This window comes from Canis lupus, chromosome 4 (assembly GCF_003254725.2).
Source record: "Canis lupus dingo isolate Sandy chromosome 4, ASM325472v2, whole genome shotgun sequence".
Lineage (NCBI taxonomy): Eukaryota > Metazoa > Chordata > Mammalia > Carnivora > Canidae > Canis > Canis lupus.
Window position 1 is genome coordinate 1,676,225 of NC_064246.1, and position 72,089 is coordinate 1,748,313.

The 72,089-nt window shown below is 36.4% G+C and overlaps 1 pseudogene; it reads right to left on the reverse strand.

Annotated features, from left to right (window-relative positions):
• Positions 1–20,340: 20,340 nt before the first annotated feature.
• On the reverse strand, positions 20,341–52,687 carry LOC112660811 (40S ribosomal protein S17-like; annotated as a pseudogene).
• Between the last annotated feature and the right edge of the window lie 19,402 nt (positions 52,688–72,089).

Below are 72,089 nucleotides of genomic sequence, written 5' to 3' on the forward strand. Positions count from 1 at the left end.
AATGTTACCATGGAGAAGAATGGCACACAGCTATAACAGCTTAACCAAATCATCACACTTAACATTGTATGTAATTGAACAACAGACTTGGGCCTTTTCATAGGACACACTGAGACATATTTAGCATGTTTTCAGGCATGCCTACCAAAACAAATGTGCATATCTGACTTTAATCATAAACATCTAACAAACCCAAACTGAAGATCATTTTAAATGACCAGTACTGTTCCGTCATTTCAATGCCATGAAACACAAGGACCAGTGCCATTCTGGACTGAAGGAAACCAAAGAGACATGACAACTGAATGCAATTGTGTGGTCTGGTAGCTTTCTTTTGCTGAAATAAACCTTCCTGGGAAAAGTGGAGAAATTGAAACAAAGCCTACGTATTAGATGATATATATTAACATTATTCATCTCTAGATTTTGATAATCATAGTTTCTTTGTGTAACAGAATATCTTACATTCGGTAAATATCCACTGAAGTATTGAGGCTTATATAGGCATCACAATTTCCCCCTTATTCTCCTGCAGCTTAGAAAAATAAATTTTACATGAGGGAGAGAGAGAGAAAAAGACCTTTGTGGAGATATTTTAAAATACCAAAGAAATTCATTTATTATTTTTTGGTTCACTTAATTTTTAAATTCAATCAATATTGAACTGAAAATATTTGTTAGTTTTATTTCCTATAAGCTTGTTCATTTCACCTAATTTTTGAGATTTACTTGGAAAATTTATTTCCTATTATTATTTTAATTTCAAATGTATCTATAATTATGCAGCGGCTTTTTATGCTCAAGTGTGTTTATTAGTTTATGTCTCATATGTACTGTATTATATTTTTATTTGGTGATCAATGCTTTGAACCTTGATTTGTAATCTCTTGCATTTGAAAAGCATACCTATCTAGTCACTTCATCAGCTTCTCATACAGAAAAGCCTTTAATAAACTATGTTTGATGATTGTGTCACTGAGGAAAATGGCTTTTTCTACTTTATGATTCAGGCTATTATTGATTGAGTGTGTACTTTTGAAATAAATTTCTCTGTCTAGTCAGCAGAATTTCAGAACTATTGATCATCAACTCAGAGGTGAATTAACAAAGCCCTTTGACATATTTCATAAGTATAGTCAAATTATCCACATAACATCATTTTCAGTGTTATTACTTTTGAGCAGTGTAGCATTTGCAAACATGTGAATTAAACAAAGGAAGTCAAAATATTGATTTTATATATATCTATATTTTTAAAATCACTAATCATAAGCACTATTTTACTTTTGGTCCAAATTGAAGTATGCTAAGTATTTTTAATTTTCCAACAACATTTGAAGTTTATGGGTTTATCTAGGAAATTCTTACATTTGATCATTTCTGGAACTTGTAGTGTTACTCTACTCTGTATAAATTAAAATGTATCATAGACATTACATCCAATTATACAGTTGGATATAGTGTGTGTGTGTATGTATGTATATTATAATTGGATACATACATATTTTCTGTCTCTGCTGACAGCACCTACAGTCTGTGACATCTAAGTAGCAACAAACATACCCAGAATCCAGGTCTTTATTTCTAAATGCCATTCTTGGAAAAACTAGGACTCATTGCAAAAATGGCTCTTTCTAAGTCTGATTGCATGAAAATACAAGATAAGTGGTTTCAGGCATCCACTGGGGGGTACTGGAACATGGAACATATCCTGCAAATAAGGGAAGGCTAAGTGTAATTATGTCTTTTTTAACTATGAAAAACTATAGCATAATTTAGTATAAAACCAATACAAATTACATTCAAAAGATCCTCTTACCTCTCTTTTATCCTTCCTTCTGTATGTAAGCATTTTGAATTGCTTATCATTTTTTCGTTTCTCTTCATTTTTCCTTTCAGACAACATAAACTTATAAACACATATTTATGTACAACTTTTTTCTACACCAGAGTACATTATAAGCACTCTTCTGATTATTATTTTGCTTTGATTTATGACATATGGTGGAAATAATGTGTAGCAGTGTTTATTTCTTTTGATAACTGCATAACAATATATTACATGAAAGTATCATGTCTTTTAAACTGCTTCTCTATGGGCAAGTGGGTTATTTCAAGACTTTTGCTATTCCCAGGAGTATTTCAGAGAATATCTTTGTTCGTTAATCATTTTATATTTGTGCTAGAGTAATGTTGGAATAGATTGCTGGAAGTGGGATTTCTTTTTTTTTTTTTAATTAAAAAAGATTTTTTTTTGGAAGTGGGATTTCTTGATCAAAGGATAAATTCTTAAATAATTCTGCTAGAAAATGCCAAGCTCTCTTCCAAAGAGGTTGTTAATAATTTGCATTGGTTTTTACAAATGCATAAGAATGCAGTTTATCCACAGCCTCATTCACTATATGTTTTCAAAATTTAAGATTTTTCAGTGAGGAATTGTGAATAATGGTAGTATTAATTGCATTTGCCTTACTATGTATAAAGCTGACCTTCTCACATGTTTAAGCATTCTATGTGTTTCTTTTTCCTGTCCATATATTTTTTCTGAATTTCCATTGGGTTGTTTGCTGCTTCTCAATTTTTTGAAAATCTATCACTCAGGGCACAGTCACTTTGGCATATAAACTGGTATTATGTTATTTATTTTGCTGCTCAAATTCTTCCAACTTCCAGCTTTGAAAGCTTTTTAAGGTTGGTTTCTGAGTCCTTCTGACACATCCCACCATCTTGTTTTATGGACACTTCCTTGTTTGTTGGCACAATAAGATGTTCCAGGCTTATCCTGTATGTTTCCTACCCCAATCATAGAATCAAGAAGTACTATCTCAAAGGTCACTGATTTTTTTTTAAATTGCAGGATGGTGAAGAAACTAAGATCTGAGAGCTTGGTGTGCTTATTGCTACTGTGGTACTGTTGCTACTCTAGACCGTTTTAGAGGATGAGGAGAGACGAGGCCTTTCATTCATTGCTGGTGGGAATGCAAAATGATAAACATTCCCTGGAATACAGTTGGTGGCAGTTTCTTATACAACTAAACATACTGTTACCAGATGATCCAGCACTACTCTCACTGGTATTTATCCAAAGAAGATGGAAATTTATATCCAAGAGCAAGTCTGCACACAGATATTTATAGCAACTTTATTTATAATTGCTAAAACTTGGAAGAAACCTAGATGTTCTTCAGTAGGTGAATGGACAAGTAAACTGTGTTACGTACAATGGAATATTATTCAGCACTAAAGAGAAATGAGCTATCAAATTATGAAAAGACATGGGGAAATCTTTTTTTAATAATAAATTTATTTTTATTGGTGTTCAATTTGCCAACATATAGAATAACACCCAGTGCTCATCTCGTCAAGTGACCCCTCAGTGTCCATCACCCATTCTCCCCCTCCCCCTGCCCTCCCCCCCTTCCACCACCCTTAGTTCGTTTCCCAGAGTTAGGAGTCTTCATGTTCTGTCTCCCTTTCTGATATTTCCTACGACATGGGGAAATCTTAAATGAACATTACTAAATGAAATAACTGAATCTGAAAAGACTACCTACTATGTGGTTCCAATTAAATGGTATTCTGGAAAGGCAAAACCATGAAGAAAGTAAAAAGATCAGTGGCTAGCAGGGGTCTTGGAGGAAGGAGGAATGAAGAGATGGAGCACATAAGATTTTTACACTAGTAAAACTCTTCTGTATGACATCATTATGATGGATACAGATCATTATATATTTACCCAAATCTATAAATTATAGACTGTAAAGAGTCAACTGTAACTTAAATTATGGACTTTGGTGCTTATGATGTGTCAACACTGATATATGGATTATAACAACTGTACCACTCTAGTAAGGAACATTAATAATGGGAGAGGCTGTACATGTTGGGGGACAAGAGATGTACAAGAAAAATCTCTGTTTTGCTTCCTTAATTTTGTTGTGAAACTGCCCTAAAAATAACATTTTAGCAAAAAAATATATGTAACCAAACCAACAAATATAATAAGATAATCAGATCTTTAATGTGAACTTTTACATTAATCTGGCTAAGAGTTTGATGAGTTTAATGCAGCTATATATGCCAGATATTTCAATATATGCTGGTGTACTCCTTCCCCCCCACCTTCCTTGGCTTTATTGCTCCACAGAGAGAGTCTGCACCTTGGATATTATTTAAGTTTAATTTGCTATTTCTATATTGGAGGGTCATTGGGTGCTGGCAGCAGGGTGGGGGGTGGAGTGTCATATCAGGTACTGATTAAATCAGGCTTTAATGGGACTGTTTCTAGAGTGTGGCCTTTGAAAGTGTTTTTGTTCCTTCTGGAATGTATGTTTTCCTGCTCTCCATTCCTTTCGTCAATATAGCACATTCTAGATATTTCCATCATAGCACCTGTAACACTTTGAGTGATTTTCATATTGGATTCACTTAGGATCATCAACCATTTCAAATCTGATCTGATTTAATTAATTGCTATGACCCCTGGATTTTTACAAGATCAGTCAGTAATATGTGCTCATTAAATATTTTTACCAGAGTAAAAATAAACTCTTTAACTAAAAGAGTATCTATTTCAAATGCATTCCATCATGTGGATTTTTAAATTATTCATTCACACTTATCTGAGATTAACTGTATTAATGTATTCTCATCTTACTTGATTTACATTCTGAATTTAATAAACATGCTGTGAAAACATCATTAATAAGAAAAAAATATTTTTGACCAATGAGGGGAAGGGTGATATGACACTTCTTTTTTTTTTTTTTTTAATTTTCTATTTCAAACAGGTTTTTTTTTTAATTTTTTTTTTATTTATTTATGATAGTCACACACAGAGAGAGAGAGAGGCAGAGACATAGGCAGAGGGAGAAGCAGGCTCCATGCACCGGGAGCCTGACGTGGGATCCAGGGTCTCCAGGATCGCGCCCTGGGCCAAAGGCAGGCGCCAAACCGCTGAGCCACCCAGGGATCCTGATATGACACTTCTTTAAGAAATGTTTCACTCAGCTGCTGCAAATGAAAAGTCTCTCTTCAATGGTTATTGGAAAATAACAAAAGAAAGAAAAAACATGCTTGTCCACATTAATGATTTGTCATTGCTAGAAGATAGAAGTTATTTATCTCTCCAAAAATGACATTCAATACTTGGATAATTCTATCAAAAATTAGTAACACTTGGTTTTACTCTTTCAGATATTTCAAGTGTAGAAGTCATAATATATGGAAATAAAATTACTCTTTTTATTTTTAACCTTGAAATATGATTGTAAAATTTTCACTATGACTGTTTTGTAAATAAGGCATTTATCTAAGCTATAATATTGGGCAACCTTTTTGATATTTTGACTCAATGGTGTAGCATAGTAAGCAAAGTGAGGTTGGTTCCAGGACAGATTTGATTGGCTCCAACTCTTGAAATGCCTCCAGAACAACCTCATACATCTTTAAAGGAGGATAAAGAAAGAGAATCAAACCAAAAACAAACAAACAAAAGAACAAGATAGAAATGGATTTCTGATTTTAACCAATCTATGGGGGTAATTAAATATAAATATCCTTCCACCCTTGATAGATCCAAAAGGCAATTCTCTCAGATGAAAGAAAAGTACACTTAATCTCCTTTCCTAAAATGTTAACTTGGTTGTCCTTTAAATAAATTTCTGTCAGTTACAGCTTTGGTAGAAAGCATTTTATCAGGAGAGCCTATTTATAGAAAAAATGGATCTATCTTACAGATGTTATAGTGAAATAAAGAATAACTTGACTTTGTTTTTGGTTTATGGGGAAAACACAAGGTTAAGAGCAGGTAATCAGCAGTCACTCGTCAGCCTCTCTGTCTCTTCTTCCTTGTTGTCTCTTATCTCCCTTGTCTTGGAAACCCAGAGATGCTTTATATGCAGCAGATTACATAGAGAGATTCCATGTATTAGTTGTTTATTACCAGCAGAAACATAATGCTTCTGCAGAAATATGAGAACCTAAAACTGAATGTTCAAAAATACCTTTATTAACTCACTGCAACTTTTCAGGGGAAGAAAAGAGCTCTGAGGAAGAGTATTATAGAGCTATATTTAATTTTACTTGATCACTTTGTCAGTTTTGCAAAAACAGTCTTTCAATGTGGCTGAGTAGCATTGTTAATAAAGGCAGAACATAAAATGGAAGAATATGTTAGTTTCTTTTCCACAATATAGAGGTAAAAGCATCCATAACAGTGAGGCGAGTTCTGAGAATATACAGGAGAGGCAGATTTAAAGTCAGCCTGTCAATATTTCAAAATAGGAGGTGACAGAAAATATTGACATATTTCAAAAGGTTAATAATGCGTTTCATAAAATATATAAAAGTTATTTCCTTCTTAGGGCTTAAAATGTGACAGCAATGTGTAGTTATACATAATCCATGTTAATAAAAAATATTTACCTTCTTGTGCTTTGAGCTATGCAGGCAAACTCTCCTTTCTCCAATTTCTATGGCCTCAAATCTCATTATGTTTAATTATCATTTGTAATAGGAATAATAACAATATCCAATTTCCTGAGTGGTTACTCTGGCTCAGACAGTGTGACGAGGGATTTATAGACATAATTTCCTTTCCTTTCCTTTTCTTTCCTTTCCTCCTTTCCTTTCCTTTCCTTTCCTTTCCTTTCCTTTCCTTTCCTTTCCTTTCCTTTCCTTTCCTTTCCTTTCCTTTCCTTTCCTTTCCTTTCCTTTCCTTTCCTTTCTTTCCTTTCCTTTCCTTTCCTTTCCTTTCCTTTCCTTTCCTTTCCTTTCCTCACAAGACCACTGTAACATATATATCCTACATTTTTCAAAAGATTTTATTTATTTTTTAAAAGATATTATTTATTTTTACGAGAGAGGGAGAGAGCAAGTGAACACAAGCTGGGGGGAAGGGCAGAGGGAAAAGCAGACTCCTCACTGAGCAGGAAGTCCTATACAGGCCTCAAAACCAGGACCCTAGGATCATGACCTGAGCCAAAGACAGATGAGCCACTCAGGTGCCCCATTTTTCAGTTTTAAAAATTAACCATTTAAAATGAATCACCTGCAACTGTTCACACAGTTAACAAATAAATAAAACACCCAAACCAGATCTAATTCCAAAGCCTAGTTTTCTATTTATGTGGCATGATGATAATTGAAATATAGTATGATAAACTTAGGTTATTATAAGACATTTAATAACCTTAAAAACCTGAAATGTATCAAATTATGTATGGAGGAGTTTTAGTGTTAAGTGAATTGTCTTATTTCTTATTTGTGTTAAGGATTGATTATCTTTCCCATAGTTAATCACATTTTGTTCATGGTAGAATTTCTGATTTTTACTACTTATAACTTAACCTTGTTCTATATTGTGCTGTTACTCTTTGGGTATAATTTTCTCTTCTTGGATGGTAAAGGCAAAAATCATAACACTTATTATTTTATTCTTCATATTGCCAAATAGACTATCATATGAACAGCAAATCCTCAATATTTATTTTAAATCCATGGATAGAGTGGGCTTTTATAATATTTTAGAATAGCAAGATCCTTATTCATTTATAGCTCAGTTACTCTCCAATCAAAATACCCATTAACAAGAATACGTGAACATTCCCTTTTTGCACCCCATTTGAGAATGCTTATGTGTAAAAAACATGTGAAAATCTCTGAAATGATAATGAGTTATAGGTAAAGGGGGAAAATATTACTTTGTATGTCAAGATATTCACAAAATGCATTTATGTATATGACATCATATACATATAACATGGGAAGGAGTAAAAATTTAGTGCATTACTCTGGAAAACTGTGTGGAGGTTCCTCAAAGAGTTAAAAATAGAGCTACCCTATGACCCAGCAATTGTACTACTGGGGATTTACCCCAAAGATACAGATGTACTGAAGCTGAGACACTCGCATCCCAATGTTTATAGCAGCAATGTCCACAATAGCCAGATTGTGGAAGGAGCCTCGGTGTCCATCAAAAGATGAATGGATAAAGAAGATGTGGTTTATGTATACAATGGAATATTACTCAGCTATTAGAAATGACAAATACCCACCATTTGCTTCAACGTGGATGGAACTGGAGGGTATTATGCTGAGTGAAGTAAGTCAATCGGAGAAGGACAATCATTATATGGTTTCACTCATACAGGGAAGATTTAAAAAAAGTGAAAGGGATTATAGAGGAAAGGAGAGAAAATGAGTGAGAAAAATCAGAGACTATGACAAAACATGAGAGACTCCTAACTCTGGGAAATGAACAAGAGGTAGTAGAAGGGGAGGGAGGTGGGGGAGTGGGGTGACTGGGTGACGAGCACTGAGGAGAGCACTTGACGGGATGAGCACTGGGTGTTATACTATATGTTGGCAAATTGAACTCCAATAAAAAAATATACAAAAAAATTAGTGCATTGAGAATGGGTTCAAACTTAAATGACTATCATCTTAATATAGACTTCTGTATTCATAGGATGTTATTTATAAACCTAAGGGTAACCACAAGTCAAAAATCTGTAATAGGTATGCAAAAAATAAAGAGGCAGGAATCCAAGCATATCACTAAAGAAAGCCATCAAACAACAAGGGAAGAAAGCAAGAGAAGAGAAACCAGATAAAAATACTGCAGACTAGAACTACAAAAACATCTGTAAAACATGTAACAAAATAGCAATGTGTATATACCTATCAATAATCACTTTGAATGTAAATGGATTAAATGTTCCAATCAAAAGACATAGAGTGCTAGAATGGGAAAAAAAGCAAGACCCATCTGTATATTGCCTACAAGAGACTCATTGCAGATGTCACATCTACAATGCAGGTTGAAAGTGAAAAGATGGAAAACACATTGATCATACAAATGGAAGTAGAATAAAGCTGAGTAGCAATACTTATATCAGACAAAATAGACTTTAAAACAAAGGCTATAACAAGAGACCAAGAAGGCCACTACCTAATGATAAAGAGAACAATCCAACATAAAGATGTAACTATTGTAAATATTTATGCATCCAGCATGGGAGCAACCATATACACAAAGCAACTATTAACAAACATAAAGGAGGAAATTAATAGAGATACAAAAATAGTAGGAGATTTTAACACCTCACTTAAATTAATGGATAGATAATTCACTGAGAAAATTAGCAAAGAAACAGACAGACACATTGGACCAGGCAGAGCTAATATGTATATTCAGAACATTCTCTCCCAAAACAGCATAATACACATTCTTTTCAAGTACACATGGAACATCCTCCAGAAGAGACCACAGGTTAGGCCACAAAATAAGACTCTACAAATTGAAAAAGATTGGAATCATATCATGCATCTTTTCTGACCCCAGTGGTATGAAACTAGAAATCAATCGCAGGAAAAAAACCCAGAAAGAACACGAATTCATGGAGGTTAAATAACATGCTATTAAACAGTGAATTGACTAGCCAGGAAATCAAAAAATACATGGAGACAAATGCAAATGAAAACACAATTGTCCAAAATCTTTGGGAGGTAGCAAAAGCAGTCATAAAAGGGAAGATAATAGCAATACAGGCCTATCTGAAGAAGCAAGAAAAATCTCAAATAAACAACCTAACCTTACACCTAAAGGAGCTAGAAAATGAAGAACAAACAAAATCTAAAGTCAGTAGAAGGAAGGGAATGAAAAAAGATTACAAAAGAAGTTAAATTGAGAAGAGAAAAATATATCAATGAAAGCAGGAGCTGGGCTTTTTTTGAAAGATCAAAAAATTGATAAACCTTTAGCCAGACTTGAAAGAAAAAGAAAGAAAAAGAAGAAAGAAAGAAGAAAGAAAGAGAAAGAAAGAAAGAAAGAAAGAAAGAAAGAAAGAAAGAAAGAAAGAAAAAGAAAGGAAGGAAGGAAGGAAGGAAGGAAGGAAGGAAGGAAGGAAGGAAGGAAGGAAGATGGAAAGAATTCAAATAAATAGAAGAAGCCTAGAATAAATCTGTAAATTCCTAGAAACACACTTACCCCAAAACTGATTCAGGAAGAAAAAGAAAATTTGAACAGGCCAATTACCAACAATGAAATTGAATCAGTAATCAAAAAACTCCCAAACAAACAAAAGTCCAGGACCAGACGGCTTCATGGTGAATTCTACCAAATGTTTTAAAAAGACTTAATACCTATTTTTCTCAAACTATACCAAAAAAGTAGAAAAGGAAGAAAAGCTTCTACCTTCATATTATAAGGGCAGAATTACCCTAATACCAAAACCAGATAAAAATACTGCAAAAAATAAAAACAATAAAAAAACTACAGGCCAATATCTCTGATGAACATGGATGCAAAGATCCTTAACAAAATATTAGCAAACCAAATCCAACAATATATTAAACAAAAACCATTCACCATGATCAAGTGGGATTTATTCCAAGGAGGCAAGGGTGGTTCAATATTCACCAATCAATATGATACATCACATTAATAAAAGGAAGAATAATAACCATATAATCACTTCCATAAATCAGAAAGAAACATTTGAGCACAACATCCATTCATGATAAAACTCTCATCAAAGTAGGTTTAGAAGGAACATACTTCAACATAATAAAGGACATATATGAAAAACCCCACAGCTAACATCAAATGATGAAAATTGAGAGCTTTTCCTCTAAAAGCAGGAACAGAACAAGGATGTCCACTTTCACCACTTTTATTCATCACAGTACTTGAAGTCCTAGCCATAGGAATCAGTTAATAAAAGAAAAAAAAGGCATCCAAGTTAGTGGGGAAGAAATAAAATTTTCACTATTTGCAAATGACATCATACTATATAGAAAAAACCCTAAAGACTCCAGCAAAAAAAACTACTAGAACTGATAAATGAATTCAGTAAAGTTGTAGGATACAAAATTAATACACAGAAGTGTGTTGCATGTGTATACACTAATAATGAAGTAGCAGAAAGAGAAATTATAAAATAACTTACAGTTGCATCAAAAAGAATAAAATACCCAGAAATAAAATCCAACAAGATGAAAGGCATGTACTCTAAAAACTATAAAACCATGATGAAAGAATTTGATGACACAAACAATGGAAAGGTATTCCATACTCATAGACTGGGGGAATCAATATTGTTAAAATGTCCATACTAAACAAAGCAATCTATAGATTTAATACAATCCCCATCAAAATACCCAAAACGCTTTTCCTAAAATCATCCTAAAATTTATATAGAACCACAAAAGACCTCAAATAGCCAAAGAAATCTTGAAAAAGACCAGAACTGAAGGTATCACAATCCCAGATTTCAAGGTGTACTACATAGCTGTAGTCATCAAAGCAGTATGATAGGTGGCACAAAAATAGACACATAGGGGCAGGCCAGGTGGCCCAGCGGTTTGGTGCTGCCTTCAGCCCAGGGTATGATCCAGGAGACCCGGGATCGAGTCCCGCATCAGGCTTCCTGCATGGAGCCTGCTTCTCCCTCTGCCTGCATCTCTCTGCATCTCTCTCTCTCTCTCTCTCTCTCTCTGTCATGAATAAATAAATAAAATCTTTTTAAAAAAAATAGACACATAGATCAATGAGACAGAACAGAGTCCAGAAATAAATCCACATACATATGGTCAATTAATCTTCAACAAAAGAGGCAAGAAAGTACACTAAAGAAATAAGAGTCTCTTCAAAAAGTGATGTTGGGAAAACTGGACAGCTACTTGCAGGAGAGTGAAACTGATACACGCACACACAGGCACACACACACACAATAGAATATTTCAGCCATAAACAGGAATAGATTTTGCCATTTGCAACAACATGGCTAGATCTAGAGGATATAATGCCAAATGAAATAAATCAGTCAGAGAAAGACAAATACCATATGATTTCACTCACGTGGTATTTAAGAAAAAAAGAACAAAGGAAAAAAGAAGAAAACAGAAGGGAAGAGATGGGAGAAAACAAAAAAATATTCAGGCTCCATTTTTATTTTTTAATTTTTAAAGATTTTATATATTTATTCATGAGAGACACAAAGAGGCAGAGACACTGGTAGAGGGAGAAGCAGATTCCCTGTGGGGAGCCTGATGTGGGACTTGATCCCAGGACTCTGGGACGCCTTGATCTGAAGGCAGACCATCAATCACTGAGCCACCCAGGTTCCCTAAAAGACTCCTTTTTAAAATATTTTATTTATTTATTTGACAGAAAGAGAGAAAGAGAGCAGAAGCAGGGGGAGGGGCAGGCAGAGGGAGAAGGAAAAGCAGGTTTTCCCTGCAGGGTTGAAAGCCCAATGTGGAACTCGATCCCAGGACCATAGGATCAAAACCCCAGCCTAAGGCAGACACTTAACTGACCGAGCTAACCCAGGAGCCCCCAGACTCTTAAAAATAGAGAACAAACTGGTAGTTGCCAGAGGGGAAGTAGGTGAGGAGAGGATGAGTGAAACAGGTGAAGGGAATTAAGAGTGGGATTTATTGTGATGAGCACTCAGAAATGTATAGAATTGTTGAATCATTATACTGTACACCTGAAATTAATATAACAATGTATGTTAATTATACTTGAATTAAAAATAAAAAAATAAATTTAAAAAAGATTAGTCTTTGGTGGAAGCTGGTTAAAAACACAGTGAAGGTTAAGGATATACTCACTCTCCAGTGCAAAAGTGAGTCGGATATGAAGTATTGATCAAAATTTTTAAAGATTTTATTTATTTATTTATTCTTGAGAGACAGAGAGAGAAAGAGGCAGAGACACAGGAAGAGGGAGAAGCAGGATCTCCCAGTATCATGTCCTGAGTCAAAGGCAGACACTCAACTACTGAGCTACCACCCAGGTGTCCCTTTTTCAAATTTTCTTACAAATTTTCTATGAACTTTGGTACTACTACATTTTCACTTTCAATGTGTTTATATACATTCTTATTTGAAATTGTGGAATTATTTCAACACTTTTTAAATATGATACAATGGAATGTGATATAATTTAAATAATATTTAAATATAAATATTATAAATATAAATAACACTCAAATATGATATAATAATTGTCCTTATTAACATACCTTGGTTATAAATGATTAGGTGAATGCTTCTGAAAATTCTAAAGAATTCAATGTTTTCTCATAAGAAAGAATGATTTCCTTAAAAAATGTATGATGTTTAATTGAGTTAAAGATACTCTCAAAAGCAAATATAACTAATACATTATGATCATTATAATTAGGGTTACTATTTGTAGCTACTGATGTGTATTTTTTACCTAGAGATATTTGAATTTAATAATATTGGACACATAAATAAACTAAAAATTACACTTATACTGATTGTGGTATACTGAAAAATAATTGTCTGATAAGCCTTTCAGTTTCATATGCTAGCATATTTGAAATGTAGTAACTCTGAAGAAGTAATAAAATTTTTGAGAAGGTGCTTATGGAGACCAGTAAGAGCATATTTCCTGTTATTTTCATTAGTAATCAGTCCCATTATAATAATCAAAATTTGTATAAAATAGGAAACATATTTCATTAATTTCTCAGTATACTATGCATTTCTTCTAAAAATCAACTTATATCATCATAATTTTAATACTGAAAGAGCTATCAAAATTGCATCTTATTTTTTGACTCCTTAAAGATGGTTTACATATTCTTCATCTGAAAGTAAGGAAAATATATCATATTTTTTTAGTGTAACCTTTATTTTAAAAGTTAATTAATTCCCCTTGATTCCAAACTTTACTCAAAGGAGCTTATTTGGATCTGTCCTATTTTTTTCTGTTTTTCCATAAGATTCTATATAGTTCACTACCTACTGTCTTATCCTTAATTTGTTCACCTGCTGTTCTAGCAACCTTAAAATATCCAAATACTTTTTTACATTTAAACTTAATATTGAAATGGAACTTATGGCAATTAACATTCAGGTATAAATTTCTTATTCTTTCAGGAAGAATTTAAATATTTCAACATTTTTTCATCATATTTTAATTGATCCTTGGTCTTCTAACAAGGCAGTATCGAGATGCTATTATAATTTCCAATGTGTATTTGTGTCTATAAATGTGTGTGTTCCATTCTACATATTATACTTCCTGTTTTTCATTTAATAAAATATTTCAGAGATGGAGATCTGGCACTTTTGCTGCATACACACCTTCCACCAGAGGATGAAAGGGAAGGACAAAAATAGAGGAGTTAACCTAATTTTAATTGCTACAACCATTTCAACTAATATTTCTTCTATGTATTGTATTCCACAATATTGAACAGTGTTTCATATGAGCTTGATAAATGGCTATTTATAATCTATGCATATCCTTTTTGGGGGGAGGGGCTCTAAATATTCTTTATTTTTGTGTGTGTGATTATTTTTATTTATTTATTTATTTATTTATTTATTTATTTATTTATTTATTATCTGTCTTAAGTTTTTATTTAAATTCCAGTTAGTTAACATACAGAGTAATATCTTGAAGCAAATAAGAGGTGTTATGAGACAAATTGACAAATGCCTAGAATTTTAAAATTAAAATTCTTAAAATTGAAAATTTGTATAGAAATTCATAAGAACTGTAATGGAAGTATATTAGGTATATTAGAAGTTTTACTTGTGTATCTAGCTAAGTGAAGGTCACTAAGATCTAGAATCTATTTCTTAAAGATAAATACTCCAGAGTGTATTCAATTATCAGATATTGGAAATCATGGCCTCATTTTTTTAAAGATATAGTTATTTATTTTAGAGAGAGAAAGAGAATGAACATGCACACACCCATGAATGAACAGGGGGAGGGGCAGAGGGAGAGAAACTCAAGCAGCCTCTGTGTTGAGTAGGGAGCCTGTTGTGGGACCCAATCTCACAACCCTGAGCTGAAACCAAGAGTCAGGTGCTTAACTGACTGAGCTACCCAGATATCACATCCATTTTTAGTATAATGAATACTGAATTTAGCTAAGCATTTGCTAGATGCCTCATTGGAAAAAAATTCATAATGTGGTCTCTCTTACAATATATTTAGCTAATTTAATAGAAGATTCCCATAAATAGGTTGTGTTCCTATGACTTCTTTAGAATATTAGTGAATAGATTAACATCAAAATAAGAGTAATAAAGAACTTTGTCTTTGCTCAATATCTTTTAATTAATAATTGGTTAAACAACAAGAGTAGGAAACACAGCAGCAAGTTATATTCGTTAGGAAAGGAAAAGGAACGATAAAGAGGAGATCACATTAGAAACCACCCACTCTGGTTCACATGGCTCAAAATCCCTCAACTGTTTACATTTTAATGTGTTTTTAATATATTATTTTGTGTCTTTCTCCTTACTTCTGCTAACAGATTATTACATCAGTAATATTTAATGTTTCAGAGGAAACCTTTCCATGATAAAAGAGTCCCTGTTTGCTTAAAAGTGTGGAGTGATGTAATGTGTATAATTCCTTTGGATATTTTTCCCTCTAAATCTTATGCACACTGTCATACTTACTTTGAAATATAGAAATATAGGGATAGCAAATGGAAACACTATTTGTTTAGCAATCAGCTGCTGATAATAGATAATACTCCATATTATAGCTCAGAACAAGTATTCACTTAACACTGGCATATCTGAAGATTTGGCGATTGTGTGTTACACTACTAGATGTATGTCTTACAGGAACTCTTACAAAATGTACCAAGATGTACAGAAGTGCTCTGTATAACTGCAAAAAACTTGAAGACCGTTCTCATAACTGCAAACTATAACAAAATTGACAACATGATGTTGTATATATTAACATGATTAATATTATACAGGAAGGAAAACATAGTAACTGATGTTACATTTAACCAATATAAGAACCTTAGAAATGAAATAACACGTGAGAGTAAAGTGCCAGAATATTTCATATAGTTAGATGGTTTTGTGTAAAGATAAAATAAAGCAAAATGAAAAATATTGCTGATACACACATGTGTAAATGATAACATGGTAGTGGACACTGGTGCACACACGAAAGGCTCCTTATCCCAGACACAGGGAACATTGCCTGTTGATGGCTCACAGTTTAGTCCTAGCCCAGGATTTACCCTCAATTGAGGAGACTATGGTTATAATTTCTCTCTCCAAGGCAACCTGCACCCAAAGATGGTTGATCTAGAGGTGGAAGGTAGAAAGTCCACCTCCCTTGAGATCTCAATTCAACCATTAATAGAAAGACTAACAAGCTATTAGCTATGAAGGAAATACATTAGCTCATTGAACTTGAGATACTATCCATAGGTATTCAGAAATACTCTTTCACTTTTAGACTCTCCTCTGAACCACAGGGAGTGGTTGCAAGTACATGTACATTGATAAAGTGGAAATCATGGAAATCATGGAATCCAAAACTTGGGGAAAGATGTTTGGAATGCCAGTATACCGGCAGAGTTCTAAGCTTCTCTTCCAACTTTTGAGAAATATATTGGAGAAGATTAAAGCTTTCTTAAAACACTTTGTGTGTAGACTTCTAGAGATTGTATTCCAGGATAAGAATGAAGGTAGGGGAGGCCTTACTTTGAGATTGCACCCCCTCAATTCAGTGAGGATGGTGGATTTTTGCAGTGGCATTTCCAGACATAGCTCTTACTATCATAGTCAAAGTAAACATGTTTTCTAACATGGGCTGCAAGTCCAGGGCAGAAATTATAATGGTGGGACCCTTAGAGATTGTTGGTGGTCTTTGATTAGTCATATGTTCTAAGGACTTTAGTGTGTGAGCAGTGAACTCAAGTTTTACTTGATCTATGTGAATGGAAAGAATTTAGATCTGGCTGATGAGGGCTGTATTTGAGAGTCATACTTTTTAATCCATTTTTATATCAGAGCCAGTTCACAGATTCAGAGTCCATAAATGAGAAGAAGTTTATCCACATAAAAAAGAAACCTGAAGCATTCTCAAGTATGTACTTAATATTCCCAAGGCTTTCCCTAAAAAGAAAAAAAAAACTATGAAAATATTCCAACAGAACTCATAATTTGGGGATTTACTGTGAACTAACATTGAGGTGTTGTAAATCCCTGAGAATAGAAAATGTCTCTGTAGTCTACTAATCAGAGTTGGCAAAAAAATCTTCATTTTAGGACTTTTATATAGTGGGATAGATAGAGTTAGTGCCTCAAGTTTTGATCATATTCATAGTTCTCGAATCTATAGTTTTGAAGTTTGGATAGAACTACCAAAAGGAAGAAGGATAGGGAGGAAGGAAGGAAGGAAGGAAGGAAGGAAGGAAGGAAGGAAGGAAGGAAGGAAGGAAGGAAGGAAGGAAGGAAGGAAGGAAAGAAGGATAATCTCTATAATAGTTCCCTGACTAGTGAACTAGGGCTATTATCACCAGAAAAAAAAATGTGTTAAAAGCCTCTCATCTACCTCTCTACTTCACTCCTTTCTAACTACATAATAGTAGTTGTTATTAAATTCTGTTTAATTCATTTGCTTATTTACTTGGCCTATGTAGGAGACATGTAGGTTCTGGAAACTGACAGTAGGTCATCATCAACTTGTTCAGGTAGTCACTCCAATTGCAGCTGCCATTCCAAATGCAATCTCTTTAGAGAGGCGAATAGACAGAGCCCTCAACATCTAGTGTACAGATATTGATTTGGCCTTTTTGTTTTTGCTACAGTTATTAACCAAGATCATTAGAAGCCACTTGATTATACTTGTCAGTGACAGCGGTACTTCACCATCCCCTCTCAGGGCTTTGTCAGAGCTTAGGTTCTCTGTCACAATCCACTCTGAATGAAAGTTAACTATTTTGTTATCCCACAGAATATCATGTTGCTCCACTACTTCAATGACATTATTCCAATTCAATCTAGAGAGAGGGAATTGGCAGGTATGCTAACTTCCTTAAAGGAGACATGATTGCCATGGTGGTAAAATAACTTCATGAAGATAGAAGGATCTACCCCAGAAGTTAAATTTAGGGAATTAGTTGATTTGAAGCTTGTATCCCAAATAGCTTACAGATTCCTATACTTTGCCCCCTTATATCTAAGAAAAAAAAATTGATGAGACTTTCTGGATTCTGGACAAATATCATGTTTAATTATGAAATGATGTGCCCAACTATCCTAAACTGTCAATTACATTTTTTGAGTTATCATGCCATACATATATGGATGTGTAACAATAATCCATCTTTAAGTTTACTGTACTATGGAAGATAAAATCAAACAGGCCCAAAGGTAAGTAAGTAAGGTTAGTAAGCTCCCTATTCATTTTGTCTTCAGCTCACTTGTGGGGCCTAATGGTCAGAGTTCCTTCTGACCCTAAAACTGAGAAAGAAAAATACTAGAACCTAGTTTATAAATGTGCCTATAGTTCATATTCCATTACCTGATTATAAACTGCTGCAACATAATAGCCCTGCTTAAGAGTGCCTAGAAGGTACAGTAAAAAAGAGAAATCCACTATTTGCTGAATTTTATGCAGTAGAACTGGTTGCTAACCGTGCTTAAAAAGGAAGATGGTCTCACTGACAGAAATACACCAGTTAATGGGTAGTATTCAATATTTTGACTGAATGGTCATGTTCCTAGAAAAGACAGTAAGATTGGTGGTTAAGAGGATGGGAAAGATACATACAAGAAAGCACAAGAGAGCACTAGGAATGGCACAGAGTATTGGCATATTTTCATCCCACACTATGAAACTATTCTACAGGTGACATGTGGATATGACATGCTCACTCCCAGCTAAATTCCATTTACAAGCCCTTAGTCATAAGGCAGCACCAACTATAAGGGAACAATTAGGTGGACACTACGACTTGCTATGGATGCTAAATATTTTCTCAAGTCAACATAATGATTACTTAATTGGCTCATGGAAAAATGAGCATAGTATTTGGGATGGAGATTACATATGTAATCAATAGTATGGGATTTCCTTTCACCAAGGTTGACCTTATTCTTGCCACTGGAATAAACTGCCAAAAGCAGATACCAACACTGAGCCTCCAATGGGGCATCATTCTTGGAGAAGTGAAGTCAGCCTCCTAGTAGAAGAATAATTATGTATGAAAGGTCTCTATGAAGATCAAGAGTAGGTATATTAAGAATGGGTAATGGTTAGAAAAGAAAATTAAGAGTCAGTTGGAGCTTCCATAAGAATCTATCAGTGACAAGGCAGCTTACACAACATGAACTTTTTTCACAGTTCTGGAGGCTGGAGTCTAGATCCAATTGTTTGAGTGAGGTGGATGAGAACAGAGTACCAGAGGAGGGGAGTTAATGGAATTGTGAGAAACTAGAATGGTCATTGTCAAGATTTAGTAGACATATATAAAACTGAAGGTAACTTTGATCAGTTATCTGAGATCCAGCTGTAAGAATTCTGTGTCCAACAAGCGAAACAGATGATTCTGAGAAAGTGAATTATGGACAAGACATTGAGAAACACTGGATTATGGGGCTAGATGGATCCAGAGAATGTGGAAGTCACTCAAGATGACAACAGACATAGGATGGGTGGCAAAGCGAGGCCCTAGCACAAGGTTCTATATTTCCTACCTTTTGATTATAGTGCCAGAAAAAAATATAATGCCTTGAATGTAGTTTGAATAAATGGGAAGAACTGCAGATTTAAGAAATTTGAAAATTTTACAGCAGTTAGGACACACTTCTTGTATCATGTTCAGACATGAGTTCAATGCTTTCCTAGTGGATGGGGTTTTATTAAGTGATGGAAATGATGAAACTAAAACAAGGGTACACAAAATATGATAAAATGAAGTAATTCTGTTAGGCCTCGAAGAAAGAATAGTCAGGGCAATTGTTTCAACATTTGCAGAAATAAAAATGGAAGCAAGCATTTTAAAAATATATATATACTCTAGAAGGCAGAGCTAATATCAATGAGTAGGAATTAGAGGAACTTAAATTTTGGCTTAACACAATGGAATTTTTTAATAAATAGAACTTTCTGAAGACGAATCAGAACCCCCCCTCCCCCCCCCCCATTTAAGCCCTGATTTTTCCACCTCTGATTGTGTTTAGGCAGACTTTGGATTGTCACTCCTCTGTGATGATGTGAAGGAATTTGTGTACCATATTTGAGACGAAATTACTTTCTAAACGTCAGTTGGAATCTTTCAAAGAATAAGATTTCAAGATTTGGATTATTTTGTAATTAAAAAAAACCAAAATACATTAAAATCTCAAATTTGTGCCTGTAATATACCAAAACAATATGAATTATTTACTCATAGTTACCCGACCTGGAAAATAATAAAAATATGGTTAAACACTGTACTCCTTTAGAAAAGAAGTCAAACAAGCTTGAAGTAGGGACTATGGTTTTGTTTTGTTTTTTAAGTATTAGAATTCACAAAGACATTAAATGAGACTACTATCAGCAGACCTCTCACGTACAAGTGGCAGGAGTCTGGCTGCAGTGAAGCTTCTAATCCTTTTCACTGCAGGAGTTTTCTCTGCTGTGTTCTCAAATAATCCCTGTTAACAATCAGAGTGACAGGAACGAGTACCACAGCTCTAAATGCTGAAATGTCTCCCTCTCCTCTGGCTCCACTTACCTCCCACCGTGTATCTCGGCTCAGCCAGCCTGCAACGGCTTTAATCAGGTATTGGCACTTGGTCCTTAGTGATTTGGCCTCAGAGGAACTTTCCGTGCGATGCTGGAGAGAGAATTTAACCATGAGCCCAGTTTATCATATCGTCTTGTTGGTAGCTTAGTTTATTCCTACGGAGAGTCGTCACCATCTAAAATGCCTGTGCGGTGACACTAGCCTCCTCTGCTGCACCTCACCAAGCTTCTGGACTCAAAAAACACTGTACGATCCGCCCTCATATTTGCTCATAGCGATATCTGCCAACAAAAGTAGGCTCTCTTCATGACATAGATTATTAATACCAATCATTTTGGTACACATGTCATTTCCATATGTAGATATATTTTTGTTGCCGGAAAAATATTCCTTTGTAAGATTCTTGCTTTCAAAAAAAAAAAAAAAAAGGAAGAAAAGAAAAATATGTTTCAAACGCCTAGTCTAAGATAAAAAGTGATATTTCTGATTTAAAATGTTTAGTTTCTTTTGTCTTTATTTTTTTCAGAAAACTAGTTAAAGGAGCATGCTTAAGGCATGTATTAACAATTTAATCCTAATTAGTATACTTAGTTTGGAAACTCTTAGTTTCCATCAAAGAGTTAACAGTTATCCTGACTTTCAGTAAACTTTCTCAAGACTATAAAGTCCATTTGACAAGTTTGAAGGATGCTTAAAATACGATGGCTGGAGAAACCTCTTATAGTTCAAAATGAAATAAACTAGTACTGAAAGGTACATCAAAATGAGCTACAACCGATTGTAATGTATCCATGTCAGATAACTAATTTTAGAATAGGAATTAGGTTTCATTTTCATTTTACTTATTTTAGGACTTCACATGATTCTTTAAAAAGTTTATTTTAATAAAGCAATAAAACAATGAATAAATGATTCTGTCCAAAAAATAGAGAATGCTAAAAATGTTTAACAAATCAAACTAGAAATTATTACTGATAACTTAAAATGACTGATTATTTCAAAATGTTTTGCTCTCTTTTTAAGATTTTAAAAATTAAGTACATAAAACATTATCAGCTTAACTCACCAATAATTTTAGACAATCTTATGTTTTTACTTGATCCAAAAGCAGAATTCAGGACAAAGCCATTTCCATATGTAAGGAGTTTAGTCTGAAAAGAATTTTTAACTAGGACTCCTGGTGGCTTCGTTAGTTAAGCATCCAATTCTTGGTTTTGGCTCAGGTCATGATCTCATGGTCCTGGAATCAAGCCCTGCATCAGGCTCAGCTCTCAGTGTGGAGTCTACTTGTCCCTTTCTCTGCTCCTTCCCCAACCCTCTCTCTCTTATAAATAAATAAAATCTTTAAAAATATTAAAAAAAAAATAAAAGAATTTTTAATCAACACTTAAGGAAAACGACAAAAAAAATAATTAAAATATATTACAGCTTTTGCTACAATGACCCAAAAAGACAAATTCAGATCTCTAAAACTTACTTAAAAGAAAAATATCTTGCAGTACCTGGGTGGTTCAGTGGATGAACGTCTTGTCTTTGACTTAGGTCATGATCCCAGGGTCCTCGGATCAAGTCCTGCATCAGGCTTCCTGCAGGGAAACTGCTTCTCCCTCTGCCTATGTCTCTGTCTCTCTCTGTGTCTCTCATGAATAAATAAATAAAATCTCTTAAAAAAAAAAAGAAAGAAAGAAAAATTCTGAGTTATTTCCTTAATGCTTTGCAGTATATTATGAAAAAAGTAATTATTTTACAAAATTATAAAATAGCAAAAATACTCCTGATCGATTATATTTTCCTACTTTTGAAAGGCACATACACACTGTGTAGTGATTACTGTTCATGTAACCTGGAGAGCTCAAGTACATGATTAGTATGCTTTAAGAGCAGTATTTTTTTTTTTTTTTTGAAAGCTAAAAAAGAATGAGAGTACATGAAAAGCAGAGGCAGGGGATCCCTGGGTGGCGCAGTGGTTTAGCTCCTGCCTTTGGCCCAGGGCACGATCCTGGAGACCCGGGATCAAATCCCACGTCGGGCTCCCGGTGCATGGAGCCTGCTTCTCCCTCTGCCTGTGTCTCTGCCTCTCTCTCTCTCTCTGTGTGACTATCATAAATAAAAGATAAAAATTTAAAAAAAAAAAAAAAAAGCAGAGGCAGAGGGGCACCTGGGTGGCTCAATTCGTTAAGCATCTGCCTTTGGCTCAGGTCCTGATCTCAGGATCCTGAGATGAAGCCCTGCATCAGGCTTCCTGTTCAGCGGGGAGTCTACTTCTTCCTCCTGCCCCCACCCCCCTCTCATGCTCTCCTCTCTCTCTTTCCCAAAGAAATAAATCTAAAAAAAAAAAAAAAAAGAAAGAAAGAAAGAAAGAAAGAAAGAAAGAAAGAAAAGAAAAAAGAGAAGTAGAGGTTCTCTTTGAAAAAGTTCTTTTTGGGGATCCCTGGGTGGCGCAGTGGTTTAGCGCCTGACTTTGGCCCAGGGCGTGATCCTGGAGACCCGGGATCGAATCCCACGTTGGGCTCCCTGCATGGAGCCTGCTTCTCCCTCTGCCTGTGTCTCTGCGTCTCTCTCTCTCTCTCTCTCTCTCTCTCTGTGTGTGACTATCATAAATAAAAAAAATTAAAAATAGGGGGATCCCTGGGTGGCACAGCGGTTTGGCGCCTGCCTTTGGCCCGGGGCGTGATCCTGGAGACCTGGGATCGGGACCCACGTCGGGCTCCTGGTGCATGGAGCCTGCTTGTGTCTCTGCCTCTCTCTCTCTCTCTGTGACTATCATAAATAAATAAAAATAAAAAAAATACTTAAAAAAAATAAAAATAAAAGGTTCTCTTTGAAGAGGTTCTTTTAGTAAAGCTAATTCTCTAAAAGTAAAGAAAATAAAAGGGTGTATTTGTGGTTAACTTATACATTAAACATGAGGGTTCATGTTAAAGCTTTATTTTTTCTAGAAACTTAGAGAGTATATTTATTTCCAAGAGAGTGTAATAGATTTTTGGAGTCCACCAGGCTTAATTAGGAGCATTTCTCTACTGTTCCTAACCATAACTACTTGTGGGTAAACAATGTATCAGATAAGGGGAGTGAGGGATGTAGGGGGGGATAAATGATTAGCTCACAAGAAATCCTCAACCTGACAAAAAATGAGGGGAAGTATATGATGCCATCTGAATTATAGACATTTCCATAGCAAAAGAAGAGCCTCTCCAGCCCTCCTATTTCTTACCAGTATCAGGAAAAAAAGAGAATTTTACTTGGAAAATATTGCAGTTGTGGCAAGTAAGAGAGCATGGAAAGCCTAGGAGAAAAGTTGGGGAGAGTATCTTGAGGAAATTAAGTCTCTCAAAAGCATTTGAACATACCAGGGAACTAAGAAAGCTGCATGCATGCTGAAGGTCAGACACGTTATCAGAAAAGACCAGAAAGATGCCAAGTTTTCACCAATGGCTGATCTCTGGACTCAGTGGAAGCAATAATTGAGAGCTGAGCCAGATTTGTAAATGGACTCGCTAAGTCTTAAAGGAGTGGCCAAGCACATAGTTTCTTTTTATCTATCTCTCTATCTAATCTACTTTATCTATATACTTAACGATCATCTATCATTTATATATCTGTATTTATCTTTTTTTTTTTTTTTTGGCTCCTGACATTGACAAAAATCTTTGTCAAAACCCTTGCTGAACACAAGTTAAGAAATAGGCAATTAAGAGACAACATGGGGATCCCTGGGTGGCCTGGCGGTTTGGCGCCTGCCTTTGGCCCAGGGCGCGATCCTGGAGACCCGGGATCGAATCCCACATCGGGCTCCCGGTGCATGGAGCCTGCTTCTCCCTCTGCCTGTGTCTCTGCCTCTCTCTCTCTCTCTGTGACTATCATAAATAAATTAAAAAAAAAATTAAGAGACAACATGTGCCAAAGAATATAGAGTTTACAAAAGCAGTTTAGAAAAAAACAGCCATAGAAGAAAGCAAGATACAAAACAAACTTTAGGAGGTGAAGTATTGTGATTTCCAGAGTTGCTATAATATTCAAAAGGTCAAATTTTCAATCAAATATAGGAAATATGCAAAGAAACAAAAAATATGTCCTATCAAAGGAGAAAAATATCAAAAACAAATATGTCCCTGAGAAAATAAACATTAGACTTAAATTAACTATCTTAAAATTTCTCAAAGAACATCACAAAGAGGTAAAGGAAACCAGAAAAATGATATGTGAGCAGATAGGGAATTTCAATAAAGAGATAAAAAATATAAAAAGAAACTAAATACAACTTTGCCAAAAAGTGTAATAATTGAAACGAAAAAGGATTTTTTTTTTTTTAAGATTTTATGTATTTGTTCATGAGAGACACAGAGAGAGGGAGAGACACAGGCAGAGGGAGAAGCAGGCTCCATGCAGGGACCCTGATATGGGACTCAATCCTGAGACTCCAGAATCATGCCCTGAGCAGAAGGCAGGCACTTAACCTCTGAGCCACCCAGGCGTCCTGAAAAGGGGGTTTCAATAGATTTGCACAGGTAGGAAAAAAGAAGCTATGAATTTAAAGATAGGTCAGTTAAAATTATATACTCTAAGAAGCAGAAAGGAAAATGAAAGGAGAAAAATGAACAGAGCCAAGGAGACCTCTGAGACACCCACAAGTATACTAACACACATACAACAGTTATCTCAGGAGGAGAACTAGGTATTTTCCCAAGGTATATAAAAGTACTGATTAGAAGGGGCACCGCCCCCCCCCCAATGTTTAGGCAGCACTATCAATAATAGCTAAATTGTGGACAGAGCCCAAATGTCCATTGTCCATCAACAGATGAATGGATAAATTAGAAATGTCTATATACAATGGAATGTTAGCCATCACAAGAATGAAATCTTGCCATTTACAATGATGTGGATAGAGCTAGAGTATTATGCTAAGTGAAACAAGTCAGGCAAATGATAGGCAAACACCATAAGATTTTTTCCTCTATTAAAAACCACCCTGTCAAAATGAGGCAACCATCAAAGTTAATTGGTTGTGCGGTTCTAGTAAATGCTGTTCACACATAATGGATCTAGTTGATTTATTTTCTATTACACTAAATAACCAAAAAAAAAAAATCTCATTTTGTATATGTATTTTTTGTTAGATTTCAATTTACCCATGAGAGTCATCCTTAAGGATATATTTCATTAAAGCAGTATGAAATAGCTTCTGTTTAACAGGCCTGCATTCATGGAAATTATTTGAAAGGCCAAGGCATGCATGGTACGATTTGGCTGATTAGCACTCATTTTACTTTCACCAGACAAAGCAATTATGTTCACATAGGAAAAACTAATACTGTGAATATTAGTTTTTCATTGATTTATTCTCTTAACAGTAGCAGACTCACTAACTTACCATAAATTACTGATCAAGAACTATTTTAACACAGAGACATAGGCAGAGGGGGAAGCAGGCTTCCCACGGGGGAGCCCAATGCAGGACTTGATCCCAGGACCCCAGGATCACATTCTGAGTTTAAAGGCAAATACTCAACTACTGAGCCACCCAGGTGGCCCTTAACCTTTATTATTTAAAAATAATAACAATGATATGAAAAACAAAGAAAGGCAGAGAATTAGTTCACTGTTGAGACTATAGACAGGATAAATGCAATCTATTTCCATGCATTGAATTTTAATTTTTTAAAAAGAGAATCATTGTACAAAACATTATTGAAACAATTGGAAAAATTTGAATCTGGGCTTTCTATTAGATAATAGTATTATTAGTCATTGTATAATTTCCTAATTTTGGTAATTTTACTTTGGTTACATAACGAGAGTTTTCCTGACATGCTGACAGAAAATATTTAACTCTGTACTATAATTAAAACATAAAGCTTAGAGGGGTGCCTGGGCGGCTCAGTCCATTATACTCAGTCCATGACTTAGTCCATTGGATCATGACTTAGGCTCAAGTCATGATCTCAGGATCCTGGGATGGAGCCTGGCATTGGGCTCCTCCCTCAACAGGGAGTCTGTTTCTCCCTCTCCCTTTGCCCTCGCTCATGTCCTGTCTCTCACAAATATATAAATAAAATCTTAACAAAAACTAAAGTTTAGAGAATGTATCATTCACCCACACTATTTGTCTTTATCTAGAAAACAGTAGTTTATTAGCTCAATCTTCAAAATGATATTTTTGTGCCATATTATAATAAATAAGAAAATAAAGAATAATATTGGCAGAGCATATGACATCTCAGTTAATCCTCAAATTTATATGGCAAAGAAAATGTTGCAACCATTTTCTCAATAAAAGTCCTGCATAAATAAATAAATACATGCATACATACATACATAAATACATAAATAAAAATTTAAATTCCTAAATGGAGCTCACAGAAGTTTACTAATTTGTGTAAGGCTCTACATCTAGCCATGGTGAGGTGGAGATTTAGTCACAGTGAGTATAATTCCAAAGTTTACAATATAATTACCAAAACTTCCTAGCTGAATGAGCCAGGCTACCAATTTGGGTGAAATTAAAGAGGGGGAAAAAAAAAGTCTTCCTCCCTCAGATGTCAGTAAATTAGATGATAAACAAGCAAGCATTTTATTGCATTCTCAGTAATGTGGCCATTGTCTTATAGACTCAAAACTTTAAGAGTTTATAGTCTAGCTAGAAAATAAAACAAATATATAAGAAGCAAAAGAAGTAATTTGGACAAATTGTAGAAAATAATTTAGAAATTTGTCCTGTTCTCCTTTACTTAATATTTAAGGATTCACCTTAAAGTTCTCCTAGTCTAGGATGCCAGGATTCTGATATACATGCTTTCTCTTTACATTTTGCAAACACCCCATGGTAATCCTAACAGGGCAGTTAGCACATAACTTTAATGATTTTCTTCCATGAATGAGGTGGCTTGAGAAGAGTTGATTAAGTGTCTTCAGCCAGCTTCCGAAAAACAAAACAAAACAAAGAAGCAGGGATCCCTGGGTGGTGCAGCGGTTTAGCGCCTGCCTTTGGCCCAGGGCGCGATCCTGGAGACCCGGGATCAAGTCCCACGCCGGGCTCCCTGCATGGAGCCTGCTTCTCCATCAGCCTATGTCTGTCTCTCTCTGTCTCTCTGTCTCTGTCTCTGTCTGTCTCTCTCTCTGTGACTATCATAAATAAATAAAAATTAAAAAAAAAAAAAGAAAAAGAAAAAACAATGAAGCAGTCTCTGGAACAAAGTACTGAGAATTGTAACAACAGTCCTTATCACTGCACTGTGATCAGGCTATTTCAATAGTATAAATGCAGTAAGTAATTCAGATGTTGCTTCCTCTAATGACCTCTTATGTGGCTTGAAGGGAGATCTTCATCATTAGAATGTGAAGTTAATGAGATCCATAGTAGATTAATATAAGAAAGCCCATTATATGTTCTTACCACCAACATATTGGTGATTGCCTTGATGAAGAACTAACAGATACTAATAACCAAACTAAAAGGCAATCTTCCAAACCAGAAATATAAAAATTCACAGACGTGCCTGTATTCAGAGGGTGGAGGGGAAAGACTATTTTCGTAAAACCCAACAAATACATCTCTTTGGATAACACCTATTTTCCTGCAAACCAAATGTACTATTATTTTCAAAGAGTTCTTGAATGATATTTCATTTTTTTTGGAAAATTATTTCAATGGACTTCTTTTAAAACAAAATAAGGGGGATCCCTGGGTGGCTCAGTGGTTTCGCGCCTGCCTTTGGCCCAGGGAGTGATCCTGGAGTCCTGGGATCGGGTCCTGCTTCGGGCTCCCGGCATGGAGCCTGCTTCTCCCTCTGCCTGTGTCTCTGCCTCTCTCTCTCTCCCTCTCTCTCTCTCTCTCTATCATAAATAAATAAAAATAAATCTTAAAAAAAAAAAACAAAATAAGTTGTAATTAATTAGAATCTTAAAATTATGGGCAGCCCAGTTGGCGCCCCGGTTTAGTGCCGCCTTCATCCGGGCCTGATCCTGGAGACCTGGGATCGAGTCCCACGTCGGGCTCCCTATGTGGAGCCTGCTTCTCCCTCTGCCTGTGTCTCTGCCTCTCTCTCTCTCGATCTCTGTGTCTTTCATGAATAAATAAATAAAATCTTTTTTAAAAAAAATCTTAAAATTAACTTTCAGCTTGTAGGAATTATTATTTCACATTAGTTTTGTCAATGGTGCACTTAATTTTACCTAGATAGTTCATGGTGGAGATTTGCTATTCTTCGTAAATACTGGGCATCTGAATTGATATTTTCTGTTTCAAGAAGTTCTCACTGTATAAAGGAGGGCCTGTCGGGGATCCCTGGGTGACTCAGCGGTTTAACGCCTGCCTTTGGCCCAGGGCGCGATCCTGGAGTCCTGGGATCGAGTCCCAGGTCGGGCTGCCGGTATGGAGCTGCTTCTCCCTCCTCCTGTTTCTCTGCCTCTCTCTATGTCTATCATAAATAAATATATATTTAACAAAAAATAAAGGAGGGCCTGTCTTCCACTGTAAACATTGAAAAAGCCAAATACTTTCCCAGCTTTCTGGCTGATCACACATCCATACCATGTGACTTAAACTTAGTCTATCATGTGTTCTTACTTTGAAATTTGATTTTCTACAATGCAACAGCTACTTTTTGATGTCCTGCATAGTGTCTGCAGCTACTTCAGATTCTTATGGGTAGAAGTGACAGAAATGCTGGCAGCACCACCCTTTGTTATGTGAGCTGTGCTTTCTGTAGCGTCTCTACTTAAAGATGATGTAAGTGGTATTTCCCCAGGATGAATCCTACAGAATAATAAATAGAGCTTATTCACTTATTCATTTTTGGATACGTGTCTAGGAAGTGCTGTTCTCAGTTTTCCTGGATATGATGGAGCAATCAATAAGAAACTAAGAACCTTGACTAAATATGAGAACTTCCAAGCATCTTGCCTCTAATAGAGTAATTATAAACGGACAGTCAAGCATTAGCTAGAGATGTCTCTGCTTACAAAAACTAAACTGCAGTAGAAACTAAAATAAATCACACAACTCCTCTTCTTCCCCTCATTGCTAAAGTAAAAACTTCTTTTCTAATCTAAAAGACATTAAATAATTATTCTGTTATCTTTTCTCTTTATTGCTGTTCATCATATTAATTTTCACTCTATTACTCATTAACAAAAATACTGAAAGAGATTTTCGCAGGAGATTCCACAACCTGAAACTCTAAGATTGATTAATGTTTTCATATTATAAAGTGTTTTACATTACAGAAGGCATTGCTTTCTGAATTTTATATTGAATAGTATATAGGAGGACCTCTCGGAATATATATGTTACTAATCAATAGTATGTGTTTATATGGTTAAAGGGAGCATCACTGCAAATATTCGGTTATTTAATTAATATTAAGAAATTATGATATAAGATGAAAGAGCTAAGTGATTACCCAAATTGAGATAAAAATGTTAAGATATTCAAGAATATTGTGTGATATATTCTTTGAATTACCAATTACTTCTGCATCAGTAGAGCTGTGTGTAAAATCAGCATGTTGTTTATAAAATTAAAAGAGGAAAGTAAATGTTTTTTATCTCTGAGCAGCATGTTATGGAAGATGATTTTCAATGATTAAAAAAACGCAGCAATTTTCTTTTATCTAGATGGATTGCCCACTCACCATCTTCTAGAGGCTGCCATTTATAATGATCTTACAGACCTACTTTGCATCACAAATCACTTATCCTTCAGCAAAACAAATACTGATGAAGAGGAAGATTATTTATAATTAAGTAAACAGCAAATGTTTGATATTTTAAGCAACTGATAAATTTCTTGTACTATGGTGTATATTTATATTCTCAAGATCTAGGACCAAATGTTTACTATTTACTATTTTTAGGTATCAAAATATAATTTAAAATAGTATTTACCATTGATATAACAGATTTACATAATTGAAATTGTGTCAGTCATTAAATTATGTTTAAAATGAGAGTAATTTAATCATATTAGATTATTCTAGAAAGGACAATATGCTTTGAAAAAGAGATAAAGTTCTATTTCTGCAGTGGTAAAATCTCTTAGTTCAGAAACAGTTATAAACTGTTTGGGGGCAAATCTGAGGAAAAACCCCACCTTTTGATGACACCCAAGAGTAAGGGAAAAAAGGCAAGAACTGAACCCCTGAAAGAAGAGAAACACTCTAGGTAAAGCCTTAATTTCATGACTGGTTCACTGTACACATTCTCAAATTTGGGGCTATGGAGAGATGGTGCTCATGTAAACTCAGCCATCTTACTTCCCTGAGGAGGTAGTTTGTAGCTGCCTTGGAGATAGATACTAAAAGGGAAGATCCTGGAAAGGAGGAAGTCACAGTGTAGTAAACCAAAATCAGATTAAAAATTTCACCATGTTTTTAAATGACTTGAAAATGTGTATGAGCAAGCCCACACTCCAGAGCACTGAAGGCACACGAAGACCTAGAGAAAGTTTAGAATACTCTGTTCTCTCTGCTATGTTTTCTAGTTCACCCACTGAAGCCTTCACCATCTGAGACAGCAGGTTTTTATACAGCAATCTCAGAACTGAACTCCCAACTACTCATCACCAGGTTTTGTCTTCTGTATCTTAAGCTAGTATTTGAATCATGGTTTCTATTCCACCTTAGCTGGTAACCTCCAGGTGTAATGGGCTCTATGATTATTTCTCTCTTTGAATTCACAGTTTTTCTTTCCCAGCTTCTACTCTCCTTCTCTTTCTCCTTTCCTCCCCCCTACTTTTTCTCCCTTCCATCTTTCCTTCCTTCCTTTTTCTTTCTTTTTCCTATAAGAATACCTTCTGATTTTCTCTGTCACATCAACCCTTTGGAAAGGTAAAACGCTTTTATCTAGAGTTATAGTTGATCATTTTGAGAATGGCTTCTTTGAATAGTTGACCTGCTGTATTTCTTGAAAGAGAAGCTCATGGCACAGTTTTAGCAAAATAGTAAACAATACATCTTTTTGCCTGGAGATCAAATTCATTCTGCTATGTAATTGAGTCAAAGGTTCCATGACTCAATAGCTGTTTTTTTTTTTTTCTATCTCAGTATAATACTCATAAAAGGAATTTCACTGTGAGGAAAAATTACTGAGGATGTACTTATTTTATAACTAAAGTTTAACTTTCATCATAAGTAAAGAAGCTCAAGCAATCAACTATCTTTATCTACCTATAGAACTCCAATTTTATTTCTGTGATGTTGTCAGGTGCAACTAGATGGTGAATTTGCAAGACTGTGATGAAAGGTATGCTAACTTTTATATTAGAGTAAATCATCACAGTTTGACATTCCTTAATAAAAAGATCCACAAAGATCAATGACTTAGTCACTGATTTTCACAAACTTTATCCCTTTTACAACAACATAGCTATTTTCTACATTGTGAGAACCTGAAGTAAATGCCTAGAGGTAAACTAGTGACACAAAAATATAGAGGTGATGTGTACATCTGGTCTGCAAATGCTGTTGAAATGTATTGTATAACTCATATTATTATCGATCTGCAGACATTCCACATATTATTATTTTTTAATATTTTTATTTGTTTACTCATGAGAGACACAGAGAAAGGAAGAGACATAGGCAGAGGGAGAAGCAGACTCCCTGCAGGGAGCCCAATGTGGGACTCGATCCCCACACCCATAATCACAACCTGAACCGAAGACAAACTCTCAACCACTGAGCCACCCAGGCTTCCCCACATATTATTTTAAAAGTGATTTAAAATTGATCATTTGGGGGGCCCCTGGGTGACTCAGTTAGTTAAGCTATCCAATTCCTGATTTTGGTTCAAGTCATGATCTCAGTCAGTATCATGAGATCGAGTCCTGCCGGAGCTCCATGCTATGCGCAGAGTCTTTTTGAGATTCTCTCCTTCTCCCTCTGCCCCTTGCCGCCACCTCTCTCTCTCTCTCTCTCTCTCTCTCTCTCTCTCTCAAATAAATAAATAAAATATTTTAAAAAATTGATATCATTTGAAAATGTATTCATTATTGATTTCACAATCAAGCACTTTATATAAAAAATATCTTTTTTAAAGAAGTACAAAAGGTTTTTATCACACAAAAGGTTCTTATCACAAAAGTTTCATAAACTTTAATATGAAAAATTTATTCTGTATTTAAGAAGCTATTTTTTAGATAGGAGTACATTAAAAAGTATTTGATAGCATTAAAAAAGGATTTGGTAATCTATTTTTTATTTATATTTAATGTAACTATATTTATTTATTTAAGATTTTATTTACTAATTTGAAAGGGAGAGAAAGAGAGAAAGCTCATACTCAAGTATGGGGAGTAATAGAGGGGAAAGGAGAGGGACAAGCATACTCTATGCTGAGCAGGTTGCCTTATGCAATCCAGGACCCTGAGATCATGACCTGAGCTGAAGACAGATGCTCCATAGACTGAGCCATCCAGGCTCCCTTCGAAGTAACTATATTTACAAACCAAGGTTTGACCAGCTATTCTTTTGCTACATTCACATTATCGGTCAAGATGCTTTTATAGCTCATTTTGAAGGAAATAAAACATAGACACGTCTTTCTTTAATGCTTGTTGTATCATTGGTGAGTCTCTTTTTAGCTATAAAAATTTGGATGCAAAACCAAGTTGTCATGCTTCATGAAAAGAATTTAATGTTGAGTAACACTTTCAAGTGGCTAAAAAATGATTAAGCAGAATCGAGGGGTATACAATTAAAAATAAAAATGTCTGGTCTATATTTTCCTAACTTATGTCCTCCTAAAAGAAACCACTTCTAAAAGTTGTTGTAATCTTCTTGATAAAATTTACATATAATGCATATATGTCTGTTCCTTAGCTTGAACTATTTGATAAACTGCTAACAAAAAATTTAACTTATGAAACTATATCTGCCTTTTCATTGACTACTCTTAAATTTTGAGTTTTGTGGTTATTTTTATTTATATGATATATTTAAGGAAGGAGGGGCAAGACGGCGGAAGAGTAGGGTCCCCAAGTCACCTGTCCCCACCAAATTACCTAGATAACCTTCAAATCACCCTGAAAATCTACGAATTCGGCCTGAGATTTAAAGAGAGACCACCTGGAACGCTACAGTGAGAAGAGTTCGCGCTTCTATCCAGGTAGGAAGACGGGGAAAAAGAAATAAAGGAACAAAGGCCTCCAAGGGGGAGGGGCCCGCGAGGAGCCGGGCTGAGGCCGGGGCGAGTGTCCCCAGGACAGGAGAGCCCCGTCCCGGAGGAGCAGGAGCTGCACCGACCTTCCCGGGGGAAAGGGGCTCGCGGGGAGGTGGAGCAGGACCCAGGAGGGCGGGGATGCCCTCGGGCTCCCGGGGACACTAGCAGACACCTGCGCCCCGGGAGAGTGCGCCGAGCTCCCTAAGGGCTGCAGCGCGCACGGGGGGACCCGCAGCAGCTCGGGGGGGCTCGGGGGCGGCTCCGCGGAGGGGGCTGCTGGGCGGGAGCGCAAATCCACCAGCTCAGGCCTCAGAGCACAGGGCGCCGGGACACAGCCCAGGATCCGGCCTCCCCCGGGACAGGCAGAGGCCGGGAGGGCCCAGGACAGCGAGGACGCTCCTGCCCCGAGCTGAGCAGATCAGCGGCCCGACCTGGAGCCTCCAGGCCCTGCAGAGGGAGAGCTCTGGAGCTACTGCGGGAGCTGACTCCAGGGCTGCAGAGCTGGCCCCGCCACTGTGGTTGTTCCTCCTGGGGCCTCACGGGGTAAACAACCCCACTGAGCCCTGCACCAGGCAGGGGGCAGAGCAGCTCCCGCAAGTGCTAACACCTGAGAATCAGCACAACAAGCCCCTCCCCCAGAAGACCTGCTGGACGGACAATTTCCAGGGGAAGTCAAGGGACTTAAACTGTACAGAGTCAAAAGATACACCCCCAACCTCCGTTTTATTTTTTTCTTTTTTTGCTTTTTGATTTCTGTTTGCTTCCCCCACCCCTTTTTTCTTTCTCTTTTTCTTCTCTCTTTTTTATTTTTTCTTCCTTTTTTGTTTTCTTTTTCTCTTTTCTTTCCATCTTTCTCTCCTCTCTTTTTCTCCTTTTCCCAATACAACTTGTTTTTGGCCACTCTGCACTGAGCTAAATAACTAGAAGGAAAACCTCACCTCAAAAGAAAGAATCAGAAACAGTCCTCTCTCCCACAGAGTTACAAAATCTGGATTACAATTCAATGTCAGAAAGCCAATTCAGAAGCACTATCATACAGCTACTGGTGGCTCTAGAAAAAAGCATAAAGGACTCAAGAGACTTCGTGACTGAAGAATTTAGATCCAATCAAGCAGAAATTAAAAATCAATTGAATGAGATGGAATCCAAACTAGAAGTCATAATGATGAGGGTTAACAAGGTGGAAGAAGGAGTGAGTGACATAGAAGACAAGTTGATGGCAAAGAGGGAAACTGAGGAAAAAAGACACAGACAATTAAAAGACCATGAAGACAGATTAAGGGAAATAAACGACAGCCTGAGGAAGAAAAATCTACATTTAATTGGGGTTCCTGAGGGCGCCGAAAGGGACAGAGGGCCAGAATATGTATTTGAACAAATCCTAGCTGAAATCTTTCCTAATCTGGGAAGTGAAAAAGGCATTCAGATCCAGGAAATAGAGAGATCCCCCCCTAAAATCAATAAAAACCGTTCAACACCTCGACATTTAATAGTTATGCTTCCAAATTCCAAACATAAAGAGAAGATCCTTAAAGCAGCAAGAGACAAGAAATCCCTGACCTTTATGGGGAGGGGCATTAGGGTAACAGCAGACCTCTCCACAGAGACCTGGCAGGCCAGAAAGGGCTGGCAGGATATATTCAGGGTCCTAAATGAGAAGAACATGCAACCAAGAATACTTTATCCAGCAAGGCTCTCATTCAGAATGGAAGGAGAGATAAAGAGCTTCCAAGACAGGCAGGAACTGAAAGAATATGTGACTATCAAACCAGCTCTGCAAGAAATTTTAAGGGGGACTCTTAAAATTCCCCTTTAAGAAGAACTTCAGAGGAACAATCCACAAAAACAGGGACCAAATAGGTATCAGGATGACACTAAACTCATACCTTTCAATAGTAACTCTGAACATGATGGGCTTAATGAGCCCATCAAAAGGCACAGGGTTTCAGACTGGATAAAAAAGCAGGAGCCATCTATTTGCTGTCTACAAGAGACTCATTTTAGACAGAAGGACACCAACAGCCTGAAAATAAAAGGTTGGAGAACCATTTACCATTCAAATGGTCCTCAAAAGAAAGCAGGGGTAGCCATCCTTATATCAGATAAACTAAAATTTACCCCGAAGACTGTAGTGAGAGATGAAGAGGGACACTATATCATACTTAAAGGATCTATCCAACAAGAGGACTTAACAATTCTCAATATATATGCCCCGAATGTGGGAGCTGCCAAATATTTAAACCAATTAATAACCAAAGTGAGGAAATACTTGGATAATAATACACTAATACTTGGTGACTTCAATCTAGCTCTTTCTATACTCGATAGGTCTTCTAAGCACAACATCTCCAAAGAAACGAGAGCTTTAAATGATACACTGGACCAGATGGATTTCACAGATATCTACAGAACTTTACATCCAAACTCAACTGAATACACGTTCTTCTCAAGTGCACATGGAACTTTCTCCAGAATAGACCACATACTGGGTCACAAATCGGGTCTGAACCGATACCAAAAGATTGGGATCGTCCCCTGCATATTCTCCGACCATAATGCATTGAAATTAGAACTAAATCACCACAAGAAGTTTGGAAGGACCTCAAACACGTGGAGGTTAAGGACCACCCAGTTAAAAGATGAAAGGGTCAACCAGGAAATTAAGGAAGAATTCAAAATATTCATGGAAACTAATGAGAATGAAGATACAACAGTTCAAATTCTTTGGGATACAGCAAAAGCAGCCCTGAGAGGGAAATACATCACAATATAAGCATCCATTCAAAAACTGGAATTAACTCAAATACAAAAGCTAACTTTACACCTAAAGGAGCTAGATAAAAAACAGCAGATGGAGCCTACACCCAGCAGAAGAAGAGAGTTAATAAAGATACGAGCAGAACTCAACGAAATCGAGACCAAGAGAACTGTGGAGCAGATCAACAGAACCAGGAGTTGGTTCTTTGAAAGAATTAATAAGATAGATAAACCATTAGCCAGCCTTATTAAAAAGAAGAGAGAGAAGACTCAAGTTAATAAAATCATGAAAGAGAAAGGAGAGATCACTTCCAACACCAAGGAAATACAAACGATTTTAAAAACATATTATGAGCAGCTATATGCCAATAAATTAGGCAATCTGGAAGAAATGGACACATTCCTGGAAAGCCACAAACTACCAAAAGTGGAACAGGAAGAAATACAAAACTAGAACAGGCCAATAACCAGGAGGAAGTTGAAGCAGTCATCAAAAACCTCCCAAGATACAAGAGTCCAGGGCCAGATGGCTTCCCAGGGGAATTCTATCAAACGTTTAAAGAAGAAACCATACCCATTCTACTAAAGCTGTTTGGAAACATAGAAAGAGATGGAGTACTTCCAAATTCGTTCTATGAGGCCAGCATCACGTTAATTCCATAACCAGACAAAGACCCCACCAAAAAGGAGAATTACAGACCAATATCCCTGATGAACATGGATGCAAAAATTCTCAACAAGATACTAGCCAATAGGATCCAACAGTACATTAAGAAAATTATTCACCATGACCAAGTAGTATTTTTCCCCAGGACACAGGCTGGTTCAACACCCGTAAAACAATCAATGTGATTCATCATATCAGCAAGAGAAAAACCAAGAACCATATGATCCTCTCATTAGATGCAGAGAAAGCATTTGACAAAATACAGCATCCATTCCTGATCAAAACTCTTCAGAGTGTAGAGATGGAACATTCCTCATGTTCCATGAGGAACATCTTAAAAGCCATCTATGAAAAGCCCACAGCAAATATCATTCTCAATGGGGAAGCACTGGGAGCCTTTCCCCTAAGATCAGGAACAAGACAGGGATGTCCCCTCTCACCACTGCTATTCAACATAGTACTGGAAGTCCTAGCCTCAGCTATCAGACAACAAAAAGACATTAAAGGCATTCAAATTGGCAAAGAAGAAGTCAAACTCTCCCTCTTCGCCGATGACAAGATACTATATGCAGAAAACCCAAAAGCCTCCACCCCAAGATTGCTGGAACTCATACAGCAATTTGGTAGCATGGCAGGATACAAAATCAATGCCCAGAAATCAATGGCATTTCTGTACACTAACAATGAGACTGAAGAAAGAGAAATTAAGGAGTCAATCCCATTTACAATTGCACCCAAAAGCATAAGATACCTAGGAATAAACCTAACCAAAGAGGTAAAGGATCTATACCCCAAAAACTATAGAACACTTCTGAAAGAAATTGAGAAAGACACAAAGAGATGGAAAAATATTCCATGCTCATGGATTGGCAGAATTAATATTGTGAAAATGTCAATGTTACCCAGGGCAATTTACACGTTTAATGCAATCGCTATCAAAATACCATGGACTTTCTTCAGAGAGTGGAACAAATTATTTTAAGATTTGTGTGGAATCAGAAAAGACCCCGAATAGCCAGGCGAATTTTAAAAAAGAAAACCATATCTGTGGGCATCACAATGCCAGATTTCAGGTTGTACTACAAAGCTGTGGTCATCAGGACAGTGTGGTACTGGCACAAAAACAGACACATAGATCAATGGAACAGCATAGAGAACCCAGACGTGGACCCTCAACTTTATGGTCAACTAATATTCGATAAAGGAGGAAAGACTATCCATTGGAAGAAAGACAGTCTCTTCAATAGATGGTGCTGGGAAAATTGGACATCCACATGCAGAAGAATGAAACTAGACCACTCTCTTTCACCATACACAAAGATAAACTCAAAATGGATGAAAGATCTAAATGTGAGACAAGATTCCGTCAAATCCTAGAGGAGAACACAGGCAACACCCTTTTTGAACTCAGCCACAGTAACTTCTTGCAAGATACAACCACGAAGGCAAAAGAAACAAAAGCAAAAATAAACTATTAGGACTTCATGAAGATAAGAAGCTTTTGCACAGCAAAGGATACAGTCAACAAAACTAAAGACAACCTACAGAATGGGAGAAGATATTTGCAAATGATGTATCAGATAAAAGGATAATTTCCAAGATCTATAAAGAACTTATTAAACTCAACAGCACAGAAACAAACAATCCAATCATGAAATGGGCAAATACATGAAGAGAAATCTCACAGAGGAAGACATAGACATGGCCAACACGCACATGCGAAAATGCTCTGCATCACTTGCCATCAGGGAAATACAAATCAAAACCACAATGAGATACCACCTCACACCAGTGAGAATGGGGAAAATTAACAAGGCAGGAAACCACAAATGTTGGAGAGGATGCGGAGAAAAGGGAACCCTCTTACCCTGTTGGTGGGAATGTGAACTGGTGCAGCCACTCTGGAAAACTGTGTGGAGGTTCCTCAAAGAGTGAAAAATAGACCTGCCCTACGACCCAGCAATTTCACTGTTGGGGATTTACCCCAAATATTCAGATGCAATGAAACGCCGGGACACCTGCACCCCGATGTTTCTAGCAGCAATGGCCACAATAGCCAAACTGTGGAAGGAGCCTCGGTGTCCATCGAAAGATGAATGGATAAAGAAGTTGTGGTCTATGTATACAATGGAATATTCCTCAGCCATTAGAAACGACAAATACCCACCATTTGCTTCAACGTGGATGGAACTGGAGGGTGTTATGCTGAGTGAAGTAAGTCAATCGGAGAAGGACAAACAGTGTATGTTCTCATTCATTTGGGGAATATAAATAATAGTGAAAGGGAATATAAAGGAAGGGAGAAAAAATGTGTGGGAAATATCAGAAAGGGAGACGGAACATGAAGACTCCTAACTGTTCGAAACGAACCAGGGGTGGTGGAAGGGGAGGAGGGCGGGGGGGGTGTGGGGGAATGGGTGATGGGCACTGAGGGGGGCCCTTGACGGGATGAGCACTGGGTGTTATTCTGTATGTTGGTAAATTGAACACCAATAAAAAATAATTTAAAACAATAATAAAAACAAAACAAAAAAAATTATGTTTTATTCTGTCAGTATTAGAAAATATATTTTAGTGTTTTAGTAAGCCTACAATTTTGTCAATGTCTGTAATCTCCTTTTCACTTACCAGCTGCTATTACAATATTATTTCAGGAATTGACTAGGTTATTTATAACATTTATATTCTGGTCATTCGGTAACTATAATTCAATCTTTTGCATTTTTTCTGTAGGTTTATTCTAAAGGGAAAACTAGTGGACAGCATTTACACTATTAAGATTATTAAAAATATTAATGTATACATAAAATAGGATATTAAAGCAGCAGAAAAGGGAATTTAGCCTAAATCCACTAACTGTGCTTCTCTAGGTAAATGATTCAGGGGTAAAAAAAATTTTAAGTTATTTTTATTAAAAAAAAATTTTTTTTAAGATTTTATTTATTTATTTATTTATTTATTTATTTATTTATTTATGAGAGACACCGAAAGATAGAGAGGCAGAGACACAGGCACGAGGGAGAAGCAGGCTCCATGCAGGAAGGCCAACGTAGTACTCGAGCCCGGGACTGCAGGATCATGTCCTGAGCCGAAGGCAGATGCCCAACTGCTTAGCCACCCAGGCGTCCCTTTTTAAATTCCAGTTAGCTATCACACAGTCTAATAGTATCAAGTGTCTCACTACAAGTAAAGCGCTATTACAAAACCACTGACTATATTCCCTAGGCTGTAGCTTTTGTCCCCATGACGTATTCATTACATAGCAGGAAGCTGATATCTCCCACTTTCTGTAACCCATGATTCCCATCCCCCCTTCCACTGTCCTCTCTGCCAACTACCAGGTCATTCTCTGTATTTATGAGCCCGTTTCTGATTTTTGTTTATTCATTTACTTTGTCTTTCAGATTCCACATATAAGTGAAATCATATGGTATTTGTCTTTTTCTGTCTGATTTAATTTACCTAGCATAATACCTTCTAGGTCTTCCCATGTTGTTACAAATGGTGAGATCTTATCCTTTTTATGGCTAATACTCCTCTGTATATATATCATCTTTTCTTGGGTGGCTTCTGTATCTTGGTTATTGTAAATAAGGCTGTAATAAACAGAGGGGTACATATATCTTTTCTAATTAGTTTTCATTTTCTTTGGGTAAGTACCTAGTAGTGGTAATTACCTAGAATGGTAATTTTATTTTTGATTAGGAACCTCCTTACTATTTTCCACAGTGCTTGCACCAATTTAGATTCCCACCAATAGTGCATGAGGGTTCCTTTTATTCCACATCCTTGCCAACATTTGTTATTTCTTGTGTTTTTATTCTAGCCATTGTGACACGTGTGAAATGATATCTCATTGTGGTTTAGATTTGTGTTTCCCTGATGATGAGTGATGTCCTGAGCCTTTTTTTAAAGGAACATTTATAAAGGTGGCTAACTTCTAAAAATCATTGTATATGGTAATATCTCTCTTGCCTGTTTTGATTTGATTTGCAATCGTGTTTATAACCATAAGCTTTCAAAATTCTGGAGGTATTGATCTCTTTGCAGTCAATATTATTACTATAATGTCTGATTCTAATATGATTCTTGTTAGTGTCCTGTTCTTTACCTTTTAAAGCAATTAATATCCTCTTGTCCTTACCTTGCACATTTGTTTCAAGCTATAGTGATCCAGACAGTATGGTACTGGCACAAAAACAGGCACATAGATCAATGGAACAGAACAGAAAACCTAGAATTAGACCCACAACTATATGGGTCACAACTCTATGGTCAATTAATCTTCAACAAAACAAGAAAGAATACCCAATGGAGAAAAGACAGTATCTTCTGGGCAGCCCCGGTGGCTCAGCGGTTTAGCGTTGCCTGCAGCCCGGGGTGTGATCTTGGAGACCCGGGATCGAGTCCCACGTCGGGCTCCCTGCACGGGCTCCCTGCTTCTCCCTCTGCCTGTGGCTCTGCCCACCCCTCCTCTCTGAATAAATAAATAAATATTTAAAAGTTTAAACAAAAAAGAAAAAAGACAGTATATTCAACAAATGGTGTTGGGAACTGGACAACAACAGGTGAAAGAATGAAACTGGACAATTTTCTTACAAATTACATGAAAATAAATTTAAAATGGATGAAAGAACTAAATGTGAAACAGAAAACCATCAAAATTATAGAGAAGAACACAGGCAGTAGCCTCTTTGACATAGGTCATAGCAGCTTCTTACTAGATGCTTCCCTTGAGGCAGGGGAAGCAAAAGCAAAAATTAACTATTGGGACTTCATCAAGATTTAAAGCTTCTACACAGTGAAGGAAATTCAGTAATCTTTCACATGAATTCATAATATTCACCACTTTGTTTTGTAGTGGTTAAATGAAATTTCAGGCTCAAAATAGCATATGGTAAAATTACAATTTTGTAAGTCTTTAATGATACAATGAATAAAACAAGAAGTACTAAATAGATATGAAGAGTTGCATAAAGGTCATGTATTCAGGTGGTCACACTTCAGGGTTTTTAGTATGAAAGGAATCAGAGTTCATTTTTATTTCAATATGTATTTTTATAAGCACTTGAGTATGCTTTCTGCCAAATTTCTTGGTATCATTCATAATGTTTTCACATTTCCTGTCAAAATCCTTGAGGGTTACATCAAAAATGATTCCATATCTGTCATAGTCTTAATTATTTCATATCTTCTCTATATTCTAAATTTTTCACACATTTTTAGTGGCTGTAAACTTATGGCCAAATTTACGCTTTTAAGATGTTTGTGAAACAAAGTAAATGAAAAACTAAAAATATTGAATTATCAAAATGCAGACTGAATTTTGATGAATTTATTTATGCCCATGTGTGACAAAGTGTTTTGAGAGCCCCAAAATACAAATTTTCTCTACATATTTGAATGAAACTAATTTCCCAGAGAAAATATCCATACTCAATATACATTCTCTAGTTTTCATTACATGGATCTATTTCCAGGTACCCTTATTTTGAGAAGTAGGGAAGCAAATAAATCAGAGGGGTCCATGAAACAAAAGCAATTCAATTAACACGCATGCCTTTTTCTGATACTGAGATCAGAGAGATACTTCCCTAGGGATTTGCCATAGGAAGAGCAAGCAGTATGTAGTATAAAAGCAACAAATACCTCAGGGATGTTTCTTATACTATCTCTCATTGCATGATGATGGCATCTTGCCAAAAAGCAATTCTGTAAATGCTCTTGTAGTAGGAGGTGGTAAAATTATGTGGTCTGGACTGCTAGTACACTTACACTATGGGTTAATTTATGGATAGCTATTAGAGCATTTAGAGATATGAGTGCAGTGCTTACCACTCAGAAATTTTCCCATAAATATTATGTCTCTCAACTTGCTTTTCATAAATATTGAGTTGTAGCAGATTTGAGGTTATACATCCTGACAAGCAATTGGATTGTGACCATTCCATATTAATGATGAAGTGCAGACTGACAGTGGGTAGCAGTCAGCTGATCTGGGGAAAAGAATAAACGTGACTTGTGAAAGCTCAGGTAGCTAAGAAGGAAATATATCATGATAAGGAAACAACAACAACCAAAAAAACTTAACACTGCACAGAAATGGCCTAAGCACATACAAAAGGGCAGGTATACATTTCTCCTCCCAAAAGTTACAAAATAAAGAAATATATTCTCAAGATCTTTTAAAATTTTGTTTTATTTTATTTTTGCTGTTGTTGTCCAAGGTTTATTGAAGATATTACAGCACAGCAGAAAGATTCAAACAGCTCCGGTGTTGTTTTGAAATTCATCCCAACTGCAGGCTGACTGACCTGCAAGTTGGACTGGCTTCCAGAGTCCAAGAGTTTCAACATCTCCTTAGTGTCGGGATCTACCTCGATGATTTCCTGATCCAGGGCTGAAACCTCGGGCATGTAAGTCTCCCTCCTTTCTCTCTCCTCCTCTTGCAACTTGATGGAGATGCCTCTCATCGGGCCGTTGAATCCGCTTCATCAGATGTGTGACATAGCCTGGATCTCGTTGCGGAGCTTCTTGCTGGGGATGATGGCAGTCTCCTCGCACACGTGCTTATTGGTGTGGAGGTCCTTCCCCAGGCGCAGGTAGTACTTCTCGATGACTGGGACTGCCTTCTTCACGGCTTTGGTGTGAACGCGGCCCACGCTGGCGGGTATAGTACTAAAATTTTGTTTTAATTCCACTGGAGTTAACATACAGTGCTGCATTAGTTTCAGGTGTACAGTGTAGCTATCTAACAATCCCGACTTCACCTGGTGCTCATCAAGTTAAGTGTACTATTCATCTCCTTCCCCTACTACCCCCATCCCCTACCCATCCTCCCTCTGGTGACCATCTGTTTGTTTTCTACAGTTAAGAGGTTTGTCTCTTTTTCTTCCTTTGTTCACTTGTGTTCTTTAATTCCAACCATGAGTGAAATCACATGGTATTCGCTTTTTCTCTGATTGACTTATTTCACTTAGCATTATACCTTCTAGCTCCATCCATGTCATGACTAATGGCAAGATTTCATTTTTCTTGTGTGTGTATATATATACACACGCACAATATTCCACTGTGTGGTGTGTGTGTGTGTGTGTGTGTGTGTGTATACTACATCTTCATCCATTCATCAATGGATGGATGCTTGGGCTGCTTCTATAATTTTGCTCTTGTAGATTATGCTGCAATAAACATGGGATGCATACATCCTTTTAAATTAGTGTTTTTGTATTTTTTTGGTAAACAGCTGATCATAATGATCTCGATACCAAGATCTTAATGAGCACCAAACATTGGCCCCTGGACCTAACACATTCTACATTTTTTATGCTGGGATACTGTTTTAGGGAATAAAGAAGACATTTAAAATTAGAAAATTTCACAAAAACATCTAGCTTCCATAATGTATTAGAACATACAGTTTAGAAAAATATTTCTAGTTTCTTTAATATATTAGAAAATATGGCCACAGTCAATTCACAATATTTTATGATAGAATTTTGCTGCAGTTATGCATAGTTTGTCTCATTTAGATGGTACATGTTGTATCATGAGCCCTTGTAGAGATTTGCTTTCATGGCTCCTACCAAAAACATAGCTCAATAAATGCAAACTTGGAATATTTTTTAATATTTTATTTGATATATACTATCTATACAATAAATCGCACATAGAATGTGTTTGTCCATTTCACTGTTAATACATATTTTAATTGATTCAAGGTTGTGTCTCTAAATAATTAAGACACTTTAAACGTTAATCTACATGTCTGTTGATGGCATATGGACTCATTTCCATTAGGTAGATTCCTAGAAGTTACACTGGTGTCTTAGGATATGTTTAGTAGACATGGCCATTTTTCCTAAAAAAAAAAAAAACAAAAAAAACCCCAGATTGCTAGGAGTGTTTGAGAGTTTGTTTCTCATCTGTTATTGACAATTTGTTTACATATTAATTCTTAGTCTATTTCTGTAGGTATATAAGGGTATCTCACTTTGATTTTTCACTTAAAAATCACTGATAACAAAAAACACAAAGTCCTTTGTCATATCATTATGAGAATGAGGCATTATCTTCATTGAATTCCTGTTCAAAAACTATTACATATTTTTTAGTGAGACTGCCCTCTTTTTCTTACGGATTTGAAGGTGGTTTTTTTTATTATTATTATTTATGATAGTCACAGAGAGAGAGAGAGAGGCAGAGACACAGGCAGAGGGAGAAGCAGGCTCCATGCACCGGGAGCCCAACGTGGGACTCGATCCCGGGTCTCCAGGATCGCGCCCTGGGCCAAAGGCAGGCGCTAAACCGCTGCGCCACCCAGGGATCCCCAAGGTCTTCTTTCTATATATCAGATGCAAGCCATTGTATGATATATGAAAATTATTTGGGGAACAAAAGTCATTAATTTTAATGATGTCAAATTTATTAAATAAAATGTTCATGTAAGTTTAATGTGATTTCATGGCTTTGATAAATTTGTGCTTATTTCAGGATTATGAAAATATTCTGTAATATTATCATCAATAAGTTTTATGGTTCTACTTTTCACATTCAGGACAGCAATCCATCTGGAATTGATATTTGTTTATGCTGTAAGGTATTTTTCAAGATCTTTTTTCTTCTATGTATCAGTTAAATCCAGCACCATTTATTAAAAGATGATTCTTTCTCCAAACACATCTCAGTGACAGCTTTTTAAACCCAGTGGCCATATTTGTATTGAAATGTGTCAGAAATCTATTTTTTCCCATTAGGTGGTTTGTCTATTCTGTCACCTTACCAATTTGTTTTACTTCTTGTGGCATTATAATGAGTCTTGATGTCTGATGGTATGTGCTCTCCAATTTTTATCTTCTTTAAGATTATATGGGTTTTTCTTGACACTTTTCATTTTCCTACAATTTGAAGAATCAGCTTTCAATTTTGACAAAGATGTCTATTAATACTACTGGTAAATTTGGCCAGTTATGAGATGTTTAGCAATATTGAGTCATTCAAATCCTGAACATATATTTCTATCTAATTAGATCATCTTTAATTTATCTAATAAATGTTAGATACCTTTGGACTAACAGAATTTTAGATGTATTCCTAGGTACTTGATATTTTCTATTATTTTTATAAGTGACTGCTTTTCAAATTTTATCCTTTAATTATTTGGCACACAACTTTGTTTTATTCAAGAAGTTTGTTGGCAAAATTCATTTGTTATGTTTAATATTTTATCTTCAGATTCTTTGGATTTTTCTACATAAAAAGAAAGTAAATAAAAAGATTTCCATTTTATTCTTCAGATAATTTCAATTGTGTTTCTTTTTCTTTTCTTACTAAAGTTCTAGAGCTTTGGATGAAGTGGTAATGAGGAATATTTTTATATCATCTCTCATTTCAAAGGTAAAGCCTTAACTATTTCACCATTAAGCATAAAATTCACTGGTGCTAGTTTTAAGAAATATTTATGAGTTATATTTTTATGAGTTTTTTTCCTGAATGTGTCTTGTATTTTACCAGATGACTTTGTGTTTCTATTTGAGATGGTCATGCAATTTTTCTTTTTCACCACATTAAATGAAGAAATAATTGAGTTTTGAAAGTAATCTCTTTTTTTAAGATTTTATTTATTCATGAGAGACACACACACACACACACAGAGAGAGAAAGAGAGAGAGACATAGGCAGAGGGAGAAGCAGGCTCCCTGCAGGGAGCCCTATGTGGGACTCCACCTTGAGAACCTGAAGTCATGATCTGAGCTAAAGAGAGACCACTCAACCACTGAGCCACCCAGGCATCAGTTATAAGATTATAACACCAGTTTGAGTTTATACCAACTTAATTTTAATAACATGCAAAGACTGCTCCTTTAACTTTTCTATCCCTACTCCTTTCAGTTGTTGATGTCACAAAATCACATATTCATAACTTGTTTCTTAAAAGACTAATAATGTTAATGCATTCATCTCTAATTATGTAGAAAACTATGAGTTATAAACTAAATTTATAATAATACTACCTTTTAGACTAGTACTTATTTTATTTTTTTAATGTTTTGGTCTGTTAAATCATATAGAAAACAAAAAGTTAAGTTACATACCCTCATTACAACATACTAGCTTTTGAAATTGCCCATTTATTTACTTTTACTGAAAACTTTATTTCTCTATATGGCTTAAATTTACTGGCTAGTGTCCTTTCAACCTGAAGGATCTCCTTCTAGCATTTTTGCAGGGCAGAGCTAATTTGTTTATGTGAGAATATCTTTATTTTTTCTCATTTTTTAAAATTTTTTCTCATTTTGGATGACCATTTTGCTGAATATAGGATTCTCAGTTAATATTTTTCTTTCAGCATTTTGTATCTATCAACTCACTGCCTTTTGGTCTCCCAAGTTTTTGATGAGAAATATGTTGACAATCTTACTGAGGATCCTTTGTATGAGATGATTCATTTCTTGGCTGTCCTTCTAAAATTTAAAATTCTCTCTGTCATAGTCTTTTAACGGTTTGATTACCATGTGTCTCATTGTGGGTCTCTTTGGCTCAATCTACTTGCAGTTCATTGAGCTTCTTGGATGTCAATATTCACATATCTTTCAAATTTGGGAGGCTTTCAGATATTTCAAATACTGTGTTTCTCATCTGTTTTCAAATATTGTGTTTCTTCCTCACATATCTTTGTGGGACTCCCATGATGCATATATTGGTCTACTTGATGGTATCCCACATGTTTCTTGGGCTCTATTCACTTTTCTTTAGTTTTTTTTCTTTCTATTCCTCAGACTTGATACTTTTCATTGTCCTATCTTCACATTCACTGTTTCTTCTCTTACATGCTCAAATAAATCTGCCTTTGAATCTCTTCAGCAAATTTTTCATATCAGTCACTACACTTCTTAGCTCTAGAATTTCTTCTTGGTTTATTTTATGTTTTCTATTACTTCAGTGTTATCTCCATCTTGTTCATACATTATTTCTTGACTTTCTCCATGGCTTCCTTTAGTTCTTTGAGTATCTTTAAGAAAATTGTTTTAAAGTTTTTGTCTAGTAGATTCACTAACAGGTCTTTTTGAGGGACAGTTTATGTTGGTTTGTTTTTTCCTTTGAGTGGATCATAATTTGCTAGTTCTTTGTATGCCTTGAGATTTTAGGTTTAAAACTAGACATTTGAATCTAATAATGTGGTAACTCTGGAAATCAGATCCTCTCATCCCTACCTTCCCTAGGGTTTGCTGTGGGTTTTGTTTGTTTCATTGTTGTAGACTCTCTCTGTGCTGAGGATCAGGATCAAGTGTAAAGGTAATGTCTTCTCATCTTTTCTGAGCCTTTGTTTTCCCATTGTCATGCACAAAGTCTTTCTAATTTCCCCTGCATATGCAGTGTCTTTTGAATGTGCTAGTCTTCAATGTCTGGCTCCCAAAGGAGAAAAAGAAAAATGAAGATGGAGGGAATATGCTGACCCTTTAAGTCCTATGAAAGTCACTTTAAATACTCTGGAAGGGAGAAGGGCTTGCAACAATGGGAGGAGGTTCAACAACAGTGGTTGCCCCCTGTGTCAGTCTGCATGTCTGATAACAATCAGTTATCGGATTTCCAATATTTGGAGGGCAGTGCCCTTTTTTCCCATCCTGGCTCCCACATGCTCTGTGCAGCTGACCCTGAAACATGTATGTAATTGCCTGTGGTAGGAGACAGGTAGCTACTATTGTGCTGAAAACTGAACAATCCATTTAACTGCAACTTGCCACCTACGCTTTCCACTGGAAGAAGCAAGCCAGAGTTCCAAAATAGTTACAGCAGACAGGTTCTACCAGTGCAATTGTTGTCTAGGTAGGGAGACAGATTTCTGCTGCTTTCCACTGCATGGCCCTAGAGTTACTTCAAACAATTTTCTTAAAGTTCTTTTTTGTTTTCTTCTTTCTCAGATACTGAAAATAATATGTTCCAATGTCCTATTTTGTTTTCACATCTATTGACTTTACTTTTTGTTTTTGTCAGTTTTTACTTTCTTAGGCATGTTCAGTGATTGATTTAACATGTACTGACTCAGCTGTGGGAAAGGTTGCATTTCTGTTAGGGCTCCGTTTACCTCTAAATAATTTCCACTACTAGAGCTTCATCACCTGAAACTGTTATGCATATTAGAGATTGAGACTATAACCAGGGCATTACCTGCTGCAGAAATCTTAACTCTAAGCTTTCAACTCTGCTTTTCAGAGACTTTTTGCTTTGTCCCTTAGCCTCAGGTCCCAAATAACTTCTGAAATTACCATTTTGAGGGAAAAACTGGCAGACTTAAACCTCAATTCACCATTCAGAATTCTGGCTCCTTAATGCTTAATGTGTCATTGTTACTGCTATTGTATTCTCTCCAGCCTTTGATGATTATTGAAAGCTATGCTGATTTAGTCACTTTTTATTTTAATGCCTTTGCCCAAATTGTGGGAATATTAGTCTCTTGCCTTGTGCATAGAAATAGCCAATGTTCTTAAGGAAAAGTGACAGCAGAGTTGTTTACTTTCTCCATGGAAATGCCTTCTGCAACATTTTGTGCTTTTAATTTTTGATGTCCCAGCATGGCTATAACAACATTTGAACTGAGAGAGAGAGAGAGAGAGAGAGAGAGAGAGAGAGACCAGCCTCAAGTAATCCTACTGCCATTTATGACCTGTCCTTAAAAGCTACGCTGTGTCATTTCTTTTGGAGTTTATTGATCGAGGCAGTTACACAGATTCATCCAGTTTACAGGGGAGAAAACATAGATTTACCTCTCAATGAAAAAGTGGGAGTTAGAATAAATATTGGTACAGCTATCTTTGAAAACTACATTCTGCAGTATCTAGATTATTATGATTATTTTTTTTAATTTTTATTTATTTATGATAGTCACAGAGAGAGAGAGAGGCAGAGACACAGGCAGAGGGAGAAGTAGGCTCCATGCACCGGGAGCCCAACGCGGGAATCGATCCAGGGTCTCCCGGATCGGGCCCTGGGCCAAAGGCAGGGGCCAAACCGCTGCGCCACCCAGGGATCCCGATTATTGTGATTATTAACTTTATATTTCTTCTTGACTGGGTAAAGATACCCAGATAGCTGGTAAACATTATTTCTGGGTGTTTCTTTGAGTGCACCTCTAAAAAAGATTAGTTTTTGAATCAGTAGACTTAGTAAAGAAAATTGCCTTTACTAATGTGGGTGAGCATCTTACAATCCCCTTAGTGCTTAAACAGAACAAAAAGGTGGAATAAGGGTAAATTTTCTTTGTCTGCTAGAGCTGAGACATCTGTATTCCCCTACTGTCATAAATGGGTGCTCCTGAATCTATCTTGTACCCTCTTCCATGGATATTTCTAGTTCTTGAGGTTTTAGACTCAGACCAGGACTTATGATCAGCTCCCCTGTTCTCAGGCTATCAGACTTGGACTGAACTTGACTGCCCTTCCTGTTTCTTCAGTTTGGAGGTGGCAGATCATAGGACTTCTCAGCCTTCACATGTGCAGGTCAATTCCTATAGTAAAAAAAATTACCTCCATACTAATTTACAAGACGTTACTTCTCTAGTGATCACTTTCAAACCCAAAGTTCAATCATATCCAATAATTAAAGAACTGATGTTGCCTTACATCTGGCAGTTTCCTTCAGCAGGATAAATATCTAGCTCTAACATTATGAAATCTGAACACAGTACAAAGATTAAGGCAAACAATGCAGCAAAACAAAACCAATGGTATTAAAATTAACTTGAGGTCAGTCTATGCCGCCAGTGTCTGTACCAGAAATGCTTTAGAGTAGCTGAATTCAGGGTGAGTCAAGAGGTTTACATGTACTCCAAATAGAAAGTTTAAGGTAGATGATTTCAATCTGTAAAATGTTTATGGGTAACAAAGCAATGTCAAGATTAGATTTCATGACTGTAAAATAGGCGCTATCATGAAGTAGAGAGAGGCAGTATAAAAATCTCTTGCTTGTCTGCATGCAAATAAACTCCACCTCTCTGTTCTATAAAAAAAAAAAAAAAAGTCATGCACTTAGAAAGCAAACCTTCATATGCTATGCTAAAATGGCAACTTCTGGATGCTGGGTGCTAAGCACCAAGTGTTGTACTCATCCCCCTGGATTATATTTTTGGTTTAAGTTAAGCCTGAGGTTGGTGAACAGTAGCTACACACCTACATTGTGTGTTCTATGAATGCTAGCTCTCTTGAATTTGGATACTGGTTATTTTTTATAGAGTGTAAACCAAGTTTTATATTCTATAATGCAAACAGGTACCTATCTGTTTCTAAATAAAACTGTTTACATTAAAAAAAAGTTATCTTTTTTTAGATATCTATATATCCATACCTACTGGTTACCCAGAATATGATCTTTCTACTTAGATCAAGTAAAAATTGACTTACCATTTGAAAATATATCACTTTAAAATAAATAAAAACCCAGGTTTCCAATCTTAAATTTTAAAGCTCATGTGAAGTTAAAGCAACAGGAAGGTATGTGACAACAAAATTCCCTTTGGCTTTACGGAAACTAATTTGACCTTCCTACCCCTCATCTAATCTTTTCTTCTTTCTTTTTTGGAATCCTGGTGGTATTTATCTTCTGTCAAAATCAGCCATCATGTGATTTAGGCTAATGTTAAATTAAAAACTCCCAACTGGTAAGTGTACTTGTAGCAGGATTTGAGGGCAAACTAGTTTCTTGTTATGTATTATTCCATTTAATTAAACTGTTTTAAAGCATAGATTCTGTTATCCAAATGGTAAAGATAAAAACTTCCAAATGATACTTTTTATGCTGTTGGTATAAAAATGGTTTTCCAAATAGTAAAGATTAAAAAGCTTAACTTTAGCCTGAAACCCAAGAGGTGACAATGCCTGGATCTAAATTAGGACCTGGAATAGTGCTTGCTCCCAGGAGCCAGACTGGAAAACCTCATGATCCACAAGACACTGGGCAGAGTTATATAGATGGGTGCCTCTACGATCAAGAATAATTTTTTCTAGATTGACACTGATTTAGTTTTGCCTAACAAATCATGAAACCAATATCTGAAAGAATCAAACTACTAAGTAACTTAAATGCATCCCAGAACAAAGCTCAATATTTTTAGGCATATAAAATATCTAAGACTCCAGCCAGGTAAAATTTATAATGTCTGGCATCCAGAAAAAGATTACCAGGCATATCAGGAAAATAAGATCAATAAGGAGCAGACAAATTAATCTCTTAAGCTCAGTGCAGATGTTGGAATTAACAGTGAAATACATTATATCAGTTATTAAAAATGTTTTCCATATTTAGTTTCAGGTCCAACATGTAAAGGCCTTGAAAGTTGCCTTTCATAGCTTTAGAACATGTATAAACTGAAAAAAACTGGTTATTAATGATTTGTATTGAAGTTTACAGGAAATTGAAGCAGCAGACTGCCCAAGTTCTGGAAAGTTGGGCAAATACAGAAAATCATAACCAATATCATCTTACCTTGAGCAGAAGCCGCTGGAGCAATGGAAGGTAGAAAGCCATAAATAATTTTGACAAATTCCTGATAAGCTCGCATAAGCCTGAGAAACTCTAAGGGCTTAGTCTTAGGAAGCCACCATACTTCCAGTGGTTTTCACCTCCAAGTGAAACAATTTCTCATTGGGAAGAGCCATAAAAAAATCCTCTACTTGATCCAGCAGGAAGAGGGAAAAGTAACCAACTTGAATTATGCCTGGAGTGTTGTCCCAAACAAAAGCCTACAACTAAGAAAAACTTTACCTGCTTCCAGCCCCACTGGCCTTCCTGACTCACACTTGTGGAGGATAGTGGGACATAGGACCTCTAAAGACTGGCACCTCTCCCACATCTTAGCACAGATTTTCAGACTTGCAGTACAATAACAGTGAATTATAGGCAGAAGAAAAATTATGCCAGATGGGAATATTCATCTATGCAAAGGAATAAAAAGTACCAGAAATGGTAACTACATATGACATTTTTTTCTTATTTTTTAAAATGACTTTTTAAAAATAACCATGGAATATGGAATGTAAAACATATGTAAAAAATAAACAATGCAATAATAGGATGGAAGTCTGCATGAGAGAAATAAAAGTATACTATCTTAAGACACTTACAATGTAAGCATGAAGTATGCTGTCACTTGAGAGTAGATTGGTAATTTAAATGTGTATTCTATAAAACATAAAACAAGAACCAAAGTCATAAAGAGCTAATTCACTAGTAAAGTAGATAAAATGGAAAAAAATAATATTCAATTAACCCAAAAGAAAGCAAAAACAGAAGGAAGGGAGACAAAAAAAGAGATGGAGCAAACAGAAAATAAATTACAGGTTGATCCATCTGAGCCTAACTGTAATGATAAACACATTAACTATAAGTTGCTAAATAAAAATTCAAGACAGTTGATTTGATTAAAGTGTAAAGCCAAACTGTACTGCGTATAATGAAAAAACAAAACAAAACAAAACAAGAACCACTTTAAAAAAAAGGTACAGCTAAAAAATAAGAAAAATATAGACCACAATAAAGCTAATCAAAAGAAAACTTGTCTATATTAATATCAGGTAAAGTAGTTATCAGAACAGAGAATATGCCCAAGGGCAAAGAAAGTCATTTTAGAACAGTAAGAATTTGATTATTGAAGACGATTTTTTTAATCTAAGTATTTACATACCTCATATTGAGCCTCAAAACATAAAGATGCAAAATAATAGAAATGCAAGAGAAATACACAAATCAGTATTTATAGCTGAAGATTTCAGTAACCCTCACTCAACAATAAAACAAATATTCAAAAAAAAAACAAATATTCAGAATGTCAATAAGGATATAGAATACTTCAATAGTACTGTAAAGCACTTTGACCTAATCGACATTTATGCATGTCAGAATACTCATTTGCTTCAAGTACACATGGAATATTTATCAAGATAACATATATTTTAGATTATTAATCAAATATCAATAAATTTAAAAGGATCCAAATCTTACAAAATATGTTCACCACCAATATGGGACTAAATTATAAACCAATGAGAAAACAACTAGAAAATCCTAAATATTAAAAAAAAATCCTAAATATTCAGAAGCTCAATAATAGACATTTAAATAACAAATAGATGAATGAAGAAATCCAAAGGAAAATTAAAAGGCACTTTGATGGAATGAAAATGAAACAAAGTATTTGCTGGATGCCACTTTAATATTATTTACAAAATATTTATAGCAATAAAGGCTCATATTAGGCAAAAAAAAAAGATCTCAAGTCTCAAATCAATGACTTCACTTTTCATCTTACAACACTGGGAAAGAGGTCACCTGGGTGGCTCAGCTCAGTTGGCTAAGTGTCTGCCTGCTTCTCCCTCTCTGCCTGCCATTTCCCCCTGGTTATGCATGCTCTATCTGTCAAATACATAAATAAAATCTTATAAAAAAACAAAACAAAACACTGGGAAAGAGAGCAAATTAAACCCAGAAAAAGTGGAGAAAAGGAAGTAATAGAGATTATAGTATAAATTAGTGATATCAAAAGCTAGAAAAAAAAAAGGTAAAAAAAAAAAAGAAAGAAAGAAACCAAACTGGCCCTTTGAGGAAACAAAATTGACAAACTTTTAGCCAAAATGATCAGGGAAAAGAGAATGACAGAAAGAGCCAACATCAGGAATAAGGGGGGTCACATCATGATATCTACTACAGATTTTTAACAAATAGTAAGAAAGTATTATGAATAATTTCATGCCATTAAATTTGAAACTATGACTGAAATGGCCAAATTTCTTAAAATACACAAACTACCAAAGTTCATTTAAAGAATAAACAGGTATTATGAGTAGCATTCTATTAAAGAAGTTGAATTTATAGGTAAAAAATCTTCCCACAAAAAAAACTTAAGGCCCAGTTGTCTTCATCTGCTAATTCTACCAAACATCTCAGGAAGAAATAGGAAAAGTCCTACACAAACTCATCTGGATCATTTTAAGAGAAAGAAAATAATTTCTAACTCATTATATGATACTACTATTACTTTGATACTAAGTCTAGACAAGAATATTAAAAGAAGGGAAACAACAGCTGATAACCTTCATGAACACAGATACTAATATTCCAAACAAGAGTTGGCCAAGTGAATTCCAATCATACACAAATACAAGAATGCATCATGATGAAATAGGGTTTATCCCAGAAACTCATGGTTCTTTGAAAATCCAAAAATTAATCACTGTGATATTGCAACACAACAACACTCATTCAATTAGGTATTATCTCTATCTGCTTTCACAATACATTGGTGGAAAAGAGCAGCCAGGAAGAAATATTATGGCCTACAACATCCAATATTTCTTACATGGTCCTATTGAGAAGATTGCTAATTCCTAGTCTATGTGGAAAAATCTGAAAATCCTCAAAAAAGCTACAAAAACTAACACATGAATTTAGCAAGGCAGCAGGATACAAGATTAACATACAAAAATTTTCATATATCCACAACAAAAATTGGGAATCGCAATCTTAAATGCATAATAACATGAAAGTATGAAGGCCTTAGGAATAAATCTGAGAAAAAGATATGAAAAACCTGTAGACTGAAAGTAACAAAAAGCTCTTGTGCCATATGAACAAGGCCTATATAAATGGAGAAATGTACTATATTTGTGGTTGGAAATAATGAGGGTTATTAACTAAGATAGCTACTCTCTCTAAATTGATTCTTAGCTTCAATGCAAATCTCATCAAAATTGTAAGAGGCATCTTTCAAAAAAAATTGGCAAATCATACATGAAATTTAAATGGATGTACAAAGGACTTTGAAATGCCAAACAACTCTGAAGGAGAATAAAGTTGGTTTGTTGGGAAAATTAAGATTTTAGCATCTATAGAGAGCTTCAGCTCATGCTTTGCTTATTGTTATCATTACTGGCCTCTGCACCACAGCCTTGGGTAATATAAATAAAACCAAAGCCAACATGACAAGAGCCTTGAAACTGCACCAGTCAGAAAGGACAAAGCAGTCAGGTATGTTTTAGGGTGTACTTAATCTAACTGGCCCAAGAGGAAAAGCAGGGCTAAAAACACGCATATGTGATATATTTATGTGTATATGGATTTTTCTTGTTTTAATGAAAAAGAAAATAAAATGTATGGGTCACCTAAGTTTTATGTGCACATTACCTTGGTGTCTTTATAACCAACATTTCTGACCAGGGGAGAGGCCAGAAGTACTCAACAAATGTGCATATAGCTAAATGTAAGAATAACAATCCTTCAGAAAAAAAGAATAACTAATATTATCTAAAGTCTGCCAGTTCAGGAAGAAGATGAAACCTTAAACAAATATTTAGAATTTTAAGCAAATCGAATATAAAAGAGGAGAAGATTGGATAAAATACAGAAAGAACACCCCAACGCTATAAACTCAGGTTGTTCACAGGATACAACCTTGACAGATATGTGTATAAAGAGGAGTGAGAAAAAGCATTTTTTTTCTTTTTTTTTTAATTTATTTATGATAGTCACACACAGACAGAGAGAGAGAGAGAGAGAGAGTTAGAGACACAGACAGAGGGAGAAGCAGGCTCCATGCACCGGGAGCCCGACGTGGGATTCGATCCCGGGTCTCCAGGATTGCGCCCTGGGCCAAAGGCAGGCGCCAAACCGCTGCGCCACCCAGGGATCCCAGCATTTTTTTTTCTGAGATGTTATTTACTGAGAGTGACTGCTAAATTTATCAAAAAGATTGGTGGCATGCTATTAATATTAATGCCAAAAGACTAACATAATTATTCTGCATTCCTCCTTACATAGAAAAATGAACTGATTTTTGTCCCCATTTTGGTGCATAAAACAGACTTCACAGACTAAAGAAGATGCAAAATACTCAAGTCCTTGTTTGGGGAATGTGTTACTGTTCTGGAACAATGTTTTTTTGTCGTTTGTTTATTTGTTTTAAAGATTTTATTTATTCATTCATGAGAGACAGAGAGAGAGAGAGAAAGAGAGAGAGAGAGAGGCAGAGACACAGGCAGAGGGAGAAGCAGGCTCCATGCAGGGAGCCTGATGTGGGACTCGATCCCGGGACTCCAGGATCAGGCCCTGGACCGAAGGCAGGTGCTAAACTGCTGAGCCACCCAGGGATCCCCTGGAACAATGTTTATTTAAGTTGTGAACTTTACCCTGGAAACGCTTGCTGCCAGAAAGTTCGCCTCTGGAGACCAAACCCTACATTTCCTTGCTTGTTGGCAATGACAGCAATAAAACTAACAATCACAAAAGTGGGTCATTTTTATGAGAGTTGTGTCTAGATAGTGAGTAGAGAAAACATGAAGGAGGTTATAGAATATTGATGTAAGGAACAGCCTCAACTCTATGTTTGAAAGGGCAACTCTGTAAAATTAGAGGTGTCAGAGTAAATGAATTGCCCAACAAACAAAAAATAGTTGCACATAAAATATGTACTAGCACGTAAATTCCACCAATCTCTTTGACATTTTTAATAGAGCCATTGATTTACATTTGTGACATAGTGCTATACAAAGTAAGTAAAACAGACATGACTGTGTATATGATGCATGAGAGAGAAAATTCTCCTGAAAATGTAATTCATTTTTCTGAATACAAGATTTATCTTGTCATATTTGTCTAATGGCATCATCAGAATATATAAGATATTTTATACATCTATGGCTTCATATCTGTTACCAATACATTTTTATTTGTGGGTAGATATTGATGGCTAGCATTCTTTTTTACCAAGTCTCATTCACCTTGCTTTGCAAAATATGTGGTTCTCCTTTGAAAGTGTTCCCAAGCACATGTTCCCTCCTGGGGTGGCAGAATGATAAAACTGAATCAAAACTGATGTATTAGCAGTGTGACCTAAAACACTTAATTTACAAAATTAAATTAAAATTCCTAATTTGGTTTGTCCCAACCTTAAGAAAATTTTTATATGTGGGGATCCCTGGGTGGCTCAGCAGTTTAGCATCTGCCTTCAGCCCAAGGTGTGATCCTGGAGTCCCGGGATCAAGTCCCGCATCGGGCTCCCTGCATGGAGCCTGCTTCTCCCTCTGCCTGTGTCTCTGCCTCTCTCTCTCCCTCTCTCTCTGTGTGTGTCTCTCATGAATAAATAAATAAAATCTTAAAAAAAAGAAAATTTTTATATGTAACCCCGGTTTTGCCTCTCATCATATATTTTGTTTCTCTCTAAGTGCTTCTTATCTTTCTGAACAACTTAAACTATGAATAGCCACATCATCAAATCCTGCTCTTAAAAATTATCTAATATCAACTGATCACTAAATGCATATTTAATTATTATATTCTCCTACTGTTTATTGTAATTGTATATTGAAAAAGTTCTCTTTCTCTGTGATGTTTACAGTTTTGCTCTTATGAGAAATCTCAAAACCTATAATAAATCACCCTGGGGAGCTAATGAAGACACAGGGCAATGATAGTGGCTTTATTGTTTGTTTGTTTGTTTGTTTGTTTATTCTTTATAGGTTGGGGAAGGGCAGATGGAAAAAGAGAAAGAGAATCCCCAGCAGGCTCCATGCTCAGCATGAGCCCATCCAGTGCTGGATCTCAGGACACTGAGCTCATAACCTGAGCTGAAATCAAGAGTCAGATGCTTCACTGACTGAGCCACCTATCCCCCTCAGGGCATTATTATTCTGTAAAGACAGATTGGAATGTTAGAACTTTCTTGTTTCCTTACAATTTCTCTCCACTAGTTTTTGTCTCCATTGTTGGAGCTATGTGTAATCAAAACAATTTCAAGTTATTCTCTAAATGATATTAAAGGAAAAAAAATCCGTTATTAAAACAAATAAGCTGACTTTCATCGTACAGACTATTGGCTATAGACCCCAAATAATGAAGAAATACAGAAACAAAATTCAAGGTAAGGTAAAGGATAACTATCAGTGCTTTTAATTTAATATCAAGAGCCTAATCTATCACTTTCCTTCCATAGAGCTACATTTTCCCTTTGCCCATGACATAGGACAAACAATAGAAGGGAATCATTTGCTTTTCTGGCATTGGCACATTTGTAAACAGACCTTTTAATCCTGATGTTTTAAGTAATGCTGGTTAGCAATAAATTCCCAGATCCCATCCTTTACACACACACACACACACACACACACACACACACACAGAGTCATGCAAAGAAACTATGGAGTTGCCAGGTTGGGATATTGTTCTGTTTTGGCACCTCATTAATTGAGTCCTGCTGGGATTCGCTTAGGAAATGATGTATCTAATTTCGGCAAAAGAGAAAGAAAAGGGAACCGAAACAACGTAAGTTTTTAACCTGGAATCGTCTGTTGGTTTGAATCCTGGTAATACAGACTTTCAGTTCTTTCTAATGGTAAATGAATAAATAAATAAATAATCCAATAAAAGGAATTTGGGCTTTTTTACTCTTTATCTCCCTGACAGAATGTGAGCCATCCCACACAACCTAAATCAGAGTAGGAATAAATCAGTCACCAGAGCACAAACTTAATCTTTTGGCAGCTAAACAGGAGCTAAGGGAATGCAGTGCTTCCTTGCATAAAAATTTTTTCATATGTGCAACGGACCAAAGCAGTTCACACAGAATGAATATAAATTTTCTTTTCCATTAGCATGTGAAGCTGTTTTCCCACCACCTATACAAACCACAAATCTCAATTGATTTTTCATTTGCCCATATGACATATTGTCCAGTTTTCTTACCATTAGGCAATTTGTCTAAGGACTTTCATAATAGTCCACATAAATTTTAGAACTCACTGAGGATATAAATTTCAGTTTTGATATAATCTGCATAAAGTTAGAAGAGCAACCTTCCTCATTACTCTGAATACTGGATTTCTACTGATTAAATTTCATATGTTAACTTGGTGTCAAGCTAAGTCAGCTTTGTTTGACTCATCCATTTACTTGACTAAATCATAAGTGTCCTTTATATCTGGAAGGTGAATCCATTCCATGATTCAATAGTTCATTTGTTGAGCTTAAGTACAAATGTATTTGTGTGCTCCCCAGATCTTAGGGACATCTTTAGTCTTTTTCTCTAGATTAATGGGATAATTTTTTTTAATAAAGTAAGCTAAGGGATCCCTGGGTGGCGCAGCGGTTTAACGCCTGCCTTTGGCCCAGGGCGCGATCCTGGAGACCCGGCATCGAATCCCACGTTGGGCTCCCGGTGCATGGAGCCTGCTTCTCCCTCTGCCTGTGTCTCTGCCTCTCTCTCCCTCTCTCTGTGTGACTACCATAAATAATAAATAAAAATTAAAAACATAAAGTAAGCTAAATAAATAGAAAGTAAAAACAATAAAACACCAAATATAAAAGAGATAGGGGAGGAGGCACAAGACGGCAGAAGAGTAGGGTCCCCGAGTCACCTTCCCCACCAAATTACCTAGATAACCTTCAAATCATCCTGAAAATCTACGAATTCGGGCTGAGATTTAAAGAGAGAACACCTGGAATGCTACAGTGAGAAGAGTTCGTGCTTCTGTCAAGGTAGGAAGACGGGGAAAAAGAAATAAAGAAACAAAAGGCCTCCAAGGGGGAGGGGCCCCACGAGGAGCCGGGCGGAGGCCGGGGCGAGTGTCCCCAGGACAGGAGAGCCCCGTCCCGGAGGAGCAGGAGCTGCACCAACCTTCCCGGGGGAAAGGGGCTCGCGGGGAGTTGGAGCAGGACCCAGGAGGGCGGGGATGCCCTCGGGCTCCCGGGGACACTAACAGACACCTGCGCCCGGGAGAGTGCGCCGAGCTCCCTAAGGGCTGCAGCGCGCACGCGGGACCCGGAGCAGCTCGGGGGGCTCGGGGGCGGCTCCGCGGAGGGGGCTGCGGGGCGGGAGCGAATCTACCAGCGCAGGCTCCGGAGCACAGGGCGCCGGGACACAGCCCAGGATCCGGCCTCCCCCGGGACAGGCAGAGGCCGGGAGGGCCCAGGACAGCGAGGACGCTCCTGCCCCGAGCTGAGCAGATCAGCGGCCCCGCCCCGGAGCCTCCAGGCCCTGCAGAGGGAGAGCTCCGGAGCTACTGCGGGAGCTGACTCCAGGGCTGCAGAGCTGGCCCCGCCACTGTGGTTGTTCCTCCTGGGGCCTCACGGGGTAAACAACCCCCACTGAGCCCTGCACCAGGCAGGGGGCAGAGCAGCTCCCCCAAGTGCTAATACCGGAAAATCAGCACAACAGGCCCCTCCCCCAGAAGACCAGCTGGACGGACAATTTCCAGGGGAAGTCAAGGGACATAAAGTATGCAGAAGCAGAAGATACTCCCCCATGTTTGTTTGTTTGTTTGTTTTTGCTTTTTGATTTCTGTTTGCTTCCCCCACCCCCTTTTTCCCCTTTCTTTTTCTTTCTCTTTTTCTTCTCTTTTTTTCTTCCTTTTTTCTTTTTTCTTTTTCTCTTTTCTTTCCTTCCCTCTCTCCTCTCTTTTTCTCCTTTTCCCAGTACAACTTGTTTTTGGCCACTCTGCACTGAGCAAAATGACTAGAAGGAAAACCTCACCTCAAAAGAAAGAATCAGAAACAGTCCTCTCTCCCACAGAGTTACAAAATCTGGATTACAATTCAATGTCAGAAAGCCAGTTCACAAGCACTATTATACAGCTACTAGTGGCTCTAAAAAAAAGCATAAAGGACTCAAAAGACTTCATGACTGCAGAATTTAGATCCAATCAGGCAGAAATTAAAAATCAATTGAATGAGATGCAAACCAAACTAGAAGTCCTAACGACGAGGGTTAACGAGGTAGAAGAACGAGTGAGTGACATAGAAGACAAGTTGATGGCAAAGAGGGAAAATGAGGAAAAAAGAGACAAACAATTAAAAGACCATGAAGATAGATTAAGGGAAATAAACAACAGCCTGAGGAAGAAAAACCTACATTTAATTGCAGTTCCCTAGGGTGCCGAAAGGGCCAGAGGGCCAGAATATGTATTTGAACAAATCCTAGCTGAAAACTTTCCTAATCTGGGAGGGAAACAGGCATTCAGATCCAGGAAATAGAGAGATCCCCCCCTAAAATCAATAAGAACCGTTCAACACCTCGACATTTAATAGTGAAGCTTGCAAATTCCAAAGATAAAGAGAAGATCCTTAAAGCAGCAAGAGACAAGAAATCCCTGACTTTTATGGGGAGGATTATTAGGGTAACAGCAGACCTCTCCACAGAGACCTGGCAGGCCAGAAAGGGCTGGCAGGATATATTCAGGGTCCTAAATGAGAAGAACATGCAACCAAGAATACTTTATCCAGCAAGGCTCTCATTCAGAATGGAAGGAGAGATAAAGAGCTTCCAAGACAGGCAGGAACTGAAAGAATATGTGACTATCAAACCAGCTCTGAAAGATATTTTAAGGGGGACTCTTAAACTTCCCCTTTAAGAAGAACTTCAGAGGAACAATCCACAAAAACAGGGACTGAATGGATATCATGATGACACTAAACTCATACCTTTCAATAGTAACTCTGAACATGAACGTCTTAATGGCCCCATCAAAAGGCGCAGGGTTTCAGACTGGATAAAAAAGCAGGAGCCGTCTATTTGCTGTCTACAAGAGACTCATTTTAGACAGAAGGACACCTACAGCCTGAAAATAAAAGGTTGGAGAACCATTTACCATTCGAATGGTCCTCAAAAGAAAGCAGGGGTAGCCATCCTTATATCAGATAAACTAAAATTTACCCCGAAGACTGTAGTGAGAGATGAAGAAAGACACTACATCATACTTAGAGGATCTATCCAACAATAGGACTTAACAATCCTCTATATATATATGCCCCGAATGTGGGAGCTCCCAAATATTTAAATCAATTAATAACCAAAGTGAAGAAATACTTAGATAATAATACACTTATACTTGGTGACTTCAATCTAGCTCTTTCTATACTCGATAGGTCTTCTAAGCACAACATCTCCAAAGAAACGAGAGCTTTAAATGATACACTGGACCAGATGGATTTCACAGATATCTACAGAACTTTACATCCAAACTCAACTGAATACACATTCTTCTCAAGTGCACATGGAACTTTCTCCAGAATAGACCACATACTGGGTCACAAATCGGGTCTGAACCGATACCAAAAGATTGGGATCGTCCCCTGCATATTCTCAGACCATAATGCCTTGAAATTAGAACTAAATCACCACAAGAAGTTTGGAAGGACCTCAAACATGTGGAGGTTAAGGACCATCCTCTAAAAGATGAAACGGTCAACCAGGAAATTAAGGAAGAATTCAAAAGATTCATAGAAACTAATGAGAATGAAGATACAACCGTTCAAAATCCTTGGGATGCAGCAAAAGCAGTCCTGAGGGGGAAATACATCACAATACAAACAGCCATCCAAACACTGGAAAGAACTCAAATACAAAAGCTAACCTTACACCTAAAGGAGCTAGAGAAAAAACAGCAACTAGATCCTACACCCTGCAGAAGAAGAGAGTTAATAAAGATTCGAGCAGAACTCAATGAAATCGAGACCAGAAGAACTGTGGAACAGATCAACAGAACAAGGAGTTGGTTCTTTGAAAGAATTAATAAGATAGATAAACCATTAGCCAGCCTTATTAAAAAGAAGAGAGAGAAGACTCAAGTTAATAAAATCATGAATAAGAAAGGAGAGATCACTACCAACACCAAGGAAATACAAACGATTTTAAAAACATATTATGAACAGCTATACGCCAATAAATTAGGCAATCTAGAAGAAATGGACGCATTCCTGAAAAGCCACAAACTACCAAAACTGGAACAGGAAGAAATACAAAACCTGAACAGGCCAATAACCAGGGAGGAAATTGAAACAGTCATCAAAAACCTCCCAGGACTCAAGAGTCCAGGGCCAGATGGCTTCCCAGGGGAATTCTATCAAACGTTTCAATAAGAAACCATACCTATTCTACTAAAGCTGTTTGGAAAGATAGAAAGAGATGGAGTACTTCCAAATTCGTTCTATGAGGCCGGCACCACCTTAATTCCAAAACCATACAAAGACCCCACCAAAAAGGAGAATTACAGACCAATATCCCTGATGAACATGGATGCAAAAATTCTCAACAAGATACTGGCCAATAGGATCCAACAGTACATTAAGAAAATTATTCACCATGACCAAGTAGGATTTATCCCCGGGACACAAGGCTGGTTCAACACTCGTAAAACAATCAATGTGATTCATCATATCAGCAAGAGAAAAACCAAGAACCATATGATCCTTTCATTAGATGCAGAGAAAGCATTTGACAAAATACAGCATCCATTCCTGATCAAAACTCTTCAGAGTGTAGGGATAGAGGGAACATTCCTCAACATCTGAAAAGCCATCTACAAAAAGCCCACAGCAAATATCATTCTCAATGGGGAAGCACTGGGAGCCTTTCCCCTAAGATCAGGAACAAGACAGGGATGTCCACTCTCACCACTGCTATTCAACATAGTACTGGAAGTCCTAGCCTCAGCAATCAGACAACAAAAAGACATTAAAGGCATTCAAATTAGCAAAGAAGAAGTCAAACTCTCCCTCTTCGCCGATGACATGATACTCTACATAGAAAACCCAAAAGCCTCCACCCCAAGATTGCTAGAACTCATACAGCAATTTGGTAGCGTGGCAGGATACAAAATCAGTGCCCAGAAATCAGTGGCATTTCTATACACTAACAATGAGACTGAAGAAGGAGAAATTAAGGAGTCAATCCCATTTATAATTGCACCCAAAAGCATAAGATACCTAGGAATAAACCTCACCAAAGAGGTAAAGGTGAGGTAAAAAAATAAATAAGGTAAAAAAAATACCCTAAAAATTATAGAACACTTCCGAAAGAAATTGAGGAAAACACAGAGAGATGGAAAAATATTCCATTCTCATGGATTGGGAGAATTAATATTGTGAAAAAGTCAATGTTGCCCAGGGCAATATACACGTTTAATGCAATCCCTATCAAAATACCATGGACTTTCTTCAGAGAGTTAGAACAAATTATTTTGAGATTTGTGTGGAATCAGAAAAGACCCCAAATAGCCAGGGGAATTTTAAAAAAGAAAACCATATCTGGAGGCATCACAATGCCAGATTCCAGGTTGTACTACAAAGCTGTGGTCAGCAAGACAGTGTGGTACTGGCACAAAAACAGACACATAGATCAATGGAACAGAATAGAGAATCCAGACGTGGACCCTCAACTTTATGGTCAACTAATATTCGATAAAGGAGGAAAGACTATCCATTGGAAGAAAGACAGTCTCTTCAATAAATGGTGCTGGGAAAATTGGACATCCACATGCAGAAGACTGAAACTAGACCACTCTCTTGCACCATACACAAAGATAAACTCAAAATGGATGAAAGATCTAAATGTGAGACAAGAGTCCATCAAAATCCTAGAGGAGAACACAGGCAACACGCTTTTTCAACTCAGCCACATTAACTTCTTGCAAGATACATCCACGAAGGCAAAAGAAACAAAAGCAAAATGAACTATTGGGACTTCATCAAGATAAGAAGCTTTTGCACAGCAAAGGATACAGTCGACAAAACTAAAAGACAACCTACAGAATGGCAGAAGATATTTGCAAATGACGTATCAGATAAAGGGCTAGTTTCCAAGATCTCTAAAGAACTTATTAAACTCATCACCAAAGAAACAAACAATCTAATCATGAAATGGGCAAAAGACATGAAGAGAAATCTCACAGAGGAAGACATAGACATGGCCAACATGCTATGCTATGGCCAACATGAGAAAATGCTCTGCATCACTTGCCATCAGGGAAATACAAATCCAAACCACAATGAGATACCACCTCACACCAGTGAAAATGTGGAAAATTAACAAGGCAGGAAACCACAAATGTTGGAGGCTGCAGAGGAAAGGGAACCCTCTTGCACTGTTGGTGGGAATGTGAACTGGTGCAGCCACTCTGGAAAACTGTGTGGAGGTTCCTCAAAGAGTTAAAAATAGACCTGCCCTACGACCCAGCAATTGTACTGTTGGGGATTCACCCCAAAGATACAGATGCAATGAAACGCCGGGACACCTGTACCCCGATGTTTATATTAGGAATGTCCACAATAGCCAAACTGTGGAAGGAGCCTCAGTGTCCATCGAAAGATGAATGGTTAAAGAAGATGTGGTTTATGTATACAATGGAATATTCCTCAGCCATTAGAAACGACAAATACCCACCATTTGCTTCGACGTGGATGGAACTGGAGGGTATTATGCTGTGAAGTAAGTCAATCAGAGAAGGACAAAAAGTGTATGTTCTCATTCATTTGGGGAATATAAATAATAGTGAAAGGGAATATAAGGGAAGGGAGAAGAAATGTGTGGGAAATATCAGAAAGGGAGACAGAACATAAAGACTCCTACCTCTGGGAAACCATCTAGGGGTGGTGGAAGGGGAGGAGGGAGGGGGGTGTGGGTGAATGGGTGACGGGCACTGAGGGGGGCCCTTGACGGGATGAGCACTGGGTGTTATTCTGTATGTTTGTAAATTGAACACCAATAAAAAATAAATTTATTAAAAAAATAAATTATAGAGGTAGAAACTCAAAACATAACAGAGCCATCGATACAGGTAGTAACAGAGATATTTTTTAGCAATAAGAGAAAGATATATTTGCATTAAATGAATGAAATAGTTGAGTATTCATTAGGAAAAAAATAAAGCAATAGTCCTAGCTCAAAATACACAATGTGCATTTCAGATAGATTAAATATATAAACACTAAGAAAATTTAAAAGCATTCTTTTATGATATTATAATAAAGAATGCCTTGTATGCATAAAAGGCCTTCTACCAAGAGCTGCAGCTATGAAGTGACAGATATGGCATTGTAATAATTCATTATAAAGATAAAATTAACACCAAATGATAAACTGGACTATTTGCAACATAGATGCATTCACGAGATAAAGTCATTTATAATACAAAAGAGCTTAAAATTCAATTCAATTCAGAAAAGACAATGCAATGGACAATTCAAAAAAGGACAGGGTCAATATATGTAATCAGTATATGAGATATGTTACAATATTATTATATGATACACTACAGTTTACAATCACAAATAAGACATTTCATTTATAATAGAGATATAATAAATATTTTAGCCTATTGGATTGACAAAATGTTATTCAATTGATAATTCTTAAATGACTATTGATAATACTTCACATTCTTAAGGGCTTATGGAAACAGATACTCTCATACATAATGTGGCAGCATGAAAATTGGTACAAATTGTCTAGTTTTTAACAATGAACATCATCAAAAATATCAGCAAATGACTATTGATCAAGTAAATAAACAAATCATTAATCAAATAAATTATCAAGTAAATTCATAGAGGTTGATATTAAGCAGCAATTGAATTATGATACACATACATTCTTTTTTTTAAGATTTTATTTATTTCTTCATGAGAGACACAGAAAGAGAGAGAGTGTCAGAGACACAGGCAGAGGGAGAAGCAGGTTCCATGCAGGGAGCCCAGTGCGAGACTCCATCCTGGGACTCCAGGACAATACCCTGGGCCAAAGGCAGGCGCCCAACCGCTGAGCCACCCAGGGATCTCCCACATTCATTCTTAATATAGGCTTGGACTTGTGCTCTATCTACACCAATGTGTTCAATTAGTTGGACTTTTTTTTTTTTTTTTTTTTTTTGAGGATTCTTCAATGGCCTATGACTATCTTTCCATTGAACTTCTTGAGGCCAATTACATTTCTTACAGAGGGTACTTATGATTTGATGCTCAGCTGGTGGTTTTCTGGGGTTCATCCCATGCACAAGCACACACACACAGACACACACATGCATATATGCATATACTCACACACACTCTTTTGGGATCATGATCTACCATCAAATAACTTTGTTTAGGACTTTTCAGGATATTCCAAATATGACATCCCTCTGAGATGTTCACAGGAAACACAGATAAATTTCCTCCCTTATGTCAAAAAGCAACTCGCCTAGCATCTAATTAGAACAAAGATTGAGAGGAGTGATGAAGACAGATCCAACAAAGCATGTTATGTATACTTACCTCAAAAGCAGATTACCCTTAAAGTCAAACAGAGATATATATTCCCCGTTTAGAAGCAAGTCGTGTCCCAGGGCACCCTATCCTAACAGGGGGTCACACTAGGAGGACCTGAGCTGGACTTTGTGTTCTGCTGGGCCACTTACTTTGGGACTTTTGTAGGACATCAGGAGTTCTGACACAGGAACTCTTAAGAAGATGTGCAAGAAATCCCTTCACCTTTTGAATTGTCATGGAGGCTGTCAAAGAATAAAACACCCTCAGCTCTCTCAAATGACAGTTACCTATAAAACTAGCTCACCTGACAAGCCCCCAGTTGCAGTGCTTCACAGTATCAGTTTACCCAGGCAGACCATTAGGGGGAGGCTCGCCTGCCCCTCGGACCGAGAGCTGGCTCCACACCCCTACCTGGCATGTGGGAAGCTGTGGGAAGCAGCCAATGTTTGACCCAAGTGCCCTTTGACAATGGGTTTTCATTCCTTTCCACTGGTGTTTAATATTCCCTTCTTGATATGAATAAACAAGAAATCATATTCTGTGCACAGAGGAGTAAGTGGGAGTAAAATCATTAACTATCTAAACCTTTGTGATTACTCCCTTATGGATTCAAATGAGACGTTATAGAAACAAAAGTCACACATCAAATAGAAAGCGTGTTTCCTCATCTTTAAAGAGTATTACAAATCAAGCAGGACCATTTTGAATTAAACTTTCATTAACTGAAGACTTACTTCTTCAAGAGCAGTCATAGGGGTGCCTGAGTGGCTTGGTTGGTTAAGCTTCTGCCTTTGGCTCAGGTCTGGTCTCAGGGTCCTGAGATCAAGCCCCAAGTCAGGCTCTCTGCTCAGTGGGGAGTCTGCTTTTCCCTCTTTGCTCACTCTCTCTCTCTCTCAAATAAATAAAATCTTAAAAAAAAAAGCAGTCATGGATATAGCTGGCTATAGAATAAAGAATTATGTTCCATTTGGGTTCACTGTTCAGTCCCTGTTGTCTTTGCTTGTCTAAATGAATCTTCTCCCTTATCTGGGGTGGTCAGTTAGTGCCTCTCTATTCTGTTCTTTCTTTCTATCTCTCAATCTTAGTGCTCAGGGTTGGATTAATTCTAATTATTGACTCATGACTGTTACTACCCTCATTAGTCAGGGTTCTCTGGGGAAACGATAGATAGATAGATAGATAGATAGATAGATAGATAGATAGATAGATAATAGAAGAAAGAAGAAAGAAAGAAAAAGAAAGAAAAAGAAAGGAAGAAAGGAAGAAAGGAAAGAAGGAAAGAAAGAAAGAAAAAGAAAGAAAAGAAAAGAAAAGAAAAGAAAGAAAAAGAAGAAAGAAAGAAAGAAAGAAGAAAGAAAGAAAAAAAGAAAGAAAGAAAGAAAGAAGAAAGAAAGAAAGAAAAAAAGAAAGAAAGAAAGAAAGAAAGAAAGAAAGAAAGAAAGAAAGAAAGAAAGAAAGAAAGAAAGAAAATACAATGAGGCCTCATCTGACCTGGCAAACATAGAATGATTTACTCTAGAATAGACAGAGAGAGTTCTGTATGCACATTGTCTATTTCTGAGCTATTACATTGATCAATCTGCTTCTCCAGATGCCAATAGTACAGATTTAATCACTATAACTTTGTATCAGGTATGGCATGCTATTCTTTTTATTTTGTCTTCTCCAGCAATGTCCTTGCTATTTTTGATATTGTGCTATTCTATATAGAGCTTAGAGTCAACTTTCAAAAAATACAGCAATAATTAACAGGACATATATTAAATTTCACTGAATCAAAAGATCAATGTGTTAGGGCAACTGATCTTTACAAAGGGAATAATTATCTATTTATAAAAATCTTTAAAACCACAAGTAAAAAGTCTTCTTTTTATTGCACAATTAGTATATATATGAGTGAAAACTGAGTTTTCCAAGGTAACTTAGTTTTCATAGTGATTGTACACAAAATGTATATATAAAAATATATAGCAATGTGTACAAAAATTATGTTTTCTGTTTCTATTCTGTTTGTATAGAAATTCAAAGTGTTGTGCATATTGCTCTTTTACTTAGCTATCTGCTAAATTCATTTATTATAGTATCAATTGATATATAGATTATTTATGACTTTATATGCAGGCAATTGTATTATCTATAAATATGAAAAAAAATGAATTGTACTTTCTATGCATTTAATTTCTTTTATTTATGTATAAGCTATAAACTAATAATATATGAATGGAAGTAGTGAAAATAAGTCTTTTTTTCTTGTTTCTAATTTTAAAGGAAATGTTTCAAATATTTCTGGATGCATACTACTATAGTAGTTTCACGTTTAGACACACTTTGTCATGTGTGTAGACTAGTAACTGAAAGAAGCTTATAAAGCAATGAAACAGTTTCTTGAAAGTTTGGTAAAAATCTTCTCTAAAACCATCTAAACACAATGATGTTTTTTGAAGTACAGTCTTAATAACCCTTTCAGTTTATAATGGTTTCAATTTATAACAGTTAAAGAATTCAATAAGGCATAATATACGTCAATGTAAATTATTTCAGTACATCATAGTCATAGGATTATGAAGGATTTAAGAATTTTCTATTTCATCTAAGTCAACATTTTCAAATGTTTTGCTATAAAGTTATTATATGGGATGCCTGGGTGGCTGAAGGGAGCCTTCTTCTCCCTCTGCCTATGTCTGTTCTGTGTCTCTCATAATTAAATAAATAAAAATCTTAAAAAATAATAAAATAAAGTCATTAATATAATGCTTTCTTATTATTTGGATCTCTGTTGTATATATAGGTATGTTTTTTCATATAAACCTGTATTAACTCATTTGATAATCGCTAAAACCCACTTATATGCGTTATTTTCTTCATTTTACAGTTTAGAAAATTTAGTCACAAAGTAGCTAAGTAGACATCTAATGGTTGGCAAAGTTAGGATTTGAACTTTACCAGTCTAACTCAGGTGCTCATCTGCCACCTTATACTGCTTTATACAGGGTTTTTATCTGTGTGCATAAGAATTTAATCATTTTTTACAGATTCATTTGTGGATAGAATTGAAGCAGGTTAAAATTACTGACTGTGGGAAGTCCAGGTGGCTCAGCCTTCAGCCCAGAGAGTGATCCTAGAGACCTGGGATCGAGTCCCATGTCAGTCTCCCTGCACGGAGCCTGCTTCTCCCTCTGCCTGTGCCTCTGCCTCTCTCTCTGTGTTTCTCATGAATAAATAAATAAAATCTTTTAAAAAAATCACTGACTGTAATGTTAATCTATAAAAGAGCCATGAGATACATGGACACTTGGAGATATTTCAGCTATTCATTTTTGAAGGAATATTTAATTTTTTATTGCTTAACTACAATTTTAATAATTATTATTATTTCCATCAATTTGACAGTATTCATTTACTAATTATATTATAATAGTTACTATAATTATTTAAAATCACTGTATTATTTCTTCACCCCTTCTGTACCAACTCAATCCCTCCTTATACACAAGTTTCTAGGGATGCCTGGGTGGCTCAGCTGTTGAGCGTCTACCTTTGGTTCAGGGCATGATCCCTGGGTCCTGTGATTGAGGCTCACATAGGTCAACCCACAGAGAGCCTGCTTCCCCCTCTGCTTAGGTCTCTGCCTCTCTCTGTGTCTCTCATAAATAAATAAAAAAATCTTTTTAAAAAAGTTTCTGAAAGTTTTATTTTTTAAAAATTCTCAAATTACTCCAATAAGAATAATCTCTGAATTCCATTTGTGGTTGTTATGATGTAGTTGAGCATTAAATCTTTCTCAAAGGCATTTGTGTTTGTGTTGGGTTGTATCTATCTACCTAGGGAGCAATTTTGTGTGGGCTGATATCTAAGGCTGCAATTTTCTTTAAAGCAGGGAAACATGGTTTGTTTCCAAA